Genomic DNA, 72089 nt, shown 5'->3' with positions numbered 1-72089 from the left:
TGAATTTTTCTCCTCGATTAAGTGGACGAGAATAAATGTCTCGTAGAAAAGGAATATTAATTGAGGTGGCACACAGCGCACAAGCACTGTTTTGCCCACCAGAAAAGCACCGAGTTTTCAACGTATAAAGCACGCTGCTATTCGAAAATATGGAGAATAAGAAGAGGCGGAACGAGGAATGAGATTCCTTTCGCCTCTGTCACCGTAGCCAGGTGATCCTCAAGAACTTGCTAGGTTTTTTTTAATGTCCGCGGTATTTAGAAAAACACGCAGATAAATTGTTTTCTGGCGCGCTTAAGAGGTTTGAAACATAACCACCTTTGAAAAGCATGCTAAGTTTCAAATTGAGAAATGTTCTCATTTCGATAACAGTGACAGTAACAAGAAAAAAAAATCGATGCTGCAACTGTTGCGCAGGAGACTGCTGTACCTCCAGCCTCACCACGCTGACAACCCACGCTTGCATGAAGTTTGTGTTCGTCGACCAATTACATCCCAATTACAACCAATTTGTTCCAATTACATCCCAAGGCGCAGTGTCGCAACACTTGCGGAACAGATTGCACATGGGCAAAACAAGTGAGTGTTCGGAGCAGAACTTAATCTTTCTACGGGTGGGGGCGGATAAAGGTCTCTGGTGGCGTCCTGAATTCTTTCACAGATGCAATGAAAATATTTATGAACCGAGGCGGTTTCATTTGCCTGTACCGCTGTACAGAAACCAAATGAAAAGAAATACTTCTAGGGAAGAACAAACAAAACGGCTTGCGCATGAATCAAGCGCCCACTGCGGCAAGACAAGCCATATCAAAGCTGCACGCAAAGCCTAAAGTGCGCTCGGATTGACACGAGCGGGATCTCGAAAACGGTTTCCGCTTCTACTCCAGGCATGCAACGCGCCCATCGCGCCCCGGGATCCGGTACGCTTCTCCTGTGTGCACGCAGTATCCTACTTCTCGCGCGTATGCATGCATGATCGTGCGTACTTATGCAAACAGCGAACGAATGGATACACGCTCCTCTACGCTTCACTAAAACAAGAGTGCCCCACTGGCAGACATCCCTCATGGATTACAGAGACGGCACGCGAGAAAACAGTTCCATATCTTTTGTTTTATCTTGTAACTTGAGAAATTGAAATGCGTCGTATGGTGAACTCACATGCAGCTGTAATGCTCTTTGTGTCTGCGCCTTGCAAATGCACCCCGCAGCCCTGTATTGACTGGTATTTTCTTTTTGTTGCTTAGTGCTGCCTGCAGGAGCTGTTGAATGAGACCTGCTGTCGATACTGAACTGCGATCTTCGCCCGCACCTCTGCCGACAAACCTGTGCGCACTAAAAAATAAGTGTAGTTGATAACTTGACCCTGAGAGAACTGGGCCGAAGGAAAAGAAATAACAAGAAAAATAAACCCTGTGAAGCTGAAATCTATAAAAAAACTGCACTGTGAGTAGAATGAGCAATTTCAATTCATAAGATATCATAAAACGTTGAGTATTGCCAACGGTAGTATGCCATCCTTCTTAACGTGATTACCACTGTGTATTTAGCTTTGCAGGAGGTCGGTAATAAATCTCAAGATTTAGTTAACTGGGGGCGTGGCTAGGGCCGCTTGTCATTTTCCACTAGTACAGGTACTGCCCGCACTAGGAGATGCTCCGATTTAAATTTTGGAGACGTATACGTCAGCGTACGTCACCTTGATTTTATTTTTTTATACTGCCTATTTGCTTCGTGGTTGTAGATTTTGTTAGCTGTTTAAGGCAAAGTCGAATTTATGTCCATGCGTTGCCGAGAATGGAAGCGAAAACAGTACCGTTCGTGTGCGATTTTCTTGGAATTTTTGAGCTGCGTTTATTCCGCATTTATCTTGTGCAGCCTATTGCAGAAGAAGTCTGACTACCGCATGCTTCTCCGTCCCAACTACCAGCTCCACGCCATAAGGATACTATGTAGACGCACACCGAATGTTGCCGACAGGAACCCCACTTACGATATTGCCAGATGACGAGCAAATATGTAATGCGCCTTGGTCTCAAGTTTCGTGCTGTAAGAAGCAGTGCGTTTCAAAGGAATGACTTGCGTATTTAGGCAGGCCCACTGCATGGAATGAGGTTGGTGGAGCCTCGCATGCAAGTACGACACAAGTAACTTATTCTGTTCGGCCAATAGATGCAATGAGAGATGCCAAGGGGAAGCACGTGAGCAGTTTTCTAATGCGCATATTTGCCCGTACTGGTGTTTATTCGTGCCCATCAAATCCTGACCGCATTTCATGTTCGTTAAGGGCAGGAGCAGAGGGTTGCGAACATTATTCTAGCCTTTTCGTTAAAAAAACGCGAGTGCTAGAATTCTAACAAAAGGAAGACTATGACCATTATTCGTTCTAGAATGCTGGAAGCGCAGATAGTGTTTGGAAATAAATACTGGCACCTTTCGGTGTGGATCTGAGAAAATAAAAAAATCCGCAGATAGTAGAAGGAGCGCCAAGTATTTCGAAAGAAGAGTTATAACGGGCCACCAGAGCCATGGCTTTTTGAATAAAGTGAAGACAACCGCAGTGTGCTAGCACGGTAGTTTATTTCAAGAATAAAGCAAGATAGTTTATTTCAAACGCGCTACTTCTTTCGCAGCCTATTTTCCCAAAGTTTCATAGAGGAAGAGAACAGGGTGCTATTAGAATCGCTTGCATTGATGAAATAAAAGCAAGCTGGCGTCATACAAGCTGACACTGTGGCAAAATCTTCTAACATGTGGAAATGCTGCCCTGTTTGGAGTGTCATACGAAAAGGAGTTACATAATATAGTTGGGCAACATGTGGAATAAAATTGACTTCTGTTTTTTAACATTCCGAAAACCATGAACAGACACACGCAGTGCGTTTTGTAGTGCGTTTGCGCAATTTGCAAGGTATGAAAGAGAAGTAGGTTATATGTGATTACCTCTCATAGCGCTATGACTTTAATAATGCCGGTTTCTATCCCAAGAGGCTGTTGCTCGCAGTCGACGAAGCTAAGCAAAGCAGTAGCTAGAAGTTGCGCAGATTGATATCCCATAGCGTTAGGCAGAAGGGCCATAACCAACAGAAAAAATCCGTCGGCCTTGTTGGTACCGAATTTCTTCCATTGTAGCAAGCCGGTTGCGGGTATTCATCAAAACAGCTCATGGCTGAGTAACAGACATTATAATTCATTTCATGTGTCAATAAACATTGTGTCTGCCATTTTCGCTTCCTGAGTAAAGGGATGTTTTCTGTCGGGAAGTTTTTTTCACGCTTCCCGTCTGCAAAAGCAACAGTGCTACCAGGACAAGTGTGCTAACTCGTCGGGTTGACGGTGATTTTCAACAGTGCTTCCTTGAGAAATGTAAAGGGAAAAGAACACAGTAGATACGGATGACCATCAAGATGTTATGCATTACGTTACACAAAAAGCGCCAACGTTCGACAGTTATTTAAAGTTCCCCTTCCAAGAAAACGAGGGCAAAAGTTAGACAGATCACCCAACATTATTTACCAAGAGAATTTGGATAGTAGAAGTGGACATGAATGAAGACTACGAAAGAAAAAAAATAAAAAAAACAGGATAAGACTGCCAGGAAGTGCACTTGTACGACAGTGAAAAAGACTGACTCGATGATCTCAGACAACCAGAAAGCGATACAGGATACGAGAAGACAGGAAGCTAAATTAAGAAGGCCCTATCGAAGACGCTGCTGAACCATGAAAGGACACTCAGTCATTCTCCATCAATAGCAAGCGTGCGCTGGTGGCCAAATGAGTGGCTCTTTATTTTGATCCGAGTTCTCTCAGAGAGAAAGATTGTCCATCTTTGATGACTTTTTGCTGTTACATCAAGGATATAAGATTTGCCTCTCATACCCCATACCGCCTAGGCGACGCATCAGCGTGCATATCTATTAATTAAAACAACAAATTAGTATACAACGCCTGGTCATGGTGAACGCTAGAAACAACGTAGTGTGCGCAAATACACAAAGGCCACTCAGGGCTTCGCGTTTGTAGGAGCACAGTGACAAATTAGTAGACTTTCAAGGGCTCTTTCCTTTTATCTTTTTTTTTTTTGCTAGGAAACATTCAGTGAAACTAAGTATTAGAAATGCTTATAGACGAGCCTGAAGGTTTTGCTTTTGCTTTTTGTAATGTTTGTATACGTGTATCTATGGAACATCGTCCTTCCAGGTCGTAATCCACAACTAAAATTTTCTCTTTGCTTTAAAAGCGTACAAGCATGTCTGAATCAAAAAGTTCAAATTTCACCGTCTATTTTGCGTGTCATATGATACGTTATGTAGAGAAGATGTCACTTTTTATACACTCGTTGTAAACGTTTGCTTCTAGCAACGTACCTAAACATGCAAAACCGGAAAAAAATAATGGCCGAAAAGACAACAACAATAAAGCAGAAATTGATAAGACGATAGTGCCGATGGTTGCTGTGTTAGCAGGAGTAGTAGCGCTGGTCGTAGCAGATATAGTATTAACACTAGCAGTTGTTACAGCACTGATAATGTCGCGGCAGTATCAACCACAAAAACCTAACTTTACACGCTGGAGCGGAGCAATACTCTTCGAGCTCAAAAGAGAATGCACGTACGGAGGCGTTTTCCATGAGCACATAATAAGAATGCGGCGCATCTAGGACATGCCTGCGCCGACACATTCACGGGCCGTCTAAATAAAACCGTGCCGCGTTGTGGACGCTAAACAGACACTTCATCTTGAAAAATCTGAATCGAGATAAAATATATTCAATTTGAAAAGGTGACCGCACGTCACAAAGCTCCGGTATTGCTCGTTACGCTTGTCCGTGATTGGCAACCGTTCCGCAACACCAATGACGTCAAGTAAGCTCTTTAAGCGCATAAATGGTGATTTTGAACAGGGGGTCTCTTGTTGGCTATCGCCATCGGCGTAGCCTGCGCAGTACTGCACTCTTTTAGCGGGATCCATGCGGGCAGATCGGGGAGCGATACAAGGAAGAAGCTCGGGAGGCGCGATGCTCGTTCGCGTTCGCGGCGCTGAGCGGTAAAGTGCCACTATGAATATCGCATGGCAAGCAAACTGATGCGGACGCGCCGAGGCCCCATCCATCTCTCGCCTCTCGCCTCGGCGGGCTGCCACGCTGTACCCGGCCGTTTATCAGCGCCTGCTCAGGTGCCGTGGCTACGAACCATTTATAAAAATGCTCGCGACACGCCACAGCAGAGGGCTCGCGTGCACGCGTGCCCCGCTGCCGTAAGCCCCCATTAGGAATTGGGGCGTGATAAGAAAAAAAAAAGAAGTTGGTGGAGAAGCAGTGAGAAGTGAACGAAGAAGCTTTGGGTATTATTGTCGTTACTTAGGCATGTCAGGAGTCCTATACTGCCGCTTGTGTTTAATTTTTAGAGGAGTCTGATCGGACCTGCTTCCGGTTTTTTAAATGAATATTGAAACACTTATTACTAAATGATAGCCTCAAGCATCCTTTACGCAGCTGCAAATGTGTAGTAGACGATGTGCGGCTTTAATCACAGGGAACAACCCTGCCGAAGTGCAATCAGATATCTGCGAAAAACGCTGTTTTTGGCAAACATATTTTGAACCAAAGTCTCATTTATATTTGCCTTTTTGTTTTTGTTCGCGCTCAGATGAGGTTATCCCTTCCGACGCAACCCGCATGCTTACGGTAGTTATTTGTCTCCGTCAAGTAGCACAGGCCTCAACCTTCCTGTCGACGGTCGTGACGCCTGATTGGAGACGAAGTTCTGTGTCGTAGGATCGATCAGATTATTGTGATATTTCACGTAACTCTTCGTAGAGTGAATATTTATAGCCCAGCGCCCCCGCGCGACTGTCAGTGTCGCATGTCTTTGACCTCAGAAATTTGGAATAAAAGTTCTCCGGTGAGGGATGCTGTGATAACGCTTAAAATATTTATTATATCAAAGTCACATCAGTTGTCAGACCTGCGGGCCCCACATCCACTCATAGGGCAGGGCAGAAAGATGCAATAGCAGTTATAGATTGTAAACTGGGTATCTGTGCTGGGAGTCGAAATGTTATCATTATGTATCACCCCAGCCCGATAGGACTGCGTGGTGCTCGCAACGTTAAACCTGGAGACGACATTTAAGCTCCAACTGAAGGGTATGACACGATAGAATTGATTCATTAGTGCCAATAAATGCGGAACTGGCCATTTTCTACTTTGCATTCGCAGATCCATAGAAGTGCTCATACCACTCCTGGCGCAGAGGTTCTGGGGTTAAACTACGCGCCACTGCCCTGCTATGGCAGGAGCTTCCATCGGTGCGATTTGTGAGAACCATGTTGTTCTTGCCGAGCGACCTCTCATGGCCAATCATTAATTTAATTGCCACCTTCCACGGTGGACAGGTTCTGATGACGTCAGAAGGTCATGTCACCTAAGTGGCCCACCTGCCAACAAGTGGATGTTTCGCTCACGGCTAATGACGCTGGCGCCGGCTTTTCTGTGAGACGGGATGCTTAACACTCTGGTGTTAACATAGCGCTCTTATAGCAGTCATACAAAAATTTTGCAAATTATTAGGTGGCGTTCGAGCAACCTCTGTTATATAGTAACTCATATAGTTGTCAACCACCACCTCTATCGTTCACTATTACGACAAGGCTAATGTCCAGATTGGCCAGTTCGTTCAAGGGAGCCGATCACGGAACACATTTACGTAAGCGAAGCGTTGTAAACTTTGTAGTTGTGGCTCTTAGCACGCAGTAATAAATAACTGCGGCCAGCGTACGCTCTCGTGATAACGATCTAAGCCACTTGCTGCTTTGACTACAAACTACTGTCGAGCCACGAATCCGCGGCATGACTGCCATCAGACTGCCATCAGGATGTTGTGCGCAGTCCTCAGGCCCTGAGTAATTCCAGCGCTCAAGGCTGCTATGGGCTTCGACTCTTCGCTACGTTCTATCGGCGCTCGTAAGTGCCCCGAGAAGCGAGCTCGACGTGCTATGTCACCTTATATACTCTGGTGCTCCGAGATGTTCTTAGCCTGTTCTCTGCAGCAGTCTTTTACGTCATACAAAATTCACCCAGTGGATTGACTCCGGTGGGTGATTGTGAGGATTCGTCCTTACCTGATGTGCGCGAATTTTAGGAAAGTGAACAGTCGCGGCACGTGGACTTAGATGACTCCTCCGCTGAACAGAGAGAGAAAGACAAGAGAGAGAGAGAGAGAGAGAGAGAGAGAGAGAGAGAGAGAGAGAGAGAGAGAGAGAGAGAGAGAGAGATAGAGAGAGAGAAAAACATCTTTATTGCCGCAGAATGTCGGGGTTTAGGGCACGTGGGTTTGGTGCGGCGCCCAGGGGACCGCTAAAATACCAATGTAGACGCGTCGCGGTTCTAGGAACTCAAGTGAATTTACACAACAGCATTAAAAAGCTATAGAAAAATAATGAAAGCAGGCATATTGCATTCTGCCTGTTTTTATTTCTAAAAAAAAGCTTGTTTTTCTTGAGGTGAAATGCAAACACGCTCGTGTGGCATGCGATGACAGCGCGCTAATAAGAACCCGAGGTAATCAAAATTAATTCGCAGCCCTCCAATTTGGCATCCCGCAAAACAAATGTGTTGTTTCGGGATGTTAAAACCCACATAATATTGTTATAAGCAGTATTTTTTAGTGGATAGACGCAAATACCGCTTACGCAGCTGCAAATAATTTTTAAGCCATGGAGGATGAAAAAGTGTTTATAATGAACTTTAGATTATGAAAACGCACGAACGCAAGGTCGGATAGAAGTGAAGACGCACACAGGGCTGACTCACAACTTGCTTCATTCAGAAAGGTAAAATAAATGTAAGCAGGACATTTTCGTACAGCAAAACGCTATGCTTGTTCTCTACTCGCGCTCAACTCTACAACAAATCACAAGACTTGTTGAGTTCGCTTTGTATAGCATGAAAATATATTTGTTCTACAGTCTTGCGCAACTCTACAAATCGATCACAAGAGTTGTTGAGTTCGCTTTGTACAGGATAACACTATACTTGTTCTTCAGTCGCGTGCACCTCTATTATCAATCATAAGATTTTATGAGTTGGCTTTTTATGGCATAAAACTATACTTCTCCTCTAGTCGCGCTTAACTCTACAATAAATCACGAGACTTGTTGAGTTCGCTTTGTACACGATAACCCTATACTTGTTCTTCCGTCGCGTGCACCTCTATTATCAATCATAACTCTGGCTGAGTTGGCTTTTTTACAGCAACAAACTGCACTTGCTCTCCAGTAATGCGTAACTCTACAATAAATCCCAAGACTTGTTGAGGTTGCGTTGTACAGCATAAAACTATACTTGTTCTCCAATTGTGCGCAAGTCTACAATAAATCACAAGATTTGTTGAGGCAGAAGACGCCTAGGACATGAAAAGCATCTCATTCAAAGATGGAATGAATAATAGATTAAAAGCGCAGTACAGCCAAGTGGGTAAGCTATGGCTTTCTTTTTATCTCCGCTTTAGATCGTTTTAAGCAGACCGATAAGCGCAACGTTCATTGTATTACATACAGTTAATTCATATCGCAATGATTTCACTTCAGAAGAAGTTAACACGAAGATATCTTTGCTATTGTTTTTAACGAAGTATGCTGGACATGTGCTTCGCCTTCGCTTGATGACTAAAATAAGGCACATCGTAAGCAAGAGTTGTTTTCATGTTTGCGCGAACTTGGGCTGCTTTTAATATTCAGGACACTGATGCAACTGATAATACCTGACATGTAACTGGCAAGGAAGTGAGTTCGTTGTGTACAATGAACAAGTATTTCCTAGCCTAATTCCGAAAAAAAGCAGGGAGCTTTGAAACCCTTGTTTTTATCACCGTGTCTAATGAGATTACGACCGAAAAGATAACGCAAATATTGGATAACTGGCATAGACAGTACAGAAGCGTCTGAATTATGTTTTCGGAGTACTTGTAAAAACATCAGAGGCAAGGAAACCATCAGGTTCGTTCGAAGTAGAGAACTCAAAACTTGTTTAAACGGATTAGGTGAAATGAGATAAACAAAACTGTGATAGCGTTCTCAATTTCAAGCCTTCCTGAACGGGCAAGTCTTCTTGGGCCGTTGACCAGCTATATCTGGCAAGTAGTTCCAAAAGAACAAGGGAGAGAGAAGCCTCACAGTGCTTACCAACGTTTCGTCAAGAGGACTTGTCTTCGTCTAGGAAAAGCGTTTCTCATTGGCGGGGTTTAAACGGGATTTTCACTCCAAAGAGAAAGGACCGGAGAGGGGAGGAGGGCTCGAGCGGGGAAGGGCGTTAGAATTGGGAGTGCGAATTTTGTTCAGGCATGTTTGCTGCTAAAGAAGATTACCGCTTGACCTGCCAAACTGCGCAAAGAAATAGGCCAGCTCAGTATAAAGGAAGGCGGGGCTGTGTAGCACGGAGAGCTAGTATATGTGGGCCTGAAAGGCTGTGTGTACAGCTGTGACAGATGGCACTGTATGACTGGCTGGTATACGGATTTTCAGCATGGAAGAAGGAAGTACCAGGGGAAAGAAAAAAAATTAAAGAAGAAGAGGAAATGGGGCGGGTGCTCCTATTTCCTCGTACTTGACCCCTCCCGCCCCCAAGGAGTGCGGAATCCAAGGATGCCTGAGAAATAGAAGCAGGAAATGGTAACAAAGAAAAAACAACCTCTCAGCGTTATAACAATGCATAAATTTTATGAAGTTCAATCGTTACTTTTCCCACATCTCTACTGTCTGTTCAGACTGCGCAGACGTTGAAAAAAGTCCGCAACCGTCTGGAAGACGCTGAAGTAACGAGGGTTAGCTGTTTGGTTGACTAGATGAAGAAAGCGAAGAAGAACGCGCCACTCGTCTCGAGAAACGGAATGTAATAAATGTCATTTGAAACGGGGTGGACTGCCACCATGCTCGGCTACGCTTGCCCGCACGCCGCATAGCGGAACGATCGCCGCCTAGCGCCATCTACCAGAGTAATTACGATGCACGACTACCATTGTCGAGTTGCGCTCCCTCAAGATACGTCCCAAACAGAATTTTCTTCGTTTGGGGGGTCAAGTTGGGCCTAGAATTCGGCTTGCGGTGCGATATGGAAGCGGTTCAAGTAGTAATTGCATGTATACAATGTTTACCTATTTTTTAATTGTGGTTTTATTTCTATACCGCAACCTATAGGGTGTTATTTGCCTACCAAATTCGGTATACGACTGTCTCCGAATGAATGCCGTTGTTATCAGAGTATATGTAGTGGAACGAATGTAAACATGTATAGTGGTGCCATAGCGGGACAGTTTTCCTAACTGTTTTAGGATATTTTTTGGCGAAGGGGAAGGGGTGAGAGGGCACAACAAATTTTTATGACCGCCATTTTGATTCGAGAATCCGAAACTACGCCGCCATTTCGTCCCCTGACGTCATACTCACATAGTTCCACCTCTATCCACCATATTGGACCGTGGCGTCATCATTGGCACGCGGCAGGTGGTTTTTTCTACAATGGTATTGTAGATGGCGCTACAAGTCTCAATACGTGATGCGCTGTTTTCTAGTTGCTGCAACAGATGGCGCTTTGATCTGAGGGCCGTAGGAGACCTCACGAAATCTCGAAACGTTATGAGTAGTTGCTGCCACAGATGGCGCTGTCATCAAGGGTCGTAGCAGACCCCACGAAATCTCGAAACGTGATGAGTAAGAGCTCACGCTCTTAAATAGACAGTGAGGAGAAATTGAGGTTGGTTTGGTTTGGTTTGTGACGGTTTAACGTTCCAAAGCGACTGAGGCTATGAGGGATCCCGTAGTGAAGGGCTGCGGAAATTTCGACCACCTGGGGTTCTTTAACGTGCACTGACACAGGCCTCTTTAACGTACCTGACACAGTACACGGGCCTCTAGAATTTCGCCTCCATCGAAATTAAACCGCCGCGGCCGGGATCGAAGCCGCGTCTTTCGGACTAGCAGCCGAGCACCATAACCACTCAGCCACCGCGGCTGCGCAAATTGAAGTTGCCTTGTATCGATCGAATACCAGCTCCTGATCACAAAAACGCCACTCTTACTGAAAACAAATCTCTTGTAAGGTAGAAAATAGCAAGAACCAAAATACTGGTATCCCCGCCACAGGCCAATCTCGCAAGTACAAGGGTGATGACATCATATGACAAGAGACGCCACCTTGGAGGAATTTTCCTTCCTACATGGACGCCATGAATCTCTGAGGCTGACAAAGGAAGGTTGCGAGGTTCAATATTGAAGTAAGTTTTGTTTTGAAACCGATAGGGCACTTTTATCACGCAAGGAAGACAGACAAAAGACAACCTGAATGTTGGAAGCAAAGAAAACCAATGCTTGGCGGTGCCACAGGCGGCCAGGAGAGTTTAGGTTTTTTATGGCGCTTCGCGTCTATGAGCTTTACGTGCCCCGTGGTTTTGTTTTTGATGTACCTAAATTTACAAGCGCGACACAGCAGAGGAACTCCAAGTGCCACTTCAAGTGCTAGCTAACCTTTGAAGGAGCCTATTAAGGCTGGTCAGGTGATCACCATGGTCGATGAAAAACTATGATGGCACGATGGTCGGTGATCGTACAAGGCAGTTAGCAGTATAAAGAGGACTTGCGTCTTCGTGCACTCGCCCGGCGAAATGTTCCCGGCGGTGCCATCCAACTTCAAACTACTTAACAGAAATCGTTTATTAGGGACGGCAGACAAGATACAAGGCAGTTAAGAAAAAGAGATTTCGAACCTGCAGAGACCGTGACTCCGCTCTCCTCCAAATTGTTTGTTTGTCGCTCCATTCAATGGCTCCGGCAGTTAGGCGGAGAATGTCTATTCTAGCTCTCGGCTAATTTAATTCATTCACAGTACACATCAGAAGTTATATGCAAGTGGGCGAGAGAGCCAGACCCAGTGGGCGAGAGAGCCAGACCCAATAGACCCCGTACCTCCGGAAATGTGCGGAACCAGTTGAAGCATCGTGCGTCGGCTTTACTTTCAAGCCGCCAACTTAAAACGCGAGCGCCCATCTTTTTTTTTTGTGGCAAAAAAATAAATGAATAACTTGGCCCTTGCAACCGTGGGAGACCTCGACGCCGCCTGCTGCACTGAGCAACAGCGCCTTTCAAGGAATCACAATCCATTGGCACCAAAGCCCTGGCCAGCCTCCGATGGGCGTGACGCGCCGACCTTGTACTGGCCCCTCGCGAGTCCCCGCACTGTGTTTACGAGATTTATTTAGCAACGGTTGCTCACGGCGGAATAGGGAACGACCCGCCGGCGCCTAACCTAACCGTGCACCCTCAAAAGCATCGAACGCTCTGTGGGGCTGAGTTCGCTGAAATGCAGGCCGGAGTTTTTGCGAGAACTTCGTCGTTGTGTTCGGGAACGGGATCCATCGTAACGCTATCAAGACGCCGGTGCAAACGTCAACGAAGCGACGGTAGCGACCTCCGATAGATGCCTTCAACGTGCGGCAGTGGTAGGTTTCATTCTGCTAGACTACACCACTAGTCGCGAGAAATCATGGAGTCTGCGTTTACGTCACGTTTCCGGTTACTCCGTTCTATGACGTCATAAGAGGACGCCGTGACGTCATTAGAGTGTCCAAGTTTGAATCGGAGCGGTGGGAAAAACTTTTTCAACTTCGAATCTAAATTTCTTTGAAATAAATGCATATTTTGCTCCCGGACAAGCGGCAACAAAGCCATGAAAAGCCGAACTAACAGATTTTGCTAACAAAAAAATTTTGGTATTCTCCTCACTGTCCCCTTAATATAGTTTCTGCTTCTGTAGAGCGCGCTTTGCGGTGAAGAACCGTGCTACTTGAGGAAGCACATGGTTCAGATGAAGGGGAGAAAACAGCTGCGAGGAATTCTCTGAAGTAGACAGTATATTGAAATAAGTATGCATAGAAATAAGCTCCAATGCTATTGATCATCTTACACGAGTGCGAAAGTTCTGAACTTGAACAGAGCGGGGTAATCCCTAGTGTCAACTGAGGCTATGCCGACGTTCAAAAAATTGTTTCGGCTGCTATAGAGCACGGAGTTCCCGGGTTCGAACCCGACCGCGGCTGCTGCGTTTTTATGGAGGAAAAACGCTAAGGCGCCTGTGTGCTGTGCGATGTGAGTGCACGTTAAAGATCCCCAGGTGGTCGAAATTATTCCGGAGCCCTCCACTACGGCACCTATTCCTTTCTTCTTTCACTCCCTCCTTTATTCCTTCCCTTACGGTGCGGTTCAGGTGTCCAACGATATATGAAACAGATACTGCGCAATTTCCTTTCCCCAAAAAACCAATTATTATTATTATTATTATTATTATTATTATTATTATTATTATTATTATTATTATTATTATTATTATTATTATTATTATTATTATTATTATTATTATTATTAATATTATTATTATTATTATTATTATTACCGCGAAAGAGCATAAGGGAATTCAGACCATTCCAAGTTTCTGCGCTCCTGCTCTCCCTCTCCCCTCTGGGCAGAATGCAAAAGCTGTTTAATTCTCTTTGTCCCCACCTTGATATATTCGAAAATTCTCTCCCTTCCTTTATATTGGATGTCCGTGACGTTCCACTTTGAGCATTCTTTTTCTCATACATAACTTCCCCTGTCATGCATTTCGTCTTTACTACACTTGTGCGTTTGCACCGGTATTATATTATTTTTTTCTCCTTAATTGTTCATCACGTCTACTTGTTTTCACTAATATTATTTCTTTAATACTGTGTACTCACGCCTGACTGTCTGTAACGCGTTCACTAATTACATTTCTTATTGTGTATGATTGTATTTCTAGCTTGTATTTCAGAGGTTTCTTATTCGTTCATATTAGTATTGGCTTTATTCTTGTTTGTATTTTGTTATATGCTGTACTTTGCTGTTATCGGTCGTTCTTGTGTTCCTTCTTTTTGTTTATTGCTCCATTAGTTATTTATATGTCTGTTGCCTGTTCTAGCTGTTTTCATTTACCGCTGTTCTCCCTGTTTTCTTCTTATCGCTTTTTTTGCTTCATGCTTGCTGTCACGCCTAGTTTGTCTTTTTTTTTTTTCTATCGCCTTGACTGCTGCATTACCTCCCCTGAGTGTCCTCCTTTGTGGTGAAATAAATTTACATTTTGTGCGTGTGAATGGTGTACCAGCACCAAGACCTATGGGTTGTTCCTGGGCACCGAAAAATAAAGATTGATTGATTGATTGATTGATTGATTGATTGATTATTATTATTATCGAGCATGCTTTGCGGTGAACAAACATGCTACCAGAGGAAGCACAGGGTTCAGATGAAGGGGGAAAACGGTTGTGATGAATTCTCTTGAAAACACACTATACTATGATCAGTATTCATAGAAATGAGCTTGAATGCTGTTGATATTCCGATACGAGTGCAAAAGTTCGCAATTGAAACAGAGCGGCGTAATCTCTACTGTCCATTGTGACTATGCAAATAATGAAAAAAAATAGCTTCAGCTCATGTAGAGCGTGCTTTGCGGTGAGCAGCTTTGCTTCCGGAGGAAGCAAACAGTTCAGATGAAGGGGAGAAAACGGCTGTGATTAATTCTCTGGAATGCACACTATGCTGAAATCAGTATGTATAGAAATGAGCTTCAATGCTGTTGATCTCCTGGTAACCGTGCGAAAGTACTTAACAGAAATAGAGCGGCGTAATTGAGATTAGGAGCTGTTGTGAAGGCAGAATAGTTATAAAATAAAACCTTGCGAAACGCAAACGGAAGTGCACTGACAGACATGGTAGTACGTAAGAAGATGAATACGGAACTTTGGTCTTTATGTGATGCAGTAAAATTAGGCTTAACTGTCTGTACAGATGTCTGGCTTTACATTTCCGCCACTTGGACGTTTCGTCCTACCAGATCAAATCTGTGTAAATTCAGTAAGACTTGGCACAAACCTATATGATATCAAAATGAGCACTGAGTCGACATGCATAACCTGGAGAGTTGCAATGTCCTTGTCATCTACGTATTGAAAACACGTGCGGATGTGAGTAAATTTGCTTCTGTTCACTCGTTCCAAAATCCTTAATTTGAGAAACATTACTCAATTTATTTAGTTCTTGGAATAATAAGGCAGGTTTCTGTTCTCGCATCAAAGCTTTCATTTTAGTCCGTCAGGCCGAGAAAAAATACGCCTTCTTTCTTCTAAACTTGTGCAGACATTAGAGTCTAGTTCTCATTATGCAGGTTGATTTTTTGTCCATCCTGCTAATATTTAATAGATTTATTGAGTTCAACTGTCGCTTTTGCGTTTTGCTCGTCCGATTTCTAGTTACCTTTCATGACATCGTTTTATTTATAATATTTTGCCGACATGAATACACGCTGGTACTGATTCCCACTATGTTGAATAAATCAAAAACAAGATGGGCGATTGATATAAGTTTCTTTTGAAGCGAAGGATTGTTCCATTTTAATGCCTTCACTTCTAGAGAATAAAAGGTACGCATACAAATGAAGCTTTGGGAAGTGAAAAGAAAATATTCAGTCGCTCTAAAGCATACACTGAAGTGTTCACAACAGGCCGTAAAAGACAGCAAGCGCCCAATTAAGCTCACCATAAAGAAGAAGCGTTCTTGTGCCTGCTTAGGCTTCAGCTGCTGCCTGCCATTTATTCACAGAACTTTTTGGCAATAAATGCTTATTAAGTTTTGGTATGTATTTAAAGTGCATCATATGGTTACTTCAGCGTCTGCGTACCGTGAAAGGTCGTTCAAATGGTTCAGTGATCTCTGTTGTATCAGAGTGAATACATTCCTGCGTTTTGTTTTCCAACTTATAACCGCGGAATTTACTGTGCGAGCTATGTAGACCGTAAGAATATTATTGCTTCTTGATTACAAGTGCTAGTTTCGAAATAAACTTTATGATAAGTGTACAGCTACAAATATTCTGAATTTCAAAATGGTGTTGACTTCTTGTAGCTGAGGAGCTTGGTATTTCTCGTCTGGCTCACTACCTGGATCAGCGTTTCATGGAACGTCTCTTTCTTTGTGCTGAGATGGCACTAAACCTACTTAACTTTATCAGCAGCTCTTGTAACGAAAACAGGTGCACATGTCTACATGTCTTCATGTGTGCAACATTTTTTGTTTCTCTATGGGATAGCGCTAAACGGACTTAATTTTATCAGAAGCTGTTGTAACCTAAAATAGGTTGACATCGTCGTCATGTAGACGAAGTTTTTTGCATAGTTCAACAAACTGTCAGAATTTGTATAGCCTAGAGATGAAGGATTCAAACGCCTTGCTTTTTTCTGCTTTCTTTCATTTTTGTCACGCGCAACGCCGAGTGGCTAGTCTCGGTGTCATCATGGGCATGGAAACGTGCGGTCCAGCGACCATGTGCGAAAAGAATAAAAAAAACACAGTCGTTTCTTTATCTGGGACCACATTCCATTTTTTACAGTTGAGCGAAAATAAGCGAAGTAATTCAGAGACGACTGAAAAAACGAACGTCAAAGTTGGCCATATATATGTGCGTCATCTGCAGAGTGCCCTTCGACTGCCATGACCTGTTTGGCTAATGTTGATATTCGCAATAGGTTGAGCGCTGCGGACAAGCTAGAAGAAAAAACTAGGTCTGAAACACCGCGCTATTTCCTAGTGGTTAGAACTGAATAAGGCGGATGACTAGACTGTCCAGCTCCCTCCTTCCCTGCAGCGCAAACGCACAGAATCGAACGGCGTGCAGTACACCCCAATATGCATCAATTTTGCACAGGACAGCTGAACAGAAAAGAAAAAAAAAGAGGAAGGAGTACGCACGTTCACATCAAATCGTAGGCATCACAGCTCTGATACAAATTCTCAAGCAAGCCTCTTGGAATCACTAGAGAGGCCTATCTCGCTGTGCCTTAATTGGCAAACTACAGCCACTGCTGCCGCCACAGCCAGAAAACAGATAATTTTAGCAAATCACTAACGTGCACAGCTACCCGAGACCGCCAGCTCTAGTTACCAACAGCGCATGCGCAGATGACCCCGAGAGAGAGAGACCAGGCGCTCTCTCAAGTAGACCCTCCTGGCACGTGAGCACTATAATGACACGCAGCTTCCTTTGTTTGTCAAATTACGTCAGACGCATTATAAACGTTACCAGAAGAATGGACGCATACATAGCTGGTGCAAAAAAACAACGAAAAATAACTATTATCCGCCTTATTGCCAACATCAGGTGAAAACAAGAAACGCATTGCAAAAAAGTCATAAAGCATCTAGAATGCTCATAAATGGTAGCAGCGACGCACCAGTATTGGTCACGTTGCTGAACGTGCCGGTCTTCTGTTCTTAGAAATAGGCACCGCTTATGGTCCGTCTGGACGGGTTAGTAGCTTTCGCAGCCTCTGCTCTCAGCCGCTTACCTTAGATGGACTGCGTGGCTTTCCTCGTAGCTTTTGGCCGCTTTGTGAATCACAGTGTTAATCGGCTTCTGCTTGTGAAAGGCCACCGTGATCAACGTCCCTCACTGCTATCGCTGTTTGGCAGGGCATAGCGCCCGCCTGCTCTTGATTGGACTGAACAGTCTAAGGCTTGAAAAAACAAAGATGGACTGTTCGCCCCAGCGCCCGTTCAACACGCACTCTGGGCTATAGTGTGGTAAATTTTTCGCCTGGCTACCATTTGACAGAAGAGTTTTGAAACGTTCGCAGAAGTTTGGTTTCATGTTCGCCTTTATGCTGAACAATGCGTTCGCAACTCTTTCCGTCTTTGCTCACCCGAATTTGACAAGAATGATAAATAAGCGTTCATGCTCAAAATATGAGAAAAAGAAAAAGTCTGACAGGGACAAAAAAAAAAAAAAGAGCTGCAAGCGGGTGCCTTGCTAACAAGAGTATTTGTAGAATACAGGCTCTGCAGTGCAGCCATCACTCGGGGCAACTATAGCAAGAAGTGAAATCCTGAACGCAAACACCCGCCCGCATTTATTGAAGATTTCACACCTTATACAATTGCCATTTTCTTCTAAATAGAATGAACTTGTCGCTAATATATTGAACGAATAATGCATGGTACGTTAATTATCCCAAGTTTGCTCAGCAATAATTTAAAGAGAAAGATCTGCAATCACATTTACAATATTGAGATGAGTGCGAACTCGAAACTGTTTTATTGTACAGTCGTCCACAGGCCCTTTCAGAGCGCTTCACTTGCGCGCTCCATTTTGAATTTTTGACAGTCGCCTTTTTATGGTGGGCTAAGTAGCTTTCAAAGACATAAAGAGTTAAACACAATGTATGTCAATGTGCATGTGTGGTACGGTCTTGCTTCGAGACCGAGCTCCCTCATAAATCATGTCAGTGTACTCCCGTGTTCGTCGTTAGAGCGCTATAGACAGGTCTGTGGACGAGTGTACATTGAGTACGAGTGCTTATTTTCAGACCGTACAATAATGTTTGAACTCGGGGCGCAAAGTTCTGCTTGCTGGAACACAAAGCTTTACTGGAACTAAAAGGAAGGCTAAACTGTTGGTTTGATCTCAAAAGAAAGAACAAGCAAAAAAGAAAGAACAACCAAAGAAAAGAAAAAATGCGGAAGCAGATTTTCTTGGCACCTTGTTTCACGAAATATGTTATGAGCATAATATCGAGTCAAGCGCACAAAATCCACTCGTAATAGCGTCTCTTTCCTCAAAAACCGCTGTGTAAGAGGTCGACATTCATTTTCGCAGTATAAAGGAAGAGTATTACTTTGTAGTAAAATGTACCCTTAGAAGCGCGAGCTGATATGCGTTAAACGTAGTTGTAACGACCGATGCCAGCACAGGAAGACTGCGATCCTTTCTTTAAGACCACCGTTTCCAGTCGACAACCACCGAGTACTCTGCTCTGGGACCTTCTTCTTTCGAGATTAATGCCGCAGTTTGTCGCTGTTGAAACAGCGTATCACTCCACAGTTATAAAGTATTAGTGCTGAAAAAGAAAACGAAGAGGCTACGTAAACAAGCAAACCAGATACTAGCAATTGGGATGATACACGCCTGCCTTCTCCTAGTTGTCCTTCGACGGCATATGACCCGCTGTCGCTGCAATAAATCGCTAGGAAACCTTTTTTTTCCTACCCGATGAAAATAGGTCAGGAGAAATGAACGCCTCCGGCGTCCAGAAAGGAGAAGAAGAGGCTAACAGTAACGACGTTAACGTAAACGGATCAAAGAAACGGCGCTGGAAGACTTCAAGAAACGCAAAACAACTCTACGTCATTTCATAAATGCGACAAAAAAAGCATGCGCTGGCGGTGCTCAAGCACATCGTAACTCAAAAGGAAAGAAAAATAGCTTTCTCCGGTCTGTATAATCATCCTTCTTTATAATTTTCCTTGCCGCCATGGTGCAGTGATGGGCACCGTGCCAAATAAGCAGTGTTGCGTACTATTTGTTCTGATGGACGTGCTTTAACCGTCGGAGTAAGGCACGTTTCATTTTTTAAACTAACCTTTTGAACAGTAAAGAGGAACTACGACAGGGTAGCGTAGAGGCTGCGACAATGCACGATAAGATGGCGGTGGTGCGTAGATTCCCACAGAAGAGAAGGTCCTTCAGTAACCACTACTCTAGGCCAACTAAGAGATCCGGCAAGCTTTGGGGTGTCAAAAGAAGAAAATTGCAAAAATTTTGTGAGTCGAACTTTCAGGTAAAGGAATTTCTGAGAATTAACGGAAGGAAGCGAGCAGTGAGCACAAAGCAGTAAGCAGAATTAACCGCATTCAGGCACTTACCGATATCTCTCGTTTTGTGCCGTCATTGGGGAGATCGGCTTGTGGAAGCTGCAAAATGAAAATTGCCCGTAAATATTCTTGCACACATTACCCACACAAATGTTTCAGAAATATTCTGCAATCAAAACTAGACACCCATGTAAAAGCAACCTGACAGCAATCATGTGGCTTTTATGAGTGATTTATTCGAATTACTCCCTCAAGTAGCAAAGGCCTTATAGAATACGCTGCAAAAATTCTCGCTGACGCCAGTTTTTTATTTGCGCGTAACGCCCTTCAGCATAACAAGCCCTCTTCACAGAAATGAAATTTTCTGGAGATTGCCTTGAGAAGTATATCCCAGGTTGGCCGCTCCATTTTCTTCAGTTTCTGGGATGATTGGTGATAACTTGACACTCATGGCGACAGGAAAATAAATGTCTCGTTTCATCACGCGCCATGCAAGAGAGTTCACGGAGGGAAGCAGAGAGAGATTCGTGGTTCTAGAACGAGGTTGAGACAATGGGTTCGAAGAAAATAGGTTAAAGAAAGTGAGGGTAGAAACGAAAGGCAGGGAAGTTAACGAAGCGATGCCCGTTGGCCACCCTACACGTGAGGAAAAATAAAAAAGAGAAAAAGGAAAAAGAAAAGTTCAGTTAAGTTCAGTTTGTTTTACCGTGCAGATGCTGTCCTATCGTGAATAAAAACAAGTGGCGCCCAGTGTGAATATCCGGTCTGGCGCTAAAGCCTGTGACTGAAATATATGATCTGCGTTTTCATAGCGCTCATTGCAAAACATTGTTTGTTTATTTATGCAGTTTTAATGTCCCAAAGCGACTCAGGATATGAGGGACGCAGTAGTGAAGGGCTCCAGAAATTTCGACTACCTGGGGTTCTTTATCGTGCGCTGACATCGCAGAGTACATGGACCTCTATAATTTCGCCTCCATCGAAACTCGACCGCCGTGACCGTGTTCGAATTTCGGGTCAGCAGCCGAGCCACGACGGCGGCCTAGTCAAAGTTTGGCCAACCGTGGTTGACTAAGGTTGGCTTCGATAAAACCTGTAGTAAAAAATAACCCAAAAGTTGGAGACCCAGCAGGGGACGTAAATCTATGCTGCGGAATGCTACCTCCAGAGACACTCGTTGCCAAAGCTGGGCAGTAGCTAAGTAGGTGCGCAATCGTTTCTTCGCACAAGTATTGCACACGGGATGGACAGGCTTCCATTGCAATTAGAGGGGAATAATCATTTTCAAAATCCCCTCCCGGCAACACGCTATCCAACAGCGTTGCGTCTCCCGTGAAGTTATACTTATCAGCTAGCTGACCACTGTAACCACGTATATAATTAAAGTTTCCTACTAATTACGTGTTTGGTGAAATGTTTTAGGGTAATCCCTTAAGGTGGAGTAGGTTTGTAATAAGTGAGTATTTATTCATTGCCATCCACCCAAGCGTGGCCATACGACTGCAAAGGAAAGCCAACAGCTTTATCAGAATTTCTTAGTTAAAGAAATATACGCCCTGGTGTGGGGTTTGAAGCCGGTGCCAGCGCTTCACCGGAGCAGTCGCTCTACCAGCTGAGCTAGCCGGGACGGTTAGCACATGGTAGGGCGAGAGCAAATTGATCAATAACTCGAAGTGGAACAGTTTTGGTCAAGTGTTTTTGGGGGAATCCCCCAAGGTGGATTAGATTTGTAATAAGGGAGCAATTATAGTCATTGGCATCCATCCAAGCATCCACCCGAATTAGGACAAATTTTTCTTCAACTACTGAGCTTCTGTGGAAGCTGCATAGCTCTCTTTATAGCCGTATGACCGCGCTTGGGTGGACGGCAATGAGTAATTACTTGCTTATTATAATTACGTGTTTCTTTAAAAAAGAATATTACTGAGGGTTCTTACAGAGATGAGCCCAGCTTTTTACCGCTCTTGAGTGTTGCTCTGTGCGAGATAGGGTGCAATATATTGCAGCAGGTAGCAAGTTTCTAAAATAATCTTTGCGCACTATTCCACTCGGTTAGACATAAAAACCTGAGTATGAGATGCATTTTTCCCCTATAGAAGCAGCAGCGTTAAGATACCGCAGCACATCGCTCAAGCGCTCTTGACAAGCATGTTCGCATCTGTAAGTCTCCTCTTTTCGCAGTGGGGATGCGAATTTATCTTACAAGTTGCTAGCTGGCCATAACAAACATGAGATCTCTTTATAGCAAAATACAGGTTTCCAGGTGCAAGTAAACTATGTAATAAATCTAATTCGCAAAAAAAACACACACACGAAAAGATGGCGTTAAGGGGGCGTGGAGGCTAACAAATGGCGCTCCTTCGCATCGGTGTCTTCTTCTACCGCGGTTCTAACAAAGAGCCCCAAACTGTCGGACCACTGCCTTCATTTTCTTTGGCCTTGGTTACTTCCCATCTTATTTAGGGCCGGAAAAGTGGCCATTCCTTTTTGCTACAGCTGTAATCCCGCACTTAATCCCTTAATTCTCTCGGCGGATTTTCACAAAGCTTTTGTGTAAACCGCAAATCAACAAGTGCGCTGCCGATACTTGCTGTGCCAAAGCTTAGCTGCTTCTTTCCAAAGTCTTCCCACTCGTTTCCTCATCTAGGTAACCGCTCGCGGCAAGCTTCCTCGGTATATCCGCATTTCGGTCCTTCCTTTCGAACTCCTCCCGGTTAGCGCTTGCCTCGTTTTGAGCCCTTTCAAAAAAGCTACGTCGTACTTGGCAGCAGCGCGAGGTAGGGTCCTTTTGCTAGCGCTGCCTAATCCCTCGCATCGCGCGGTGGGGATAGAACCACAGACGTGGCCGCTTTAGCAGGACGCTGGTCTTATTGCTTCCGGCACCGGTGCTGAGAAGAGGGCCACATTCACGCTGACTCATCCCCTTCTCAGCCATGGTAGCGCCTCGGAATAGCGTGTTTCTGCTATGAATGCAGTTGTGTGAACGCTTTTGCTGTTACAGGGTTTTATTCGTATTTTTTTTCTTTTTTACTCCTCTTTTTTTCACAGTACTTGCCCTCGCATGCCATTTTCCCTCTCGCGCGAAACACTGGGGGCCAGGGCGTTACCTGGCGTCGAGGCTTGGGAGTGCAGTCATGTTAAATAAGCAGGACACGTGTGCGTTTAGTTATCTTAAACCGTGCTAATTAGGTTCCGGTGAGCTATCTTGCGGGTATATATTCCGAGTCTGTTGTTTAGGTCATTGGCGCCTTAGTAGAGGAAAAAAGACTGCAGATTTCTTGTTGTGATCCGCCGATTTCAGAAGGAAACGGTACTCGGAAGACCATCGTCTCCGTGCAGAAACTAAATCCAGCAAAACGCTTCTACAATATATGTACGGCGGAGACAAATTATGTTAGTTGTAACAAATAGTGTCTTGAAGAAGCTGATTTTCTCTGTGCGTTTCACACTACCTTCGTTCCGATTAAACTTTTGCAAGAAAGCCTACAGGCCAGTAAAAATAAACTCTCAGCCCCCGTTCGTGCCACCTTGCCAATAACGTAGCTACAAGCAGTGGTTTTTTGCACGTCTTCAGGGCAGACTATGACGCAGTGATTTCAGACAGAGACAATCAAACGTAAATACTGACTTAATGCTGACTAGAGCAGTTTTGCGATTTTACAATGACGTTCACGACTGAGTGAGCAATATCTTTGCAGACAGAGCAATTCGTGGGTGCCTGAGGAAGTTCCTCTGATTCCGGGCGAGACCGCCCAATTCCGGGACCTTTCCCGTCAAGAGGAAAGGCAGCTGTCGGAGCGCTGTGAAGCGCCGTTAGACGCCACAGCAGCGCGACCCTCAGTACTGCCTGCTTTTGCAAAACCTCGCCGACGGTGAAACCGTCTCTCGACAAACGCCTCCCTCGCGAGCTTCCGGTCAATGCCTTCGTGTCTCACTCGCCGTGGCTGGCGATGCTTTCCCCCACACCACCAGAGACAAGCGAGGACTGGAGACAGAGTGTGGGTGGAGGCAAGAGAAGGATGTAATAACTGCATTTTCCCCATGACGCCGCGTCCCCGCACTCGAACCCAATCAAGCCGACCTCTGCTGCGACGCTGGGCTCTGACAGCCTTTGGTGTTTTCTCCTCCGCCGCATCCGTCGGATCACAGGCACTCGACTCCCTTCTGTCTTCCCTACTCGCTGCAACTTCCGCTTCTTCTTTTTATTCTTCCTCCTCTGCTTACGCCCACCACCTCCACTCTTGTCGTCCCCCGCGCCGCTTCCGCCTCGAGTTATCGCCCGGGGGCCACGTCGAGAGAACCTGCTCTGACTAGCTCCACCCTACACCTTCCCCCCATACGCCTGTCTCGCCCCAGGCTGATTTTCTTCTGCACCCGCCAAGCTTGACACTCGGCAGCTCGAGATTTTGCTTTCCCAGCAGCACCCGGCTCTTCCGTCCCGCCTGTCCCCATTACCTGGCGCGCCATTGGGACTCGCTTGATATTCGCCTTAAGCCGAATGAGCGATGGTCTGCACTGTGTGGCTCCAGTCTAGTCGAGCTGAATTTTCGCGGAACAATTTAGTGAAGATGGGGATAGTTAACGTTTCCGGTTTCATTTGGTAGTGAGGAACAGTGTACGACAGCGTACGCCAAGGGTAGCGTAAGACAAGGGGAGGAAAAGATCAAGGCCTTCGAAGTGAATGGTTCCCGCCTATAGCCAACTTTGCTGGGTGTCATTCATGAGGGACACAAGAGGGAATTGATTAGCACCCAGCTCAATGAGTGCTTAATTTTTACAGGACCTGATCACCCGCTAGAGCTGATACATTCTTGAAGCGATGTTGACGTCGCGTAGACTACAAGATGATAAACATCAAGCACAGGCAGTTTAGTCGCCATATTTGCGTCATAATTGTGCGCAGAGCCTCAGCTATTTGTCATCGTCATAACGCATGGTTGCTTGCTTTCACATCAAATGTTATACCCACCCCTTATGTAATGCCCCTAACAAGGGGTCTTTAAGGAAACAAATTTGATTGATTGATTGCAACTGAATTTCAACCGCTTGAACCCTTTTTATTCTTGGCAAATAGATAGTTTTTTTTTTGCTGAAGAATGAACGAAAAATATATGAAGTGCTCGATTGTCGGCAATAATTTAGTTACCTGGAAATACTTTAAAAATGATTCGAAAACAGAAAGCGGACAGTAAAAACCCATTACTAATTTTCATTAACAGGGCCGTTTGCAAAAGTTTTCTGTGAAATGGAAGGTGGAAAAATTTATTGCGGTATGCAAAATATAGTCAGACCTTTTACACAGACTATTGCTGGAAACGCCGGAATGAAAATTTTCGGTCAAGATGCTGCGCAAATTCATCCAGCAGGGCGCGATACAACCTTTACGGACACCCAGGAAATTCCTACGAGATATCGTCATCGCCATCGCTACAGCAGCATACTATTCCTGCGAACAAAAGTTCACTTGCAATGCACTGTGTTCACACACACCAATGTCCGAAGAATTTTGGCTCGAGAAACAGTTTTCCACTTAAATTATGGTGTGTCCGGTGGTTCTGATAGTGAGGAGGTTTCCGGCGTAGCTCATAAAGTAATTTTCAAATACGAACTTTTTAAAATGTTTTATGAGATGCCGGGTCACAATGGTGCGCCTAACACGTCAGCCTATTCTTTATTTCTACCTTCATTGATGGCATGTAGATCTACAATTGTTTTTGTGCCTCAGTTTGTTTAAACGGTGGCACTCTTAGTAAACAAGGCTAAGCGAAATCGTTTCCTTAATTGGTGTCTTGTTCTGTAATCATTATGAAGGGTGCTCCTATTTCCATGCATCATTTTGCCGACGCATGGCACAACAACTTCTATTTTGGAGGGAAAATTGGAACGATTATACAGGAAGCTCATGAGAAGCGTATTAGAGGAACGTTTTTGAAATCGTGGTTCGTGAATTTTGTTCCATTTTGCGAAAACTGAAACTCCCTCCGACGCATGTTCTAGGGCGGTGTTGAGTTGCAGACTGTGCGAGCGCACTATGCGCATCCCACAGCGGACGCATTCCTCTTTGTGCAATTGGGAAGACGAGTTTTATGTGAGCCTGGATTAGGGGTCTCAATTTCAGGTTATGCATGGACGATCTAGCTGCAACCTTGATGCTGTGGAGTTTGAAACTCGAGAGGAAGGTTCAGTCTTCAAGCCTTTTTCTGGTTTTATTCGAACTAGGAAAACGGATATTAGGGGTGTTTAAGCTGTGCCGAAAATAAGAACTTGTACACTGATGCGAAGTACCACCAGTGTGAACAAACAAAAAAAATTTGATGCATGATAATAGTGTTCGTTTCTGCTTACCTGGAAATTTCTCTCAGACAGTGAACAAAACACACAGAACAAGTACGAGAGTTGTACATACGCACGGCGGTTAAAAGTAGTGCTTACGGTTATCACAATACAAGATAATAGAACAGACTACAATACATTAATGTAAAATACAATTTATTTGTTTTGTCATTTCTTTTCCTTATTAGTTCATACTGAGCTCTCAGTAGAGGATTAAAAACATGCTCGAATAAATGGCAGCTGTCAGCAGCATACGAGGTACTATGAAAGCACACAGAAACGCACAGGGTAAACATTCCGGCTACATTTAGCAGAATCTGAAAATTGTTTGAAAGACAGGGCACGAGTAGTGCCAGGAAGGGAGTTCGAAATTTCTATAGTGAACCGGAACAAACTTTGAAAAAGACTAAAAGTTAAAATGGTTAGTTGTGGCAACTTTTAACCATCATGATTTATTAATCTTTAAATAGTTGCCAAGTAACTGAAATGGCGGAAGCGTTAATTAACGTGTGCAAAAACTTTAAATATTCGGTGTGGTGGCTTGAGGAAAGTGGAGTGAGCTCAGAGTCAGGCAGATGAAAAGAAAGTTTTGTTAGAAATAAGATCGATGTGTTTAGACGATGGCGTACTTTTCGTAAATAGAAAGCCAAGGTATCAGTGTTCCAAACCTCTTTTTAGAGAGTCGTTGAGCAAAAACCGTCAAGGAAATAATAATTTGGCCGCAATTGTAGTGCAGAAAGACAAGGACGAAGAAACGAAACGGACAGCTTGCAATAATGTTCTCGCATTAATAACAATCCTTGGGGAAGAATGGGGAGGAAGAATTAAGGCGAAATTTTTGTTTGCCCCCTTCATGAACAATGTGAATGTTATCGCTCACTTTGGAAAATTTGACGTGTTATGACTGAACGGAACATTGCTTGGAGCCGCCATCTGTGGTATAACAGAAGATGCTATTTCTCTTTCGCTCTCGCCAATTTATGCACGTGCTAGCAAAAAGAATTTGAGACGTGGCATCGCGCTGCCGAGTCTAAGTCAAGCGGATCACTGGCACTTGGAGAAGCACACTAATGTTCTCATCGAAAGTAATATTTACCTTTTAATTTACATTTGTACACCTAAGATAATTGTTTTCTTGGCACAAAACTCAGTGCACTCGGAATTATAATCGATGCTCACAAATTTTGATGTACCATTCCTATTTGCTGCCTAGAGCCCCGCTTTGGCATAGAGCCAAAGCAGGGTGGTGGAGGGGTGCCATCTAAGGTTCTTTTTACCGGGTCCAGCCATATAAAAAGCGATCGCATTGTGATTCAGACCTCGACGCGAGCATAGCGTGATACCTGATTGTTCTAGCGTTTCCCCTCAACGGCTTTGTGTTTTCCAGTTCAAATAAAGCGCTTTCATACAATCTGCTGCTCTGAAATAGCAGTAAGACACAATAACATCTGTTAGCTTATCGTTAGCATTTGTTTGATGATACTTACCGATATTGAAACTTGTTCAGTTGCCTCAAAGCCTGAGCCCAAAATATACTTCCTCAGGGTAACATAATTTATTTTAGAATAATCAGCACTGCCACTTGTATGGTCGCAGAAGCACGGCTGCGACAAAATTACTTGGCTTTAATTTTTGGAAAAACAGCTGCATCTGACTGCCAACGAGCAACGCACATTCATGCGGTATGTAGCGAGAGAACCTAAGTGGCATTCCTGAAGTAAGAAAGTTTTCAAGTAAAGCATCTGGAGTGGCATATGTTGCAGTATTCAATTAGGGAATTTTTGAACTCCAACGCAGTGTGACGTTTAGCTTCGGACACACCTCGGTGGCGGCTGGCGAGCGTATTTTTGGAGGGAATGACCGATTATAATGCTTCATAGACAAACGCCTGACATGCAGGCAACGTTGAAGTTTCTTAAGTTGTCAGTAAAATCTCAATATACACAAAGAGCTCAGCACGGATTTCTCTTCGAGCCAAAACACAATCATTACCATTCTTATCATCCCTAATTGCATCATTTGCAGAACAGAGGCCCCTTCGAATGATTTCAAATCAGTTTTGTCTGGGCCAGCCACAACAAATTTATCCAAGCAGGGTAACTCACCTTGACTGACCACTCAATTGTCTGCCGTCTTTGGCTACGTGTTCCGCTCCTTGGAAGCTCATAATGCGACTGGTACGCCTGCAAGGAAAAAAGGGCACGTTCAAAGCCAAGGAGCGAGAAGGGCTTTAAGAGAAGTGACCAGAATCCGCAGCCCTACATGACCTTCCATGTCCCGGTCTTTTTTATAAAAAGTCGCAACATTTGACATTTCTTTATCCTCGAAAGCACGGCCGTAGTTATGCTCTGGGCAAACCTCTGGGAAATTGTGGCAGAAGGCTCGAGCTATAAGCTTTATAGCAGTCGGAGACGACCGAATAAGTGCACGCCTTAGCATCCGGGAAACTCTGGTGCCACAAGGCCGCATAAGTGCATCGAGCAATGTGAACATGTAGGCTTTAATTAAAGGACGTGCTTCAATCAATTCCCCAAACCGAAACCCTCACAGGGCCGCATCTTAGACTCTTCCCAAAGTTCCTGACGTGTGAGTCATCACACGTAGTGCGTGCCATGAGGCGTGGTCGGGGTTGACCGATAGAAGGAACGTGATTGCAATCTGAAAGCAACTAAAGGATTCTTGTCGCACGGACTTCACGATGAAAGGAAGTAAGCGAGGGTGTATGTAGACAGTGCTGCATAAAGAAGCCGAAAAAAAGAGTCCGGGAAATAAATCACAAATATGAACAAACTACCCTTCAGGGGTTCTTTGTGCAAATCAAATTTGTGCACTTCTCTTATCACTATTATTCACAATCCATTGGTGCTGGGTAAAGAGTGCATACTCACTTCCCTGAGGAAGTGCGTTTCCGTTATAAAAATATCACTTGTTCGAAATGAATCCACTCTGCTAAGAAGTGCCGTATTTAAGAGTGGCTGTATTAAGGACGTAGCTCCCTGCCGACTGCACCAGGGTTAAAAGAAGCGCAAATAAATATGTCTAATACAAAGAGAACATATTGAACATACACAGCTTTCAAGGTGATATTTTGAGACACCATGTACACTAAAGAGAAGCGGTTGTTTTAAAGAAAGGTAAGTTAGTGGTTACTTTTTTTTAATTAGTTCTCGAGGAAACTGCAGCCAGTTATCGAAATTTCAACCTGCGTCTTTTTTCTCCACTCTTTCTGTTTTGTACATATTTGTCTCTCCAATGAGATTTTCACAAGCAGGTAAAATAGAAAAATTATATTCCGACTGGCTGCTTTCTATTACTTCATTTATTATACCACATAGATTTTTGACACTTTATACAAAAGAGTGACACGAAATGACCAGAGAAAAATCTAGGACTTTCTTTTGTTTGACACCGCTTAACCCACCTTTACATTAGCACTACTGAAATCTCTCGGAGTACACAGGTCAAACAAACAATGTTTCTTCTGAGGGCCGCTCTTGCCCATTTCAACATGCTATTGTAGAGAAACATACTGAAAGTTAGACAATAATACACGTATAGAACACTCAAGAAACAATTGTGTAAAAGCTGAGGAGAATGTGATCCTAATATAAAAAGGTAAAATGTGTCACTTAGGTCGCTATGTGTCATTGCAGCATCTATGTGGAGGCGATGAAGACGATTTAAGAACGATAGTAATGAATGTTTAATTCTTTCTACTCCATGGAGGAAGAAAAAACATAGATGCCTCAGATATCTGAAATTCTTTACAAGAGGTGCATCGGAAATCACGTGTTTTAGATCAGGAAGTTTGCGTTTTCATGGCACAACACAGCGTAGCCAACGCAACGGCGCGTGCATCGCACGTTTCGAGAGTCGTGGCCTGGTGAAGTTTGAAATTCACAGTTTTTTCCAACCGTTGTGTTTCATGGGTGCAGTAAAGTTTGGGAGGTCTCCTGTGACGGTTTGTTTCTAATGGAGGGCGTTTAGTTCACTCAGCATGCCTTTTTTACGTAACAGTTATTTCCGAAGTTAGCGACTGCTTTCGCCAATTATGCTTGACGAAGACTTTTCGATCGTCTTTTGACATGCTTTTGGCGTTTTACCGTCAAGTACCTGTGCGCTGCAAGCCTGTTTAAGTATTACGCACCCGAGTAACACGTTTATAATCACAGCGTCCGCATAAAAAACCGCGAAGATGGCCGGGGCAGGATGAATAACACGTTAAACGTAGGGGCTGCGTGATGCTTAAAACGGACAAAGTATACTTACATATGAAAAGTGGCACTCAGGCACACTACATCTAGGCATCGCCATGCCTTTGTTCCTAAACGATGTAGAAGTTTTGTTTTTCTGGCGTTTCTGTCAGGTGACAGCGGCCCGGCGCAAAGTCGAAGTTCCTCCTAATACTTGCCAATGGGCTCCTTGAATGAGGACCCACCAAAATAACTGCCATTTCCTCTATGCATTAAACGTTCTCTCACTGTGACCGACTAGCATGGCAGAGCCCTCACTTCCGGCTTAATAAATTGTGACAGCAGGGCCTCTCTTATATTCCCTACTTCCGTCTTGTTTGTACCCACAGCTGGAACGCAATATAAAAATAAATCATACTGGTTTACAAAACAAGTTTAACATTTGCGGTTTCTTTAAGGGTCGCTTTTCTCGAAATAGTTTCCAATGTTCCTTACGCTGCTTTTCCATCTGCTCATGGCAGTTTGTGTGCCTAAATATTTTCAGCTTTCATAATTTTGTACTGGTGCAAAAATCGTTCCGCTTCTGGCATTTTTTGGGTTACTAAATTCCTAAATGAATGAAATCTTTTTCTCTTATGGAACAAGACTTTCATATGCCCCTTGCGTATTCCTTCAGCACTTGCCTTTCGTGCGTCTTTCTGCTCTCACACTAGCTCACTGCCAAAATTCCGGCATTCACCCATGGTGCATTTCAGCATTGCGCTAAGCAGGCCACACGCACTGCGCAACTGTCGAAGGAGATGCCGCCAAAGTATGCGGTATGAAGCTGCAGGACAGTGCAGATCACTTCCGCGCTTCTATGAAAAAAAACAAGAGATAGAAAAAAGCAAGGAGCTTCTAATGCTTGCTTCAGAATTAGGAGCACATGAGGCCGCGTGCGCCGTGTTCTGTGTCCTGAAGAAGGAGCAGGAGTGATCCGCTGCTTCTCAAGACACGAACCGTCTTTGTAATCATTCCGAATGCCGGAGTAACGAAATAAAAAAGTGGAAGAAGACTGGAAAGGCGACAAAGAAGACGGGCGTAGAACGGGAGAGCGCAGCATCCGGAGTAAGGCTGACTGACTGGAGGAATAAAAAGAAAGCTAGAAGAAGGAATCATGAGCATCTCTCCTCGACATTACTCCTCTTGCACCTGCTGCGCTGCGGTGGTATTTAAAGCTGGGCCACACCGACGCGCTCACATAGAGCCGCAACGCCCCTTAACGCAATTAAAATGATGCCACGGAAGGCTCGTGCAGAGAGCAAAGAGCTCAAGTCGCCCCCACCCTCCGCACTTCTCGACACGCACCCGATTCTAATGGGATCTGAAGGTGCCGGATAACAAGCTGTGCTGCAAGCTTACTCCTTTCTGAGTAATAAACCCCAGCTTGAGCGGCAATCGATATTTTGCTTATTTTTATTTTTCTGCCTGACTCCGCAATGTGGGAATCACTTTGTGAGTGAACTCCTCGGCCACTTGCCTTGCGTCTGTCCGCATCATTATTTTGTTATTTCTTATTCTAAATTGGGTTAGTTATGCTTGCAGACCTCCATTATGCCGCGTTCGGTCACCCCAAGATGGGTTGGAAGATTAAGTTTCATATGTTTTAGATTTTTGCGACGGATGTAGCTCATGTAATGAAAGGAAAAGGAAACGTACAGTCAGTGTCAGGAGAGATAATCAGGAGGGTGGGGGGGGGGGGGATGGGATCAGTAGGTCTCGTGGGATAGGGTGACTCAGGATGGCGCGCTGCCGGGTTAGAAAGAGATCAATGGAAGAGGAGTTTGCTGAACAGTGAATGAAACATAGCTGACAGCCGAGGAGGCCAAGAAGACGAAGTAGGAGTTGATGATCGCTGGTTTCCTTTCATGCATCAGTAGAGGCCTACACAACCGCTGAAGTTCCGAGCACGCGTTGGTGGTTGCTGGAACCACTATCCAACATAAAGTGGAATGAAAGGTGGATAGCGTCAACATAATGTCCACAAATAACTTCCAGAAGATCTTGAAAAAAAGGCATAAACCATCAGGACGCTCGATACGGCTGCATGTGACGGTGCTGTTGAACCTTGCAAATTTTGATTCCTCCCTTGTGTAAGACACCAAGGCTGTTTCTGGGGCTAGTTGGTTGCTCATGACGTTGACTAAAAAGAAAGGGCAGAAAGAGACGGGGACAAGCGAGAGAAACAGGACAAAGCGCTCCACGGTTCTGTCTTCTTTTGCTTGTCTCCGTCTCCTTGTGCGCTTTATTTTTAGTCAATATCTTGTGTAAGACATTTGTGCAATTTCCTTGCGTGCTTTTGGGCTTTCTTTTCTTTTTCCCCTTATCACATTTATACCTTGTCTTGCTCCTATCTCATTCTAGTGTAGAAGCGGGAGAGCTTTTTCTTAGTAGATTCCCCCACTTCTTCATTATTCCTTTCTCCTACACTTTTACGACATGCTTAGATTTTTGTGAAACTAAAAATGATGAAGCAACCATTTTTACGCGTTTATAACACGACTATGCGCACCTGACACAAGCTTTGAAGCCGCTTCAACGATCGCCAACGTATAAAATGCGGTGTACTTCCCGCGTTTGTTCTCTGCAAGCATTCCACAATGCAGCAGTTCACGCTGCGGTCCTGAGGTCGTTCTCTTCAGTAACTTTCTTTTTCTTGTAGACCAGACTAGCAAATTTCGTTTGCCAAATATGCCCTCCATATTGAACACAATTGATCGAAAAGAGATCTACGCTAAGTAGCAAGAACAAGAACACAATCACACAGTTAGTCACTTCAGCGAAAACAAACATATATTCTGGGAACTAATGAGCTGCTTGCGCTAAATACAATATGTTGGCGGTTTGCAGTATAATATGTGTATAAAAATAAATATGCAGAAAATTAAAAAAAAATGTTCTCGGGCGAACAGTCTCGGACAAGAACTAGTTTAAGATTGGTAGCGCGGCGCTGGAAGTGGAAATGTAATACTTCTACTTGGAGCAGGCAATCAACGCAGATCCGGTTCGTGAGAGTGAAATAAATTGAAGAATATGAATTGGGTGAAGAAAATTCAAAATTGTTTTTGAGTTAAGGAGTAATTGTCTCACATCTCGGTGCACACCCGAACAGCACCGTAAGAAAAAGGGGGAAAGTGAGATTGAAAGAAGAAAGAGAGAAAAAGGTGCCGTAGCGGACGTCTCCGGAATAATTTCGACCACCTTTGAATCTTTAAGTGCACTGACATCGCTCAGCATACGGGCACCTTAGCGTTTCGCCTCCATCAAAGCGCACGGCCGCCGCGGCCAATTTCGAGCCCGGGTACTCCGGCTCAGTAGCCGAGAGCGCTAACCACCGAGGCACCACGGAGTATTTGGCAGGTTTTCTCTCATCACGTATGCCAGTTGAACAATATCCCTCAAGAGAAAAGCATTTAGCACTTGTATCTTACTGGTACTCGCCTACGGGGTAGAAATGTGAAGGCTAACGAAAAGGAATCAACTTAAACCGAGGACGTTGCAGCGAGCTATGGAAAGGAAAATAATCGGTGTAACTTTAAGAAACAGGAAGAGGGAAGAGTTTGTTTGGGAACAAACGTGTGTTGATGACAGCGAAGGAAAGTTAATCGATTGTCGTTAATGATAACGGAGTGGATTCCAAGAGAAAGTAAGCGCAGCAGGGGGCGGCAGAAGGTTAGGTGGCCGGATGAGATTAAGAAGTTGGAGGCAAAGATGGCCTCGGCTGGCACTTGAGAGAGTTCAGTAGAGAGGTATGAGAGAGGCCTTTGTCCTGCAGTGGATGTAGTCAGGCTGCTGGTGATGATGATGAATGCACTCTCCGATGAGTGGTTCAAAACCACGTTGCACGCAAACATGCCATGTTCCTCCTCCTGAAATGGTCGGATACCAGCGCAGTTAAATCATAGCATATTGATACATGTACTTTAAACGTGTGGAATACCTTTTCTATAGTATGAAAGGCAGCCTGACATCCTTGCTGAAAGAAAAGGTGACAGTTTAAAATATTTAGTAGCTTTTTGAATTTATTTGAACCTTTTACTCGCATGTATCATGGTCCGCTTTTTAAACTTGTTCTTTGGTCATGCTACACAGTGTAAGAAATTTCTAATGATGCCGTCGGCAATCCATGGGCCTGAAGAGGTTGACGTTGTTCTTCAGTAGCTGGGACATTTAGTCTTTTCTTTTTGATGATTAAAGTGAATTTCTATGGAGCAAAGGCACCCGCGGCCAAACAGGCCCTTGGCACAAGGCATTTTCGTTTGCCTAAGTTGGGGTCAAACACCCATTTCCCAAGCACTTCATCCTGATTAAGCCGAGCACCAGGCTAGGGGAAGCTTGTACTCATTGTATCACCTGTGGGTACCCTGTGGCCCTGGGGACCGAACCCCGCGCCTCCCGCATGCGAGGTGGATGCTCAACCACAAGGACACCGCTGCAGTCATTTAGTATTTTGCGAAAATCACGCTAGACAGCACAGAAGTGTAAGACGTTGCTAGGAACTTTCGACACGAATGGCGAGTTTCGTAAAGGTCGCATTTGCTCAAGTACTCGTGCACATTGGCTGGTTAAAAATGTCGAGGTTAATTTTTACGGTTTGAGAATGGCGCTTAGTTTACGAAAGCCTGTCTATGTTCTCCACGCTTGCTATAACATGAGAACTAGCAATCATGAATGCGAGACAAAATTGAAAGAATTCTGTCATTAAGCTGCGTGTTGCCAAGCAAACACTGCAAATCGACAGCCGACGAGACGTTCTCAGCTAGAAGTCCACGTAAAATATTCCAGGGTTTTGTTTCAAACCGACGGCACATTCCAATATGCTAGTGGAATGGTTGTGCGCCTGTAATGTTGCTGGGCTGCAGAAATTAACCGCGCTGCATGATTCTCAGGACTAAATTACACACTTACAAATAATTGATACGCAGCTCAGGGCCTTGAACGGCTCGTTGCACGCCATGCGCTTCAAAGCGATGTCTGTTTCTTCAATACACAACTGCGCTGCTAATGCGACGCAGCTTACTAAGCGCTCGTACCATTCTATATGCGAACAAAGAGCGTTTTTAAGACGCGGACATAAATTTGTCTTCCTTGATGTAAGTCCGAGTCTCGCGAATCACTTGTTGATACTATTAAGCGTACAAGTAAAGGAAAAATAGGCGCTCGTTATGGCATAAATGACGGAAACTGACATTTGCCGAAACCAAGGAGCATAGAAGATGTCTTTTTTATTTTGTAGATTTCCATCAATGGGAGATTAATAAAAGCAGACGTTATCCGGATGCGGATGCTGGCGTGTTTGTTCCTGTTTTAGAGCGGAGTCAAGCACAGCCACTGAATATAGCTTTTACCAAACCTGGTCAAACACCGGTGTGCACATTCTCATAGTTACTGAAAAATAACAAGAGGCGGCTACTGGCTGTATTCCTGAACAAAGTGAGAAACAATGCTTGAACTGCACACGGGCATAGTTAAGTAGGCCATATGTATTGAGACTTCAGTATTTGGTTGTAAAGCAGAAGAAAAAAAGAAAATCAGAGAATTTTATAGGAAAATCTATAAAGGATCCCACTTGCTTCCCAGCACTTCCCAGAGGAGTCCATAGAAAGCTGCGAACCACGACATGCGCACACGAATGAAATTCATGAAAAGCAGAAATCAAATAAAGCCGCACAGAAAGCTCAGTATAAGAGGTACTGATTGAAATGCATACCGATGGTCCTGGCTTGAAAACAGGCACCTGCAAGATACTGCGCCCAGAAAATCATAAGCTGTCTGCCTCGGGCATCACTTTCTTGATTATTTGGGACCATTTGTCATCTTAGGTTTATAAAGTGAGGATCTGAAAGTGAGCTCTAGCCTTCGGGTAAGGACAAGAATCGCATTATTTTGGAGTGTTCTTATGCTTACGCCTTCAACGTGTGTGTGGCCAGTTTCCAACATTTTACATTTATTTCCTTCCATGAAACAAGCGCGTTCTCGCACTGCAGTGTTTGCTCAGAGATGTCTCTTTCGCTCCGGCTTCGACCTTTCTGGCTGCCCTATTCGGCTCGCCACGTGTTTTCCGAGCCTGGAGGGTGAATACATTCTGTTAGAAAAACTTGGTTGTATAAAAGGGCTGCTTTTGATCTCGCAACCTACTTTCACGGTTTTATTTTTTTACTACATTTTTCGATATTGCGCACACAGAACCAAATAAGAGAATAGTTTGTTTACTACTGCTCTTTTCTTTTTGTTTTGTTTGGAAATGCATAGCCGGATCACAAGTCAGATGAGTTGAGTTACTCAGATGTGACGTTCGAGGTACCAGGAGGAAGAAGTGCCTCGCACAAATCAGAATAACTTGAACTATGTTTGGGGAAAGCCTGACGAAGGTGAACGTTGCTGACAGGTGGCAAACGGATTACTTGAGATAGTATTTGTTTCCGCGGCTTACTTTTGCCGCTGTTGCAATAAACTACATTAGCGCTTTTGGTATCACTTTGTTAAGAAGTCCCCTTGCTACAAAGTTTGTTTTTTAAGTCCGTGACAGGGTTGTGATGGTCTCACTGAAAATTTAAATCAGAGATGATGAGGCGAACACTGGTCTTCACCTCTCCGAAGGTATCTGGACAAAGGGCGCCGCGAGTGCCCAAGAGCATATTCTGAGCACGTTCTATGGTATAAAATATTAGACGGAGACACTGGTTTTTCTTCTAGATGAGATTTAAGGTTATCCTTTCCTTGACATCTATATTTGTTGCTAGTGTGACGCACAAAAGAAAACCAGCGATAACAATTATTAAACGAAGCTGCAAAGAAGACTGAACTTCGAATCAGCATGCGTGATAAAAGCTGTCAGTGTGCGAAATGCAGCGCGGGCAGGAAAATTTTATTTTTTTTCTCGTGCCCACTCTACCCTTTGTGCGAAATGCATTCAATATGGTCTCATTTCTCTTGCAAGTCACACTGAATGTATAATTAAGAAAGCTTTCCTAACTTTTTCGTGAGACTGCGATGCGGATGGATATGTAAGTGACTATTGTCTTTTTGAATATACAGTGCCGCGTTCTAACTTCTGTCTCAGTGCTGAGGGCTTCAGATGTTTGCCTCCATCCTTAGCTGTGCCAGTATATTAAACGCGGTAGTAAACAGGAAAGGTAATGCCGAGATTTTGATCGATGTTATTATTTTGTGGTGAATTGAAGGTAGCCTGTATATTTAACTGAATAACCTATTACGGAGCTCCAAAAATGACATTTTTCACTAACAGAACCTCCGTTTTCGATTCAATAGTGGTAGGAGGTTGCTTTTATTTTTTCATTTGGTCGTCAGAACTCAGAAGTAAAACTGCCTAAATCGCGACCAGGTTCTTCAAATTCCGCGAAAAATTAGGGCTTAATAGAAAACGTGGGGACACTTTAATTGGTACTGAATGATTTTCAGAAGAAACTCATTACCAGAAATCTGGGATAGCTACCAGCCAGCGTCGCTATCCATAGCGGCCTATAGCACTGGTTGTTGTTAGGCCACTCTGTGATTCTCTTTTTTTCTTATGTCGCTGATGATATCAACGCGTTATTTTTTATGTTCAAATGGCAGCCGAGGTAACTAGGAGCGCTTGTCCCCAATTCCTGGTAATCCCCTGAAAGAGACGATCAAATGAAAAAAACAACAACAACATGGTAGCGTTATTAATTGAAGAACAGACGTTCTATTACTGATAAATGTCCGTTTTTGTGTTCCGTGATAAATTATGAGGTGAAATATACAGGTTATCCTAAAATAACCCCAAAATAATCAGATTACAATTATAACAAGACGTCTGCTGCGAAGATACGAGAAAGAGACGCAAGACATGAGGTTTAGCGAAACTGTCGTCTGTTTGGTTACTATGGAAAACGGGAGAGGAATCTACAGAAATATCAGACAGAAAAATTGGAGGGGATACTTAAGCTTCGCCTTAAGTTTATAACGCGATAGGGTTAAACGGCTAGTTCATATATGCGGAATAGACCATTCTCTACACTACATTCATAGATCGCTGGCAGCCCTCATACCACTCCTGGCGTTGTGGTGAAGCAGTTGAACAATGCGCCACTTCCTCGGCAGGTAGCTACTTCAAACAGCCTTTGTGAGACGAGGTTCCTCTTCTCGAGCAACGTCTCGCGACCAACCGTTAATTTAACAGCACCTGCCACGGTGGGCAATTTGCTCACAATCCGGCGGGAAACTTGCTTTCTGCCATAGTGACCAGGTTGTGATGCGGTCAGATGTTCACACGACCTAGGTGGCAGGTGGTCAACCTGCCTTTTCGCTCACAAATCCGCTGCCGCCACCGCCGATAACGACGCTGTATTTTCTGCAGAACGGGGAGCTTAATGCTATGGCGGTAATTAATTAAGTACAGTGCAGAAGATTCTGGGCAACAATAAAATTTTTTGTTTTTAGATTTTATAGGCCTCTAAAAGGAAAAAAATGTGGGGGGGGGGGGGGGGTCGATGAGAAAAGCCTGTGAAAACTAGGTCACAAATCAACTGAACAATATTGAGCACAACGAAACTGCGGCAAGTACGCCTAAACTAGAAATTTTTCATAAAAATATCTCAGGATATTAGAATTCACATGAAAAGCGCATGAAAGTGAAGACAACTCTCCGACACTGCATCGAGCAGGTTAAATTCAGTATCATTCATACGCACGAACAGACGCGCAGGTATACGCGAGGACAACTGCCCATAAATAAAAATTGAACACAAACGGCAAAAGTAGCTGAATAAAAAAACGCTGAATAATGAATACTGAATGACGCGTTAGATACTATAAGCGAGCTGCTTGACCAGGTGCTTGCTGAAAGTGCCATGACTGCTCTGTGAGCGATGCAGTTTTGAAGATCGCTTTGCAGGCGGACAGCGCGATGGAGCACAGAAATATGAAATCATGTGTACTGGAATAAACGTGGATGTAATGAAATTATTGCACAGTCTATGTGAGGAATAAGATGAACGTTGTATGTTTATTAAGAACTACCAAGTCGCAAGGGTGCATTTGTGTAAGAAAGATGCCACGACGTATGCTTGACTGATGTAGTGCAAGTTCAAGCGTTATTTGAGTTACGCTGAAATGGTAATTAATATTAAGCGAATTAAAATGACACCCTCTTTTGGATTGCTTCTTTTATGTGTGTATTTATGACGAAGAGACAAGCTGGGAGCCGCATACTCAAGTTTACGTCTAGCGAAAGTTGGAGAGGTTTATTTATGCACGTTAAATGTAGCACTCTTAATGTTCAGGCATGGATAATGAAACACATTGTCTCTAAGAAGAAAAAAAAAGAAAGGATCTCCCGAACGGTAATTACAGAGGATTTAAACGCTGAATAGCGCGGACGTAGTGAGAGTTCACGCCACACTTTGTTATGAGCTCTGGTCGTTTAGCGCAGGAGCAAATTAAACTAATTCTTCCTGCTCTCGCTCGCGGATGAGGACATAATTAAAGTAAAAAGGCATTTTGTTACTGGTAACTGCTCAAACTGAAAGCAAATAAAATTGTTTTTCGCGAAAGGTAAGAAGGTAAGAGAGAGCGCAATTAAGCTGAGCAGCCACTCCCATGGCCGGATTTAACACACAAGTGGTAGCTGACGAGGGGCGGTAAAACAAACTGGACGCTGCACGATCAAGAGGAAAATAGTGTCAGCAGCGAATAACTGTGAGAAGTGGGACTTGCTTAGTTTGGCAACTTATCGTTCGGACGTGCAGAATTTGTAGCAGAGTGCTTGCCTTGAACCCACCAGAGGCACGCCTGGCGAAGAAAGCAGGAAATATAAACTCTTAATTTACGTCAAGACAGAGGCTTCGGAGAATGGCTTCCGAGCTGTGATGGCAAAATAATTATGGCGAGGTGAACTGGCACTGACGGCTCAGGTAGTGATGTGTAACTGCGTAGGAAACATCTGCCACATTACAGATTAACCTTTATGAATATTGACATATAAAGCGTGCACGACACGACTCAGAAAAAAAGGTCAGTTTAGGGCCAAGTGTAAAAAAACGTAGCACAAAAAAGGCAAGGTCTCAGGAAGACACACGCAGACACTCACATATCCTTGTATTTTTTGCGCTACGTTTTTTACACTTGAAATGAACCAACAAGTCTACCCTTATGAGTGTAGGACCACTTCACGCAACGAAACCAGAAGTTCCACTTTCATTGACTCTTACATTGGTCTTAAATAATTTGTTGGCATTGAAAATCAATATGCCCTCTCTTACAGTTGCCCAGTATTAACGATAGAATTCTATAGATCTGTAGTTGTCGGTCTGGATGGTGTCGTTGTCGGCCTTATGCGACAGAGCGGTTCCTCTGTGGCGGAATATGCACAGTCTATACTGACCACCACCGAAGTCGCCGTCACGTCTTTGAACAACTCAAAATCAGCGAACGGACAGAACAAAAGTCGATGGCAGCAGCACCATTGTTATACAGCGAGCGAATGCGTTTGGAAATTGTTGTGAAGCACCTTAGAACCCAACAGATCAGCGACGGAGCCCGCGGCAGACGTCGCTGCGCCTCGACGTTGTCGACACGTACGCTTCTCCTTTAGTTTCTCCTGTACGAGAGCTAGCTCCCCCTGGCCGGCGCGATCCGCTGACATCTTCGGTTTCATTGAGTTTTTTTTTGTTGTCATAGCTATGCCTCTATCTCCGACTGCGCAGTCGGAAAATATTCGTTGTTTATCCAATTCCACACATATACTGCTAAAGTTTTCGGTAAGAAAAAGATGAATAAAACTTCAAATTTTTGAACTCGAACAAGCCCAGCCCCGGCGGTAAAACGAGTTTTAGCGCTTTCGAAAGTTATAAACTGCCTAGATGGTAGTCGACAATAAAATCAGTTTTCTGCCCAGTATAATGCACGGTACAATCTTCACCAACGTCTGCCAGTATACGTTTAACACTGGATAAGAGGTGGCATGACAAGGTCAATATAGCCAGGTTTCTAAAATGGCTTAGCCAATTCTGGCAAAGAGTGGGAGAACTCTGGCTAGCATGGCCCATGACAGCCATAATTTGATGATGGCACAGCCAATATGAGATGCTTATTGGCAACTCTGGGCCTACTTAGGGCCACGCTTTGCCAGTAGCTTTCTAATATTGGCCCGCTGTCGTGTGCTACCTGGGTAGCGCCAGTGGGACTTCAACCTCGACAGACCAACTAAGAATATCTATAGATTTCCCAAATTGATTTAACATTTGCAGCCTTCCTACCTAAGGTCACTGCTGGTATGCACACGCCGTCGTGGTACGCAGCTCGTTAAACATATGAAATTTTTTAACATAGGCATACCTTTTATGTGGACGACGTTACCATGTGTATAAATTGTACAGGAGCTGAGCACTTATTCTACGTGCAAAAGATGATCCCGTATGAAGGTTTAGATTAAATTACTCGTAAAATATGTTCTATGTACCTATGTACACTGTCGTTTTGTCCGCAATAACAGCAGCTCGTTAAACATTTGAAATTTGTTAACATAGGCATATCTTTTCTGCGGAGCGTGATACCACGTGTATACATCATGCAGGAACTGTGAATTTACCCTACGTGCCAAAGATGATCACGTATGAAGGTTTTAAATTAAATTTCTCGTAAACAATATTCTCTGGAGCTAAAAACTTGGTTTCACAGAAAAGTGATCTCAAAAAGACCGAGAAAACACTTGATGAGGGTCGCATATAAAGCTCCTATATTAAGAAAGACTTCACGCGTGAAGGACAGTTGATCGCCTCGTTGCGAGAACCCGAGCTGGAGACACTAGTATGGAGCTGATGGGCGGGCAATCGGTGCTCACCTTAACGATGAGCAAGAAACTGAAACCAGAACATACAATGTCAGTGCTGAGCACACGAATATTACCTCATCAAGAAATAACGAAACCTCTTCACGCCATCCACACGATACAAATAGCCATGATGGGACCAGCGAGATGAGAGTAAGCCAAGAATATCTCAACACTTTGAAATTAAATATAGGTTTGCTAGAATAAATTGGACATAGCCACCCGACACAGAAAGACAAAGTGCCTGCCAACAAAACCACTTGCATGCACACTTCTCGCATATCTCGTCTCCAAAGAAATAGAACCTTATTTATCAGAGCAGCTCATCCGATTTTAGCTTTTATCCTTTATTTTTGTTGCCGCATTCATGTTACGGCCCGGCCTTCGTCAGTTGCAATCAGCGGGGATCAAAAACGACAAAGTAGATTAGAAGTTACGACCGTGAATGTTGTTCGGGAAAAAAAAATGAAGAGAAAAAAAACAGAGTATACGCAACGCTGGCTGCTGGGGTCGTCATAACCAATGGTGCACTGAAATCGGCGGTCACCGCTGGCTTTCGGGTGTGATAAAATGGAAGAGGTAAGCCGCAGGTTGGCGAACGCAGGCCAGATCACAGTTGTAACGGGGACAATGACAAGACAAGAAGCAAGCTGGCCGTTAGGCTCTACTAGCAAAATAGAGAAAAATAAAAACCGTGGAGGAGAAATACGAAGATGGAAGTCACCGAACACATACGAAAAGTCAGCTCCGGTTGGCAGCGATAGATAAGCATTCGCTTTTGTGTGGGTGCGCATAGAAACATTTCTTAAACAACGGAAAACAGCCTCCATAAAATGCCAATGATATAGGAGAGTTGCAAGACGAAAGTTCTATTTTGCTTGCGGTTTTTTAGTGGCGGCTTTGTTTGCTTTTCCGTCACTTCTATCTCCTCAGTAAAACAGACATCGCATAGTTAGTTTTTGGTCCCTGACGTTATGTTCGCTTTGCGTCGCATTGCAGCGAATATGATACAAAAATAAAAAAGGGCTGATACTTTTTCTAACAAATGCAATGAATGATGGGAGATGTCAGTCTAGAGTTGCATATGCAGCACGAGGGCCGAAATAGAAGCCATTTAACTCTGTAGCAAATGCGGAGTGCGTTTGATGTGCACAAGCTTGGGCAGGAAGGATTCAGGCGTTTGTCAAGATGATCTCATTTCCGCTGGGTGCATTATGCCATACTACGGAATTACAAAATTTACAGCTTTGCTTTACAGACACTGTATGGGCTTCAGTTGAAAGCAAGCACTTTGGTCTCAGCTAGCGACAAAATAAACCGTCGAATGGCAGCGATGCTTACTTAGTTGTGTGAAGGCGCCCCTTCGACACAGGTCACGCTCTCACAAGCTTTCAGAGAACTTAGCGAATAGACACGCAACGAGATAGCAGGGTCCGGCCCGCCCTTGTTATCGGCGTGCCGTCACTAGTAATCACAGAAGGTTGGAAGGAAGGCTGAAATGTTGCTGAGTGGTGACCGAGACCGAATGGATCATATAAAGAGGTTTCAATGTGGGGCAGAAGTGTCGGCGCGGGCGGCGGGCTGTCGGGCCATTGGGCTGTCAGTGCTCAAAGCGCGATGATGAAGATTTAGACGTCGTCAGACCGTCAAGAAGGCAGGCTGTTTGTATTGCGAGCACGCTGAGAGCTTTTGTTTCTTTTGTACTTGTTGAAGCGACAGCACGCAAGACTCGGACTTCTGACCTGTAGTTAATGCCACGAACTTTCCTCCGTTCTTGAGATGCATGGCCGTACGAAGCATAAAAACAAAGAAACAGGAAGAAGAAAGACCAACAAGAGAAAGAAAACCTAGAAATAACAAGAAACGAGGGAAACTCATTGCGTGCGTGAGTTTTTCTTCCTGTTTGCAGAAGAAGAGTATAACTGTCCACTAGTGAGAATCAAGTTACTGTCGGCAGGCAGTCTGTTTCACTTCGCCACAGAGCAGGGATGGGAGGTTTCTATTTATTTATTTCCCAAATACTGCCGGCCTGTTTTTGAGGCCTTAAGCAGTAATCGGATACGCGGGTGGTGCAAATAATAAAAACCATATTCCAAGAAAAGTTACCGGCCAACAGAGTCAAGTCATCTATCGAATAGAAGACCGAGTAGAAAGACGAACAAAATGAAGAACTACAGAGAAAGACTTCCCAGGACATTGACGTAAATAGGCGCCCAATGCTTTGTTCAAGGCTTGCCGGAAAAAGCCCGCTTTCCCGCAGCTGACCATGTTTGCAGGCAGGTCATAGCATTGAATAGTACGACAGGAAAACTGGTCTTGAAAAACATTTGTTTTACATGAAAGTTCTGCCAGTTTGTTCTAGGAGCATTTAGGGCGGGGGCAACAGGCTGAATTGAACTATTCTTATTTTGTTGTGATGATATAAGCAGAATAGTGCTGATCATTTATGTTAACGTCACATACCGAGCTCTTCAAGTATATCAGTTTGCAACAATCGATCCAAATAAAAATAGCTCAAGGGCCAGCTGCCATACAGAAGGCCTGCGCCCCCTCCCCTCCACATTGGAATGGGAGGCGCCCCCTGCCTCCCTCTGACACATTTGTAGTGTCTGAAGAACGGAAGTGTGTGTGTGTGCGTGTTGTATACACAAAATGTCGGCCATGATTGAGATAAGATTTGATCAGGATTGTTTTTCAGAATTACGCCACTACGGGGTGATCTGCAACACAGGACCACATACATGAAGTTGGTACAGCGGGTGTAATGACCTGATGAGCCACTCGTTTGATTCAAAAAGATAGATGTGGATAAGATAAAGACTAAAAATCACACGGCCTTGAAGTTCCGATTTTTTGCTTGAAAGCACCCATCGATTCTTTGGTCGAGAGGGCTGAATTGCATAATTTCTGTTTTTGAAGGAAGGATCGTGATGCGCAAAAAAGGAAACAGCACGAAAAGTAGGCTTAGTAGATGAGTACATTAGATTTTCAGATGTACTGTTTGAAGAAGCCGCTTTTATTCAAAGTTAATTGAGATGTATCATCCGTGAGTGGTGTCGCGCACGCCTAGCTTTACATTAAGCTTTGCACTGAGGCAACCACAGCAAAGAAAAAGAAGATTTTTTTGATCGGTTTATTTTTATATTTAGTTCACATTCAGGAAGATTTCATTAAATTAAGTGTGAATCAGCGCGTAAAGGCCACAGTAATGTATCTGCTACAATGATGCTAAAAGAAAAAAGAGGATTAACGAAAAATGCATATTTATAGTGCAGTCATGGCGTCTAGCTATAGTGTGTCACAAGGCGCGGTGTTGATAGACATTTATGTGCAAAAGGAAGGTGAAACATAACTAGTCTTAGGCCGTCCGGAAAACAAGCAATTCACCATTACTTTACAAAAAAGAAGGCCAGCAAGATTAGTTGAACTTGGACTTATTAAACGAGGCAATATCAACAAAAACCCGTTCTCAGCACAATGTGTGGCAAGATGTTGCACTGCCCTTGCCTGCATAGGCAGTTTCATATTTTTCACTCCTTCTGTACGAATAAGGACATCTATCTGTGACGTATCAATTTAACTGAACTTCGCTCTGTTCGTTTCAAGCGGTGAAAACAATGAGAATTAAAAGCAGAAGCGAAATATAATATATGCTGCCGTACTTATACAGCAATCTTCTACTTCCACTGACTGAAGTGATAGGAAGGACCTTGGGGATAACCACAGGGGCATGCGTGCCTAGCAGCTGAAATCATTGAGTCGCACTTGTTAGTGTCCCGAATGGATGCCAACCGCCACGAGGAATCACCACATAGAAGCACGACGTAGCAGCCTGTGGGGAGACTGACACAACCGGAATGTGAACTATTTCCTTTTCGCAGGATGCCACTGCTGGCACTCATCAGCGAAAATAGGCTTGCTCTTTTTATTTTTAGTCCACGGAGTGACTAGCGGCTAATGAGTAGGCCGGCAAGTAAAGAAAGAAGGATGCCTGCATATACGGGTAATAATAATAAAGAATCTAGGCAAAGCTCAGCGCGTTTTCAGGGCTCTGAATGAGCAGCGAATAAAAGCGTCAAAAAGATGTGCGGTTGCTGATGTAAAAATCGGGTAAAAAAAGAAAGCTTTCGTTTTTACTGAGTCATCAATAGAAGAGGCACTCGCGAAAACGGCGCGAACCCGGGTTTATCGCATCCCGTTGTGTTATCGCCCGCCAATGTTACTGCGACATTCGTAGTAGCGATATTCCGCCATATTCTGGCGCGATTTGTAATGCCTCGGCGAATGAAGCCTCACGCTACCGAAGCCCCACCCACCTACCGCCATCTCCAGCCCACTCACCTATCTAGAAGACAGCTTCTCACGAGGTATCCGAAACACTTCCTGGTAGAATGGCGTACTGAAGGAAATGAATTCATGGAGATTGGTGAACAAACACAAGAAATACACAAGTAGAATCTTATCATTGGGATAGTGCGCGCAAGCTCTGTCTTAAATAAATTGTTTAAAGAAGGAAATCAGTAAGACAAAGCCAGTAGAGACAAGGGAAGCAGATTAATTTTGAGTCGAGTGGGAACATCGTAAGCCGCCTCATCGAATGCGGCTGCGCAGCTTTATCGTGGTCTTTTGTTTTTTCAAACAACTCTAAATCAGGAGAAACGACCACATACCTCTGTTGGAACAAGGATCGCCATTAATGAATGGGCCGACGCCACCACAGTCCCCAAGGGACTGGTACAAGCGACGCACATTGGTGCTTACTGCATGCTCATCACGCATGTAGTTATGGACTTGCCTTCAGATTCCAAACTGATCGAGTTTTCTGGAGGCTTTTACTGAAGGAAGCCGTCTCTTCAGTTATGTTGGCTGAATTTCTCTTCAGTTAAGTAGGCTACGGAAGTCGGCCGTGATGCCATATTTCAAAGAAAATCACATTTTGTCGCGTGACTTCTATGAGCAACAATAACAATTGCCAGTTTTATGTTCACTGTCATATTGTGCTTGTTATTTCTGGAGCCAAAAATTAGCTTTTCTAACTTCAGAAACTGGAGGCAGCTTCACGGAGAGGAGGGGCAGCCGGAGCAGGACGAGGTGCTTTCTTAACGAAAAGCAGAGATGTTAGCCGGAAATATGCCCCGAAGGCAACGCCAGATGCTGCTGATAAGGATGAAGTTATACACGTTCAGACAGAAAGCCACACTCTGGCACATGTGTCAATCAACGCTGATGAACTCGGAGCATTTCGGCATATCTATAAGCCGAAAAACCAATTCATAATATTGACATTAAATTTCGCCCCATTGAACTGCATGCGAATTGTAATGCTTTTGAAGAAAAAAATTAACTCCTGAGCCGTCAGCTGTTAAACAAATCGTATGGCAATTTTCTACATTGATCTCCGCGAAATAGCTCAGCCGTGTGTCCTTGCGTATACTTAATTATGGTTCATTTCGCTAGTGCAGCTATCATTAACGTCAAATTAAGACGAGGTGCACATATCTTAAAAAGCTGCGGGAAAGGCCTGCCTGGAAGCGATGCCACTGAACACGGCCCTAATCCCACCTGTAGCATGCAACAAGTCAACTCAACTCAACTCACGGCCCTAAACAATTTCACGAGTGTGATGGTTTAAATAACTACTAAGGTATAAATAATAAAATACTTATACGAAATATCTTTTATTTTTAAAATTGTTTCTTGCCTGGAATGTCTCAAATGGGGCATTACATGAGCGGCTCCACTTAATAGCACTATTATGGAATTACCACCACGTCAATGAAAAATCCTTTCATATCATTGATATGACAGATCTAGATCATGAACAAAGCTCATCGTTCGGGGTTCTGCACCTTTGTCTAAAACGCATCCAGCGAAGAACCACGCTAGAAGTTTTCTGTCAGTGCAACAAATAACAGGCACATCATAATGAAAACCTGCAGTGCTAAAGGACTCTACCTAGTAAATGGTTTGCATGAAATGTTTTCCCGGATGTTTTCTCTGCCTGCTGCAAATATTGCGCAAGATCGCTTTGCGAATTGTCAGTGAAATTGCCTGATACCATGCGAGTATGTTTGAGAACCCAGCATTTGTACTGGGCTATTTGAACCAAAGAAAGGCGATTAAACGCAAGTAAACAAAAAAAAAAGATCTTCCAGACCTTACATCAGGCTACACTGCTTCTGCGAAAGAGAGGATGTTCCTTCATTGCTTACTAAACGGGTGTTCCTAAGAGACTAACTTTCAGCATTGCGTGCTTCGGAATTCTCGATCTGGAATGTTTGCCGTGCACGTCAGGATCCCTGTGAATGTTTCTTCAGCCTGCTCCCTTTATTACCAGAACGCAGCGGGCTTCCATTTGCAGGAGGTTTTTTTTAGAAATGTAAACTCAGGACGCCGTTACCATTCTTTCTTTCCCCAATCGCAAACGGGAGTTGACAAACGAATCTAGAAGAGTTGTAGGCCCTTTTCTCCGAACGAAGCGGCCGTTGCTCAACGTATCGTGTCGTGTTACAAGACAATGAACGCTCAGCCGGGCAAACAACAGAGAGGGCCATACAGACGGCAGTAAAGATAATTGAGTGTTCTGCAAACTGCATGCCGGAATATAGGAAATGAATGAATAGGCATACTTCTGCACGTATTGTGTGCACTGTCTTCGAGTGAAATATGTTGGGAAACGAGGTTCGTGCCTTGATGCAGCTGGCAAAATAATCTCGCCTTTTCTAAACCTCCTCGAACGGCTGAAAAGAGGAACTATCATTTCGTCGCAATCTTTTAGGGAGTATAATCAGCTGAGGCATCATCCTATCATACTTTTTCCTGTATAAATCAAGTTTTGAGGCTTTGTCTCCAAGGCTTTGGTCGAATGGTAATCGAAAATGGGGTTACCATAGCTTTAGATGGATGGACATTTTTATGATTGTAGCGAACTACGGGCGCAGTCTCGACATCTTCATGCAGCCTTTGTTCCCTGTACTGAGTTCGAACTCTCTATGAGCATTCTCATGCCGTTCATCAGCTCGCCTGGAGTCGGATTTGCATAGCGTGATTAGTATGGCACAATTTTTTTGTAACATTACTTCTTTCTTCCACTGTGTGTGATTGGCTCAGGAGACGCCAGGTCCTTGCCGTCATTGATCTTGAGACAACTAAATAGAGGAAATCCGGACTGTGATGATTTTTTAGACAACACAAAAAGGAAAAAAGAAAAGAAATTCTTTTTCTGTGCCGTTTCCTGCGAAGGAAAAGAGAGAACCTTCTTGCTGCACGCAGATAAACTACGGGGACGCTTATGTCATCTCAAAAGTGTAACGCAGTAGCATTAGATTTAAGATTTGTCACAGCCTCTGTTTTTTTAAACTTCTCAGTGTGTTTGTGCATTTCTGTGGAATTTTCGGTCGATCAACTACGATATTCAGAATGCTAGATCCAGTAGCAGGTATCCGCTAAGTCTGACAGTGGCGAAATTTGCATTTGCCGTTTTTTTCTGATTATTTATCTGGATTTTTATCTAGGTTGCTGTCTGAAAAGAAGGTTGCTCAGTTTCCGCTGTGCAGGTTGTTTGCGCTGGGCAGGATGACGGAACAAATTCACGTGACCTCTCTCAACCAGTCAGAGAATTTTGTCTTGCAAATCGGCGCGATTTTGGTGCGACCATAAGCTAATGGTACCGCATTAACGGTCACACTGCCAGAACTCCATTTTCAAAACTATTGAGAGTTTACTGCCGGACAACGCACATAATAGTCTGATGATAAAAGTCGTGATTTGAGAAATTTTGATTGTTTTTATTATAAATTATTTTCCCGACGGGAACAAAATTTTTTTCGTTGTTGCTTTTGCTTCAGCGTTATACATGCGCAGTTATTACTTGGTATTGCCCTGGCAGTGTTTTATAACGAAAGATCTACTTCACGACCAAAGCTGCAACCACCGGGATATTGCTGATGCCTTTAGCTTGGCCTTGAATAAATAAATAATTAAAATAAATATTGCCGCGACTGGGATTCAAAACCGCGGAGGCGGCGCAAGCAGATCAGCTTCGCTGGTCACTGCAGGAGAGCACTGTGCTATCTGTTGAATTTTTTTTTTCAGCATAGTAATTACTACTTGAGGTCATGTACGTTCAGAAAGGGTATATATACAGATTATTTACAAAACACGCCGCTAGTGACGGCACTTCACTTCCAAGACAGAAAACAACACAGCTAAAAAGGTGGCAACGATAGACACCGCCTCAAAAGAGGAAACCAGTACGGTAGAATGCCCCTTTCATCATAAAGTCCCTTAGTTGGAGCATCATTTGACTGAAATGGCTTCTGGCTGAAACAAGAGGTTCAACGTTGTGGTCCAGCATGCGCGTTTTCGATAGGCGATGGAGTACAATGAGGGAAAACATTTCATATGGTTTGTAATCAGGTCGAGTTGTTCAAGGTAACGAACACTAAGAATTTAAAACAAAGTTTTTATTTAGTGTTCTCCGCAACACACCCCAAAACAAAATTGAACCCTTGCTGTTAATTAAAAAGTGTCCAATAGTATGAGGTCCACTGCATAGACGGCAGTTCACAGAAAGCACAAAAATGTTTTTCGTGTAGAGCCACGGGTTAACAGGTAGAGCTTTGGCATGTAGAAACGTTTTTCTACATGCTACCACTGCAGCCGGTCATACCTCGCGTTAAATTGCAACATAATCTAGCGCTGATGATGATAATGATGATGATGAGCCAGGATGTATGGCTGATACAAACGCACACATGGGCAAGGAGAGGAGTAATTGGATAAATTTATGACCAAGACTCGAAAATTTGGATTAAAAATGGAGATAAAAAAACGGAACTGAAAAAGCTGTAACTTCACAATCGAGCAGAGAAATCCACCTGATGTAATTATATATCCGTGAATAAAATCGCACACTGGTTTCAAGGCATATCCCCCTGGTGTTTGCATCGAAGGAGAGGAGGATCGTAATAGATAGAGGTAGCCCCAGTCAAGCGAGGGAGATCTCGCGCTTTGCATTGCACATCGTCGTCTTCATCAACTTCCAGCTGCGGCGCGAAGGAACCAGATCAGCTTAACCACAATCAGAGCTTAACCTGAGTCTAATATCGTCGCCAGACGTGCCTACCTTTTTTTTTCACGGCGTTCGGCTACTTCAAAACAGAAGCTCGGGATTTCATCCTGAGCCTCTTCACACCTTCTCGTGAATACCGTGGCAGCAACGCCTACGATCCAGAAAGTGCAATAAAATTCTGGACGCGGCGGCCACATTTCACATACACGAAGAGCGAAGGGGGACCGTGGGCATGCGGTGTCAATGTCAGAGAAACCTTCTTCGTTAAAGTTATTCTGGACCAATTTACTACGGTATTTCTTTACCTCTGCCTTCTTTTCACTCCCGCATTCGCCCCTTCACTCACCAAAAGGGGCAAAATGAGAATCGAGAACATAATTCATAGCTATGTCAACTAACATCAGAATGCAAGTTCCGAGGCTTCTCTGAGCACATATTGTTACGTGACGGCAAGCAGGTGAAAGCAGGACTACATGACAGACGGTGATGGAATGATTTAATGGCGGTGGGCCTAGCGCGAGCGCTCCGTGCCACGCTACTGCCCAGTTTGTTGTCTTCGAGTCCGTGACAATATGTATTCGCCTGAACTATGGGACATTGTGGCATAGCTGTTGCAGCCACCTAAGGTGTAGTACAAACCACTATAGTCGGATCTAGCGTAGGTATCCTAGTTTCTCTATGTAATTCCGTAGGTCGAGCCATCGAACGCTCACAAGCTCAAAGTTATTTGAGGTTCAGTTGAAAAACTTAGAGAGCACTGCAGACACTGCTATGGAGAAATGCGAATGCATTTGTGTTTGCCGCGATGTTGGCGGCTCCTAGTCGACTTTGGTAGCACTTTTCCATATGACGTAATAAGAAATGTTCTAGAACTATTTGAAAACCTGCATATCATCCTACTTCTCAGACACCGACATTCAGACCTAGGTTTTTGTTTTACTCTAATTGGGTGTATGCGTGACGTCATCAGACGTATGGGATCACGTCCCACGAGTGTGACGCAACAATGTCTCACTAGTTAGCCACATGGTTATTCTCGTTAACCAGTACAATTATGTCCTTCAATTACGCCGATAATTAGCATCATTAAGTAGTGTTAATTATAACTCTTAATACAGTTTGTAATTACTGACTAATGTTAATGACCAATTTCTAATGACTCTGACTCGATATTGTTTAATCACTCACCTTATATACTTCACCACACCACTCTTGCTTTCATGTTTTGGGCACATATCTTGCGGACATTTTTTGTGGACGCATCCTGTACCGACATAGCCTAGTAATGCTTTCGCATTAAAAACATTTGACGGCGTGTACTCCTGAGTACCCAAGCAGTGGCCAGGGAAGTTGGTTTGGGCTGTATATCGCAGGCCAGTTCATAGTCGCGGTTATGTTCCATTGAATCCTGTTGTTCTGTGGCCACGATCGTGATTTGTCATTTTTATCGTGCAGCTTGTGCGACCGTAAACGCGTCTCGGTGGGTGTGCAATTTTGCCCGGCCGCCTCTAGGCCATGACACAGAGGGGGAAGTAGTAGTAGTAGTAATAATAATAATAATAATAATAATAATAATAATAATAATAATAATAATAATAATAATAATAATAATAATAATAATAATAATAATAATAATAATAATAATAATAATAATAATAATAATAATAATAATAATAATAATAATAATACAATATTAATTGGTTTTGGGGAAGGAAATGGCACAGTATCTGCCTCATATATCGGCGGACACCTGAACCATGCCGTAAGGGAAAGCATAAAGGAGGGAGTGAAAGAAGAAAGGAATATAGAGGTGCCGTAGTGGAGGGCTCCGGAATAATTTCGACCACCTGGGGATCTTTAACGTGCACTGACATCGCACAGCACACGGGCGCCTTAGAGTTTTGCCTCCATAAAAACGTAGCCGCCGCGGTCGGGTTCGAGCCCGGGAAGTCCGGATCAGTAGCCGAGCTCTCTAACCACTGAGCCACCGCGGCAGGTAGGGGGGAAGGGCCAACGCCGCTTTAAGGACTGGCCTTTGTAGGCCGGATGGGGACAGCAGTCGGTCGCACCGGGGACTTTGAATCTTATGACGGAGCCCGTAATCCGAGCGCTTTGGCAGCTGTGCCGCGCTGCGAACGCTGGTGTGGTGCGTCGTTGCCATGAGTGTTTTTCCTCGAAGGCGGCATGCGGGAAAGGGAGCAAAGCCGCCGTTTGCGTTCAACCAAAGAATGCATTACCGGGGCTTCGTTTCTTTATTGACGTGGACATAAAAAGAAATGTTGGTGCCTAATTGTGGCGTGGGCTACCCGTTTCCATATAATAAAATAAAAACATTGGAAATGGTGACACAACGCTAAAAAAAGTACAGCTACAGAACACGCATCAATCTCCCACTGCAGACCTCTCAGCCGCTAATGCCAATCATCTTTCGCTGATTAATGCGCTAAGCCGCGAGGTTCAGCGTAACCATTTTTTATTTGTTTAAGGCCGTAAGTTTGCGGAATAATTAGATGGCCCATAATATCCAATAAATGAATGCAACGAAAGAGAGAGAGAGAAAGACAATCGGAAAGGCAGGGAGATTAACTAGGCAGCGCCCGGTATGCTACCCTACACGTGGGAAGGGGAACTTAGGGAGAGATAGAAAAAGGAGAGAGCAAAGGGAGATGATCACTTTTCCATATGTCCGTTGGCCATTACTTGCAGGGTACACAGGGCACACACTGATAGTTCGCAACCTTGCACTCAGTCCTGAGTCCTTCAAGAACTTGAAAAGCGCCTTCAAAGCTGTCCTCTGCGATGAAGGCTTGCTCCAAGGACCCAGAATCTTGGCTTCAGTAAGGGGCCGATGATCTGAACGGCGGAGTGTTGCAGCCAGGAGTGCACGCTCACGCGTAAACCGAGGTCAGTTACAAAGAAGGTGTTCTATAGTTTCGTCGCACCCACATATCTCACAACGCAACAAAAAAACTTTCTACAAAAGTTATTGCATGCCCTCCAGTGAGGCAAATGGCAAATAAAAAAGGACAAAAGCTTTACCAGACCCAAATTTCCGACCAAGTGCACCCGAGTGCGACCGCATGACTATGGGAGGCACATAGAGTCAGTGGAAGATTTTTTTTATTGATTCTAGAGGCGCATTCTCTACAGCGCCCCTTTTCGGGCAGCACACAGCCCTGGGTGAGGTCTAGGATCTGGGTTGGTGGTGCTTGAGGATTCGGAAATGACTATCTGGACGCCAGGCTTGTTTTTTCTTTTTGTTTGAGCACCATGGCAGCTCTTGTCAAAGTTGGGCCCATCATTGAGGTAGTGAAGACACTAAAGCGTGCAGAGGTGTGTAATCCTGGCAGAGGGAACCCTGTGATGCATGTGGCACAGCGAGAGTGTAGCTCAGGGCAATGAAAATATGTGATGTCGATATTTGAGGCAGCGAGTGCATCGCGGTGTCTTGGGTTAGTGGGGGGAACAACATGAGGCCACGTCTCTGAAAGATTGTGTGTATGACGTAGGAGCCTGCAAAGATGGCCAGTATGGTCTCCATAGATCCCATCTTTAGGGAGTACAGGAATTCGGCCTCGTAACATTCAAGGTCGCGCATCAGCTATGAAGAGCAAAGCTGTGAATTACATCTTTGCATGAGTTCGGCGGCGCCATAACGTGCGTGCTGACGGCATCAGGTTCGCTTGCGAGGTAGATTCAAGTAATTTGCAGGAGGCGCGGCGCAGTGAGGACTGTAAGTGCGTTCCGACGAAAGCGAGACGCTGTTCAAGCTTTGTTTGGAGCGAAATACCCGTCTTAGCTGAGGGTGCGGTAGACATGCTGGCTGCCGTGGTGGGCATATGGCGAGCAAGCGGCCCTCCGCAGCAGCCCTGCGAGCGCAGCTGTCCTTGCGAGAATGACATCTCTACATCTGCCAAGAGCCGCAATCACAGCCATGCCCAGCTCATCTCATCTTTCGAAAAAAAATTGTAGAGCTTGACATAATTAGGCATAATTCTTAAGGTTGTGCCAAAAATAAAAACAAACAAACCAAAATGAGCTGGCATCTACTTTTTGAAATCTTGCAGTGTATTGATGATCTTCCGAAGCAGCACAGGAAATCCGGCCAATACTGGAAATGAATGGTTTTAATCCGGCCCTTTGTAAGAATGACCTTGCCAATATACTTCCAATGTTGGGCTGATTATCTGTGCTGCTTGGGTTAATACGTCTTGAACTATCAAAAGATCTCAGAGAAAAGTCTAGTCTCTCCATATGCGCGAAAATGGGACTACGAAACCTTTCGCACACTTCACACATTTCGTAGATGAAGCGGAAATCACTCGTCTTAGCGCGAAACGATAGGATATCACAAAGCTCACGAGCAATGCTCGCTGCAGCGTATCGCTCACGAAGAACCTTCCATTTCCCCGCGCAAAGCCATCGTGCAACCTTTTACGGTGCCGCGGATACTTACGTACCGCCTCGTGATCAATAGGGCAGCCTGAGCTCCGCTAGTAATGGCTCCATCGCTAGGCGGCGCAGCGCAGGTCCCGCACTTCGTCCTTGGGAGTCGCGGAGCTTAATTACGCTCGGAAAACACTTCCTAGACTGCTGACCGTTATCGACGGTCTTGATACGATGCAGCCATGCCCGCTTAATTAGAAACAGCCGGAAGAGCCGGCGGCCGACGTGGCCCTCTGCTCTCTCTCTCTATCTTGCCTTGTTTTCTTTCTTCCGCTGATCACACGCCTCGTTAAAAATTTTATGCCCTGCGCGGTCAGCTGAGTGAGTGCTGGCTCCAGCGCTGACGGTTTCCGAAATTTGACTGCGGCGCAAAATGGTGTGACAGCCACCAAGAGAAAGAGAAGACAACGGAAAGAAAAAATAATGGGAAGCCGCTTATCACTCGAGTATGGGAGTATGCCTTAAGCGTAATCGGTGTCTGTTGTTTTTACCGGCATGAACTCTGTATTCATTAGTGGAAAGTGCGAGCTTTGCTGAGAAAAGCAAAAAAAAAAATCAGGAAACATAAATATTATTCTTGGCGTAAAAACGTTTACGAACGAAGGGCGTTATTGAAGCGGTAAATTAATTTGAAGGGAAGCCTTCGAAAAACCTTAAACGAGTCGGCTGCTAAGTGCTTGCGCAAAACTGGTGTTAATAAGTGCCCAGGAGCATCTACGTTCGGGATTTTGATTCGGGATTTTAAAAGAAGAAAAACAGGTTATCGCACACTTTTTAGAAATTGGTCTTCACGCCGCATTCTCTCGCAATTTTAGGATCAGGGTGTGCCCTGTGTACCCTGCAAGTAATGGCCAACGGGCACGTGAAAAACAGATCTCCCATTTCTATCTCCCATTTCTATCTCTTCCTCCGTTATTCTTCTCACGTGTAGGGTAGAATGCTGGGCGTGGTCTAGTTAACCTCCCAGCCTTTTTGTTTGTCTTTCTCTCTCTCTCTCTCTCTCGGCAAAAAGCGCTTTTATTGCAAGGTCTGGTTCACACTCCACGAAAACGTCAAACGTGGTGCGCTTATTATTAACTGATAGCTAAACAATCCTGGTCTATGACCCGGGTTTACGCCCACTGTTTTTTTTTCTGTAGTTAAACGGCAATTTAAAAACATGACTGGGCTTGTAAGTTCTGCAAACGTTACCATCGAAATGACAAACACGCCTCGACTTGACACTCCGCGTTCACTCAGTGGAGTGGAGAAAGCAGTTATTCCTGCACTCGAGGGACGGTTTCCGAAGAGAGAGAGAGAACTTTATGGTCAGGAAGATGGTGATCGCCTTGGGTTCCTTCAGCCGCTCCATGTTGCCGCCAGTTTAAGTCTGTCGGCGACCACCTGCTCTCTTGCCGTGGCTCGCGACTGAAAGTCCGGGTCCGGGCTCTCGAGAACAGCTTCCTATTTTTCAAGCGTGGGAGATGTGACTAGATCTGCCGAAGGCGGATACTCCGTGCAGTCCCAGGTTATGTGTCAGCATCCGCATTGTACGGACAATATGGATTTAACAAATCGAGAAAGATAATGGAATACGTCCACGGTTTTGGCTACGGCCGCGTTTGCGGCCCCCTCCATGTGGTAGCTTGTGGAGCTCCTCGAGGAACCTTCCTCCGCCGCGCTTTCTACGAGGAAGCGTGAACGTCGTATTGGGACAAATTAAAGACTGAAAGTTGGCTTTAAAAGGGGACGTCCGTATTTATTACAGTGAGATGCCTCCACATCGGCGTTCACAGTTCTGGAAAACATCTTTTGCGAGCTGCATGAACAAAGCAGCAGGGAAAAACAGCCGAAAACGCTTTCGCGTTTGAAAACTATCACCGCCGGCGACGTGGCATCTACACGGGGTGTTTGGAAACGGTACGAAAGAACAACTGTTCGGTATTTGTGTTAAATTTATTCCGCCCGCGGGCGGGCACACGTGGGCGTGCCGTAAAAAATCACCTGCTTCGATAGGTGGCGCGCTGAAACTCATCAGCCCGAAGAAACGAAATGGACTGCTCACCTGCGAACACCGCTTGCCGGTATGAAGCCAGCTGGGAGGCGTAGTTGTTAAAGCACTTGGAAAGCCTTGCCCTTCCGCCTGTCACGAACACCCTTCGGTGGTACGAGAGAAACTAGCCGCTTCGTCGGCAGCGTCGGGCGCGTTTAAAGGCTTATTTACCCCGAGGCGCGGGATAGGCCATTGATGCGTACAGCACGGGTGCTCAACGCCGCCTGTGGGGCACTCAGCTGATGTTGTGTATTACGCCGCGTTTCCCTACAAGTGCACCCTAGTCTGCAGAGACATCAAAAGACGGGTAAAGAGCGAGCTGACGCTAAGTTGATCGACCCGCTCCTCATCTCGGCGGAGGGTGGTTTCTGAAACGTTGTTCACGTTGCCGGCGACGACTTGAAATTTGGCAGCGCCGTATAAGCGTGGTGCGAGGAACAGGCGCTGCATTAGTTTGCTTTGGTTTAGGTTTAACATCTCAAAGCGACGCAGGCTACGAGGAATGCCGTAGTGAAGGGCTCCGGAAATTTCGACCACCTGGGGTTCTTCAACGTGCACTGACATCGCACAGTACACGGGCCTCTAGAATTTCGTCTACATCAAAACTGAACCGCCGCGGCCGGGATCAAACCCGCGTATTTCGAGTCAGCAGCCGAGCGCCATAACCGCTAAGCCAACGTGACGGCGAGGTATTGCATTGGCGGGAGCGATTGATCGATTATGTGTGCTCGGTGTCAGTGGTAGGCACTCCTATTAAAGGACAACCGCGGTTCTGTTCGCAGAACAATATCTTGCCACAAACTGCGGGTAGAATGGAATAGGGCTGCCACGAAGGCGATGCTTCGGTTGGGTGACACGGCTCCCTGCATCCGCATCGTATGCTCTTCCGTGAAAAGTTTTGGTTTACATGTACAAAATTTACGGGTACAACGATTTGGACAAACGATTAGTTTAAGGGTTCAACAATACGATATTCGCCATGTGTGCAAGAAAACTTGGTGGTTGAGGAGCCCTGAAGCTAGTGTCGGTGCTACCTGGAGATTCTCGAGGAAATCCTTTAGGCTTTCCTTGTCTCCAGGAGCGAGTGGAGTGAAGGTTGGTTTATGAAACCAGAAACAGGACTCGGGGGCAGCTTGGAGAAGAAGTTCGAGCCCAGGCGCGTTTGTGAATTCGATAATTAGTCACGAATATTGCTTCTAGAGCCTAGATTTAGTGTTTCTCGGTACAGCAGTAGACTTATAAGTAAAAAAAAAAGAGGGGCAATTTTAAAATGGTGCCTATTTTTGTGTGTAGCCTGGAAAACAAAGAATGACGGCCAGGAAACGAACGCTAAGCTGTCAATTGTTCTGGGGCTTCTTCTAGATAGTGAGTATTGCTCCATTTTGTTGTTTCAACGCGACAGCGTTAAAAAGCTCGTCTCACAGAAAAGCAGGTGTCGGCGTTGTTAGCGTTGTTGGCGTTGTAATACGTAACCTCCAAACAAAAAAACCTTGCAAGATGCGGGGAATCGAACCTAGATCTTTCAGATTGTGAGGCGAGTACGCGCAGAACATGCTATGAAGGCTTTTTTTTTCAGCATGGTATAGTTGGTTTGTACTGAATAAAATTGAACCCTGTGAATGCGTTGTCGTCTTTGACGTCGGGGAGTGTCTGTGTTTACTGATGCGTACATGAGCAATACCCTGGCAGCGCTGCAATGCGCTGCCGCGTTCCACTCTTAGAGGTGAAGATTAAGAGGCCCCCAATTTTATTTGCACGGGGAGTGTCTGTGTGTACTGATGCCTACATGAGCAATACCCTGGCAGCGCTGCAATACGCTGCTGCGTTCCACTCTTAGAGGCGAAGATTAAGAGGCCCCCAATTTTATTTGCATTGAAAATAGAAAAAAAAACTGTGACACATATGGTTAGTTGGAGAGTCAAGGTTAAGTTAACTGTGCCGTGCTCTAGTTACAACCCTATCAGGGCTGACTGTCTGCAACAGCTACGTCTTGCCCGGAGTTTTTATAATAATCAAACACCATACGTGCTAACGTTAGACATATCGGTTCTCTCTACCTCTCTCTTCCTTGTTCATGGGTTTAAATCCAACCAACTTTATGGGTGTTAATATGAAATTGTATCTGACCACTGCTTTGAACAGATTAGTTGCTGCGCTGTTGAGAGTGCAGGACTGATGTCCACGTCGGTAAACAGGTCACTGGCACTGTGAATTGACTGGCTGCGTGGGCTGTATACATGTACCCGAGTGCTTAAGCGGCTCACGAATGTATGCGTTTGATACTGCGTGAATAAAACAACAACAAAAAGCAAATAAATTGGATTAGTGCAAATGAAACGCAAAAACATTCATTCTTTCACTCCCTAACCTATTTCAATTTTGATTCTGTTGCAATTCGGATTCTTTTGTGAATATGATTCTATTATAATTCCGATTTTATTTTGAATCAATTCTCATTCTATTTCTATTCGTAATCGCATGTTTTATTCAGTTTTCGAAGTTATTTTTACTCCTTCTCATTTGTGCTAAGTCATTCTGAGTCAATCTCCTTTCCACTACAGGGACGGATTGGGGAGAGGGTGATGGATTGCATGTGGAGGAATCCCACTCACTCTGACGTCGCCGCCGGGCAGTTTTCGCCTTTATGGTACTGCTAATGCTATCTCCCTAAAACGACAACCTTACACGATGAGAAAAGCAAGGCAGCCGAAGGGTTTCGTCTTGGGTAACCGCTTCTCACTGATTTGTTCGGGCCACTGCGTCATTGGCATGCTGTTTATTTGGAGCCGTGGTCAACTGACCAGTACAAGGATTGCATAGGAAACAAATAGCCCTTGCGTATTTCATCAGTTTTTATTCTCGGTCGATGATGGTGATGCAATATATATTTTGCGTCGGCACCCCATTTATGAAACTGGTCCTCTATATCATCAATCTTTTCTCACAATTTTCCGTAACAGAATAAGACTACGTGATGCTTCATTGCACGAATGCCTTTTCCTACGCAATGCAGGCTATGAGGCCAGTACCCGGGTGTGTTATCTTACGACCAAGGCGGCGTCTCTTGCACAACTCAGACTTCAACAAATGAAAACCCCAAAACGCTGCAATACAATAATTATTTTAACGGTATTACGCATTAACTATTACATTCAAGCTCCTTCCTTTTTTATAGAGTCGTCGTGGGAGCAAGTAACCAGGAGTTACAAGGTTCTCGCGTGGGTGGAATGATAATAGCGGGGATTTTACTCACAAATAGAGCGCAGGAAAGAAAACTAAGGCCATAGATAATTTTCAAAAGTTGCTGAAAACTCAACAAAGTTTTATTTTTGGCAAAACTTCTTTCTTTAAATTCTGTATTTCAACGAAAGAAGCTCTGACTATGGCTGCATGGTTGTCATCTATAGCTAGTATTTCACAACTAGTTTAGGTGAAAAGAAACGTAGACTCTTTGGCACCCATCAACGTGCACAGGGGCACAAAAGCTGTGCTTTTGAGGAGCTGAACACTGACTACAAACAGGGCGCCTGCAGTTGCACACAACAGCTCTATTTGTAGAAGTATAGAGGGGTATAATATACTTAACATGATCTTTATCCACCTAATAAATAAAACGCTGGTTCTGTGGGCTCTGAATGTGAAAATAATGAACTTGACGATTTCAATATAACGTTTTTGCGCCCGTTTCGCGTGCTATAAAGAGTCATCAAGCTGAATTTATGATATTTGCAACTTAGTACTTGCCTCTTTTGTCTCCCACTTTTCTACGACCGAACGAGACATTTCTAATGAATCACGCTGTAAGTCACGATAATTAACGTAGGAATTGTGCTGGGGTTAACTGTGGCAGCTGGATTGCGCTGATTTTATAAAAGCGGGTCGTAGGTACAATTCGTGCATAGATGTAAATGAGCGCTTTAAACATTTGTTTCTTAATCTATTTCAAAGGATTTTACGAGTCGTTCGGAATGCTTGTGTTTCTTCTACATTATTCTTGATTCGCATTTGAGATAGAAAAATGCATCGATGCGATAGTGTTGAATTTAAAAATGCGTTCAAGATCTGGCGTCGGTGTGAATGAGAAATCCCGATTGGTCTAGACGGTAGTGACGTAGAACACCAGTTTCACTGAAAAGAAACAAAGGCAGTCATGCGGAATTCAGCAGCTGCCTTTTGGCTCTGAAACCGGGTGCACTGCCTCTACACCACTGAGAAACGGTTCTTCTTTGGCATGAATGGAGGCCTTCAACGAGCACCTGATGCCAAACAGTAGGCGAATTACATTACAAGAACACTGAGATAATTAGGGTAACTAATTATTGTCCCCGATTAATACGGACGATGATCTCTATTAAAGCAGTATGTGATGGCAACAAGTGCCTCGATATCTGCGAAAGGTTGCGCCGGGGGGCCCCCAAGCGACCGTAAAGACCCTCTAATGCTATTGTGTCTTACAGTTAAGGTGAACTAAGTATCCCCAAAGTTTTAGCCTGACGACCACAAAAAAAAATGTGTTCGTGTTCGTTATCTTCGTATTTTGCTGCTTTCTCGTGTTTTCTGCTTCTTGTTTGTCGCTACGACGGCATCCCTTCATTTTTTCTTCTTTTTCTTTTTTTTGTCTTTTCGTTTTCATCTACTTCCAAATATTCTTTCTTCTTTTCTTCCTACTACCTTGACATTTGGCTTGGCTCTTCGCTTGGAATGCTTTTGTTTAGCGCCTATCTGCTTGGACGCCAAGCAAAGGCAGGGAAAGGCAAGCCAACCAGAAGCAAAACAGACTTTATTTACACGATGGGTCTCAGTGGATTTCCATTAATGGCCGTCGACGTGAAAATGCCTAGATCACAACCACTTTCACTGCGTTGCAGTGGACATGCCATGGTACAACGATTTATTGGGCACTTTTGTCCCAGCTTTGTTCTTCGGGCACTATTTAACAATACGTGCATTGTTCACATTTTTCACTGCACAGTTTAAACAGTCTTAAAATATTAAGGTTGTAATGAAAGTGTCTGCAAATATGTGGGTGTGTTTTTTTACTTGGTTGCATGAACCAGCAATTACCGCTGTAGCTCAAGAGGATATGTTATAATATAGACTGTGAATAACACCCCACAAACAACGTACAGATAAAGAAGACAGGAGCGCTGTCGCTTGTCTATGAGCTGCTATTCACAGTCAGTATGTACCAACTAGGTCAACTCGACGTCTTACTGAAGTAAAGTATAGACCTAAACTCTTGAACATAATAGTCCTTTCGGCGGCTTTCCCCCGTTGCTTTAAATTGCCTTTAGTTGATTTTGGCGGGCATTAAAAATAATTCGTTTAAAGCGGCATTTTTTTTGGCTTAACCTCACTCAAGGTTGAGAACAGTGGTTTTGGACCCCACTTATGGCGTGCACAAAGGGATTTTTCAAAAGAAATATAATTATAAGACCCCATTCTTCAGGATAAGAGGCTCTTGCTGGGAGGCTGCAGTCTACTTGAACGTTGAAAAAGCTATAGAATGTACGGGCGCAAATACCTGTAAATGGATTCCTTTTTCAATCCATAACCTCTATTTGGTTAGCTATCATAGCCTGAAGACATTGCTTTGACTTAACTGGTTTATTTTCCCGCGCACTGTTGTTAGAAAGTGCAGGGAGGCTTCGGTCTGGGACCCAAATTGAGATGTAACAAAATTTTCACTTATCAGTGCAGTCTACAATGTTGCGTGCACATTTTTTGCAATATTAGCGTTGACAAGTGTAACAAGGAAGTAATTGCTCATTGGCATCCACCCAAGCGCAGAGATACGACTACAAAGGAAAGCTGTACAGCTTATTGCTGGCTTTATCTGAGGTATTGTAGTGTGATTTTTATTTATAGGGATTAACGTTCCAAAGCAACTCAGGCTATGAGCGATGCTGTAGAGGAGGGCTTCGAATAATTTCTACCACCTGGGGTTCTTTAACGCGCACTGATATCGCACAGTACAGCAGCCTCTAGCATTTGGCTTCCATTGAAATGGTATCACCGCTAGCGGGATTGAAACCATGCCTTTCGGGTCAGCAGCTGCTATTGTGAGTTCTTCCGTTTTATTCTTTAGTATGAAATCTAATATCTGTCACTGAAACCAGGGGTAAGATTTTCGACTTAAAACCAACAATAATGCTGCAGCGCGTATAGCAAGCCTGAAAGAAGTGTCGGGCTAGCTTCTCACGTTGAATATAAAAAGAAAAGCAGCCGTTACTTGTTTCGGTTACGCTCCAGAACAGCTAACAGAAGTAATTCGACAGACTCGACCCGTAATACGTAGGTGGTTTGGTTACTCTATATTTATACTGAGTTCTTTTGTGCGAATGAAACTTTGTCAGAGTGCATTTGATAGCAGGAGTGTTACTCAATCACAACATTCCTTGTGCAGTCTTTCGAAAGTAGAGTTTTTTTTTCTGCCTACAATAGAAATTTGGAACTCCCTTTCTTTGCCTACTGGTGGCCTACTTTTGAAGGAATTTTTAGATTCTGTTATTTGTTCCTGCGATTCTCTTACTGTGCGATCATAGTATCTCGTATGTTGCTCATTGTTATAATTTGTTTGCGCACTTTTTTTCTGTTTTACTGCTGCCTCAGCCTTATATGAGGCTGCAGTTCGTATAAAAATTGGTTAAAGAAGTCAGCAATTAAAAATAAATAAATAAAATAGATTTACCATGCGAATAACATTTTCTACGATTTAAAATTAGTAATCTACAGTCAAATATGGTCACTTAAACATTTTCTACGATTTAAAATTAGTAATTTACAGTCAAATATGGTCACTTCACATTGTACTGTTAAATTTTAGCAAGAACTGAGCCGGAACTTTTTTGTATGTGTGCTGGCAAAGTTCGATCAAATCGGCTTGACAGGGCGGGAATTACTTTAGCACACATATTAGCAAAACGTTACGACCAACTTACCACATTGTAGTGAAATGCCACTTACGAGTTCCATGCACAGCAGAAAAATAGTATAGAATTGATGTCGTTAAGGACACCTAGTGGTTACAATACTCTTCGATATTCTTAAGGATATTGAAGGCTTTCGCATCACAATTATTCGGAATGACGGTTTGTCAAGTGTAAGCCTAGACGGCCAGTTCTGCCACATTGTCCGCATCGTCCTCAGCGTGGATGCAAACAAAGCTGCGCAGCCCGCATTTCGTGAAATCCTTTCGCCTGCGATCAATGAAATGAGCGCAGCGCCTTGTTTCATGCGCCCAGATTCCTGCATGGAAAGCATTCACTCTCGCTATCCGCCGACTGCTCTGCTAATGATCGGCAGTCAAATAACGGCCATGGACAATTGGCTGCTTTCTATAATCGACTTCTCCCAACCGTGGAGCAAACAGGGGCTCGTTAATCAGACGGTGCGATGAATTTAACGAACCGACTGCCCATTTGTCACGCCGGCGACATTACCGACCGACATATGTCTCACGGGTATTTCTGAAAATGCATATTTGGGGAGCTCCAACTAAGGATCATGTTGACCGCTACTTCTTCGCTTCCAAAAAGTTTTTGTATAAAATAAGGTTCAGCCAATTCCTTTAGCGAAAGCTTCCACTGCCCCTTGGGCATAGATAAATGTGTAACTCTTGCCAAGCTCTGAATTCTAAACGATTCATTGAGTTCCTTCCGAGATGTTGCACGTATCTCTTTAACTTTTGAAATATATTTTTTTTTCTGACTGTTTTGCCCTTTCAGACGAGAACTGCCATCGGTATCATATCAATTGTCTCTTAAAAAAGCTTAACTTTAGGGGACACCTGTGCTCCGTGTTGAGGGTATGGCGCGATTGCGTCAGCAGCCTAAGTTCTTTTTTACGTATCACTTCGCGGACAGGAATACGATTTTTCTTTCACCATCACATAACGAAAGAGTATAGTGCGATAGCATTTGATATCTCTCTCGCGCAAGTATTCCTTCTCTGTATCCTTTGTTCTGCCTACATGCCTATGTATGCGGATTTGGTCATTCTCGACTTTCCATTCATAGATTACTGGGAGTCCTCATACCACACCTGGCACAAGGGTGCAGCGGTTAAGCGATGCGCCTCCGCCATGGCAGGTTGCTTTTTTAAAAACAGCCACCGGTGCGGTTTGTGAGACCCACGTCGCTTTCCCGGGCAACCTCTCGCGACCAATCATTAACTTAACTGCCCCATGCCACGGCGCGCAGTTTGCTCACAATCAGGTGGGAAAGTTGGCACCAGTAACAGTGGGCAGGTGGTGGTGACGTCAAAAAGAGACGTGACCTATGTGGCAAGTGGCCCACCTGCTTTTCACTTACAGCGCCGACACTGACGACGCCAGATTTTCTGCAGAATGCTCAGATGTAGGGCACGTTAAAGATCCCCAGGTTGTCGAAATTATTCCGGACAGCCCCACAGCGGCGTCTCTTTCTTCCTTTCTCATTTCACTCCCTCCTTCACCTCTTCCATTACAGCGTGGTTCGGGTGTCCGCCGAGATATGAGACAGTTACTGCGCCACTTCCTTTCATAAAAAGCAAAAACAAATCAAAACCAAAACCAACACGATAGCTCCTGTAAAGCTGTAATCTTACTATGAGTGTGCTTGCGGGTGAGTGCTCCTCACACAACAGGCTACAGAGGAAAACCAGAACAACTATTCTCCTCACATAACAGGCTACAGAGTAAAACCAGAACAACTATGCCTACAAAAGGAAGGTCGTCTGTAAGAAAATTATGATTTTTTCATGCTTCGAAAGAGCATCATAGAGAGAAAACACTCTGGCAAAGCTTGCAGATGTCGTAATGGCGCGCTGCGATGTACTCGCAAATACAACAGATGGTGCAATTTTGGAGAGGATTAAATACAGGAACACGTAGCTACAGAAAAAGACATCGTACTACGTGAGCATAGCACATGAGCGAGAACCAGAAAACAGAGTAAGAAAATCTACTAGGAAAAAGTAGGGGCTCACAAGGCAGACTTTATGTGTTGGTCTTCGAACAACCCGTCCAGCATGATCTTTTGGCTATATCAAATACGCAGCTTTCGTTGTCACCTGCTGCACGACACAACTGCTCATAAGATGTCTACGAAGCTAGCTCCGAGCATTTAGCAAGTAAAATACATCAATAAGGTAAAATAATACCTAGAAAGTGCGTTCAGCCCTCGTTAAGGCCACACTATGAAGATATAGCAACGCAAACGCTTACCGAAGAAACTACTACACAGAATAGAGAAATGTTAATATGAACTATATTACAGCTAGTCCTCTATAACAAGCCTACGCTAGGTGTCGCCCCCCCCCCCCCCCCCCTCTCCCTTTACTCTTTTTTTCTCGCGCGGACAAACACATCCATATCCCAATTCTCTTTTTTTGCACACCATCGCACCTCCAAGATGGAGGGCGCTGAGTGGCAAAAGAGACGTGTGGATGTTTTCCACTTACGCCCCCAGGAAGCAAGGACACGTTGACACAGGAAGGGGCGAAGAAAGAAATGAAACAAGGGTCAAACCCAGTAGCGCCACTCCAGGTCAATAAAGAAAGCAAGGGAACAAGGGTGCCGGCAAACGGCGGTGGAAACTTTCAGTTAGCGCGAGCCCTGGAGAGAATCAGCGGGGCTGCTGGAAGAGGAAAGCCTTGGGGCAACAATGAGGGAGCGAGGAGCACAATCGCTACAGAAAAGAAACACTCCCATTGATCCCGGCCAGTACTAGGCGCTGGGCAGAAGCACGGAGCATCTGAAAGAAAAAGGGCCTAAATTATTGGGCTAGTTGCCTTGTCATCATATCACTGCGACATCGCGGCATTGCGCGGAACTAAAGAACAGCGGTCGAATGAGACGCCACGCACGTGCTCAAGCTCCGCCCTTTGGTGTCAGTGCAGGCTACTGTTAATCTGATTTAGAAAGAAATAGAAACGTAGAAAGATATACGCTATCCAGGAGGTCCTGAACCGGAAAATTGTCGGGTTTAGATGGGAACATCTTCTTCTTTGATGTTTTTGGCTGTTATTTGTTTTCAACACCTTGGATAGTTGCGTGGCCAGCGTCGATGATTTTCGGCCACGCCTGGTGTGTGCGTTGTAGTACTGCGTGTGGTAAGAGTGTATTTTATACCGTTTACTCTATGATAAATCATTGCTTATAGAATACCTTCATTTTATGTCATTGGGTTTTATGTCATTGTAGGCATTTCTGGCGTGTTCATTGCATTATTTGCATTGCGAATTGCGTGTGTCGTGGCTGTACTTTGTTACACGATATGTCGCCAGTTCCAGTGTTTTTCTTCCGCCATTTGAAAATGAATTGCTGGCGCCATAATCAGACATCAAAACCTTCTTTTGTGTCCACGCAAATAAAAAAAAATGTACTGTATTGCCGAAATTTTTGTTAGTCCGTAGGTAGAACTTTCTGCTTACTAGTTCGTAGCAGCTGTGCGAAAAACACGGACAGAAATTGCCCACTGAAATTAATTTTGAAATTTCTAATGAGCTGTATCGGCGAAAAACGCACTGCTGGCATAAAATACGAAGGCTTGAAATGTTTCTCTGGAAGAGTGAAAACTTAAATAGAGCGGTTAGTCTTAATTAGAAGGTAATGCAGGAATGTTGAAAAAAAGTGCTATAGAACTTTAAATGTAAACTGTCTTTTGTAGTCCTCGGATTGTGGGGATCATTTGTTTTCCATCAAGCACACCTACGCAGCATGGTTTACAAACGAGGGCTATTTTTGCTTAGTTCTGCGAGACATGGTACATATTACATAGCTTCAGGTAATACGATGCTGCACCTTGCGTATTCTACAGAAGGCGCATTTCTTGTTCCCAGAATCGGTTCCCGGGAAGGTTCTTTATATTAGCGCTAGAAATCGAGTGCATCAAATTTTCATTACGGGCGTTTAGGGCAAAAAAGAGTTTGAAAACGCCTGTGGTTTTATTTGCTCTTTCACACTACATTTTTAAGCACGCCTTGGCCGCAAAAGTTAAAAAAATTGCGTGAGTTTTAAACAAACATGACCGTTATACTAATTAGTATGCGGAGGAGAAGTCATGAATACTACTATTAAACGGCCGCCAGTTTACGGAGTGACAAAAATAGATTTCTGGGGAATTCTCGCTCTCAAATCATCCATTCCGAGTACTTGTGCAAGGATGCTTACTGCAACCTGAAATATGTGCGATTTTCGAATAACTGTTCTCAATGCTAGAGACGCGTGAGACAATCAGAGGGTTCCAAATCTTAATCACAGAACGTTGCTCAGCTTTTTTTTAAGCGAAAGCTTCACTACGCTAGGTTTTCAAGAGGAGAGCGTCAGTGCCGCCACGTGACAGATGTCACGTGGTGTCACGTGGCAGGTCATGGGACCCACTGACGTCATCACAATCTGCCCACCGTGGCAGGTGGTAATTGCCCCATCGGACTGCCCCATCGGCAGTGTGCCATGAAAAGTAAGCTTTCGCTTCTCCCCAGGGTTAACCAAAGTTTAAACAACAGCTAATTTTTTCTTACCTTCCCGCCGCGCGTATTACGGCTATAAAATTCCTCATAGATATTTTTATCCAGAGAAACGCCAGCGTCGCGATGGCGCTCTTGCCTGTTACACTGAACGTGACTCCACAAACCAGACGAATTGACGTTTGTGTTTGTTTTTTTTGTTGAAATGGGATTTTAGTGTAGGTACTCCGCCTTTCAATTCATAACTTGCTATTGAAAGCTGTGACAGTTAATTTGTGGTATCTCGTGCCACGGCTCGCCCTGAATATATAAAACTGCATTTCGACTGCACATATATTCCTTCAACTTTGAAAATAATTGTAGTCGCAAGTGACTGCATCACACATCGGTCCCAAAGACCTCCGATTCCTTATTGCTCATTGGTCGATGCTCGCATTGAAAGGGTACAAAGCTAGGGAAAGGGTAGAGCCGGCGCAGAGCTTTGTGCGCTTTTCTTCCCAAGGCCTCGGGATAAACGACCCGACTGCAGAGGGCTACAGCTGCTCCATTACGCGCGGCAATAAACGACGTCGACTGCGTACGACCCTGAGGCGGGCGCCCTTATCGGCGCCTTTACGAGCTGCCCAACTGGCGACTTGTCGTAGATCCAAGCCGCGGAGGAGAAAACAGCGGCTCGCAAAGGACAGGAATGCAGTGGCATTTGGTGCTGATGGGCTGATCATTACGCCTTCCCTTCTTCCCGGCTGTTCCCTTTCTTCGCTGCTCATTACTTCAAGGGCGACGTGCGGCGGTTACGAAGACGTCACACTATAGAAGGAGAGCAGCCTTTAAGAGGCAACCAACATTCAGTATTACAAGTGCAGCTAACAGTCCTCTCGATGTATAGCGTACAGTCATAGACAAATGTTTGCGGAATGCGGATTAACGGGAAAAAACAAGTCAACGAAAAGCATGGAAGCGTGAGGAGACATGCTTGTTCCATCTGGTAGAAGGAAAACATCAGACTGTCTAGTGAGGCAACGCAGAATTTAATTTTTTTCCCGTAAATTTGGAGCCCTCAAGCTTTTGTCCATGGCTGGACATTAGGAGATTAGGGCACACATCGTGCATACATTTGAAATAGGCATTGAAAAATATTTTTTTCCCGTAAATTTGGAGCCCTCAAACTTTTGTCCATGGCTAGACATTAGGAGATTAGGGCAAACATCGTGCATACATTTGAAATAGGCATTGAAAAATAGTGTTCAAACAAGCTGTCGTTGAAAAGAAACGAATTCAAAGAAGACCATTTCTGCAGTGCGTATCATGCACTCCATTGTATTTAATTTTATATACATTCAAGAGAAACAGGAATAAGCAAGCCTTAGAAGCAGAATTAGGGCGCCGTCGTGGGCCTAACCATGCATCTTGTCCCCCGAAGCGGGCCACTTAGGGAACAGCAGATTTTACGCTGCTTGTTCGCACGAAACGAGATGCACTGAATATCGAAGGCAAGGTCTAAGTTTGTAGTTTTGCGCACATTCTCGCCGCTTGCTGGGAATATCTAGCTAAGACTTAAATCTGAAATGGCATGCTGAAGTTTGGAGACACGTAGTTCTCATAAAAGCACTGCTCTCGAGAAATTTCCAATACTTGCTTTGATGAACAAGGACAACTTACTCTCGCAGGGTCCACGGCATTGAGTCTTCGTGCTCACGCTCTCTTAACTAGCCTTAGGCGTGCAAAAAACGTAACAAGTTAGACCCCTTATCAAATTTTTTGATAATTGAAAAGCCCACTCCTGAACACACGTAAGTTGCGTTCTTTTAGCGGCTATATTAAAAATAAAGCCGGTTACTGGCTGCTGATCCTCAACGTTCAAAATCATTCAGACACCGCGCAAACGAATTGGTTGCATTCTGCTTTAAGTGGTCACGTGCTACATCGCCTTGCATTGCGCTGTGTTTGAATAGAAACGTCCCCTGTTCGCGTATGCGACACGGTATATAGGGTCACGCGCACTGTGCCTATTGTCATATTTATAAGCTCTTCACTGAGCAACATGAATTAGAAATTGTTTTTCTCTCGCAGTTCTTGTCCTCGACTCATTCCTGCGACAAACGCAGGCACTCCCTGTAACGTGTTGAAATGGTCTGGGTTGATGCGAAGATAAAATAATGTTTTGTTCTTGTGCCCTTGAGCTGTATACGATTTGTTCTAATTATAAACATCGCCAGGGGCACGCATAATTAATTCCTCTTTCTCTTAAGTTACAGGAAACCGCAAGATAAAACGAGAAACTAAATTCGCGACTGCCGCAGAGCCGCCGACACGGATGTGTTGTCTCGCTGCTGTGGCATTACAGCGCAAAAAGGGCAATAGTGGAGGCGCCTGGGTGGATCTTCGAGGTGCCAGAGCGCCCATTATGAATCCAGCATGAGGCAAGAATTGAGGGTGATGTCGCTGGAAAACCCTCCGTGGAAAACCGCCGTTTATCAAACATGGAACAGCTCAGGTGTGTGTATATGCGCGCGCTTCGTGTGATCATTTCTGAAGGAACTGGGTCGGGGCTGCAGATGAAAGGAGAAGGACGAGGCAAAAGGAGGAGGGTAGCAGCTCATAAAATTGTTACGGTGATACATCGCTTGTAACAACTTTGGCGAGCGCAGATGGGTATTCCTCACCCAGCCTTCACAGAAACTGTTGGTTGGGGGAGCCGGTGAGAGCAACACCGCCAGCTAAATTTGTGTTTGGGTTGTACGACGACTGAAGTTGACACAAGAAGAAGATTAGAAAGGCGCCTTAGCACGACAAAAGCAAGGAGCGTCTGTGCTGGCGTGTTAGAAAAATACGCATGAGGAAAGTAAAGAGTGAAAATAATAGATTACTACCCACAGCAAAAAAATATATATTTATATACTTGGCAAAAATGTATTTTGAATACATTTTATTGATTTTACATTAATTTTGTGCTGCTTTTTTGTATAATTACGTACCAAAATGAATGCTTTCTAGGTGT

The sequence above is a fragment of the Amblyomma americanum genome, chromosome 4, assembly GCF_052857255.1.
Source record: "Amblyomma americanum isolate KBUSLIRL-KWMA chromosome 4, ASM5285725v1, whole genome shotgun sequence".
Lineage (NCBI taxonomy): Eukaryota > Metazoa > Arthropoda > Arachnida > Ixodida > Ixodidae > Amblyomma > Amblyomma americanum.
This window is presented reverse-complemented; position numbering follows the sequence as displayed.